The following is a 72,089-nucleotide window of genomic DNA, read 5'->3' on the forward strand; positions in this document are numbered from 1 at the left end:
GTTAACAAAACAAAGTGAGTAAACAGGTGAAGGTTCCGGTCACCACATCAGGTTCACAATGAAGACTGGATTAAAGAGCTGATCCGCTGGTTAGCATTTTCTAGTTTTACTTTCAGAGTAAAAATGCTAAAACGGAGCTTGATCGCTTCGCAGAGATAAAGAGACAATCAGCGGAAATGAAACTCAGTTTTACGGCTCAGCATCAAGCCGGAATCCGTCATAATAACTGCAATAATTTAAATTACAGTCATAAACAAGGCGAATAACAACGTCATTTACCGAGCAATAAACCAAGACACGCTGGAATGAAGAGACCGGATAGAAAAGTGACACTTGAGTTGTTGTTGTTTTTTTTTTGTTTGTTTGTTGTTTTTTTTTTCAGGCTTAACTGCAAGTTTTCCACGTAGAGCTGTGAGTTATGCGCGGAGAAACGAGCGTTCGCTCTTCTGAACGCTCGTCTTTTTACAGCCCCACTCAGCGCCGGCCTCCTCCTGCTTTTGTTTCCTTCAGCTGCCGTAAGCCGATCCCCGAGCCGCCGCACGTAATTGCCTCCATGTGTTACTGTGACAGTAATTAAACAATAAAAATTCAGAAGTCAAATTAGTGAACGGCGCTTCAGCTGTGAGAGGAAGAGGGGGAGGGAGGGAGGGAGGGAGGGAGGGAGGGAGGGAAAGCTTCCACCTCGGTTTCCGCTGCTCGGAAAGTTTTCCTGAAGCGTTTCGGTCTCAGAGCGAAAAGCAGACGATCCACCGACGAGGTGAAAAAAAAAACAAAAAAAAAACATCCCCGACGGTTTTAAAAGTTGAAATTAAAGTTTAAACCCTCGATCGCCTGAGAAGCCGTGACGGACAAAATGTAACATTTAAGCGATATTTGGTTGAAGGTACGACGGGGATCGGCGCAGGCGCGGCGTAAACGAGACGTCGGTTAGCTTTAGCGTGACGGTTTTGAGAAACATGGCGATGGCAAAGATGATACGACAGAGTCAGCCACGACCGATTAAAAAAAACAAAAAAACAAAAAACCTTCGGTCCGGTTAATATCTATCAGCCTCACGTCCGACTCCCGGCGTTACCAGATCAGATTGACACCTTAAGCTCCGCCCATTCCCATAAAAACCAGCCCAAACCACCAAGTTGCACCGGCCCAATGTATTTTTTTTTTTCCCGCCTAAACAAAAAAAATCGCCCAATTGGGCGGGAAAACCATCCAACCTGGCAACGCTGGCTAATGAAGTGCGAGCTAGCCATGCTAGCATGTAGCAGGGTTGCGCGTAGCTGGCGAGTTTAGCCGCAGGGACTGTTGTCGGGCCCGTCTTCGACCTGTGGTTTTTGTTTTTGTTTTTGTTTTTTTGATGGATGTCTTGAAGAGACAAAAAGCGCCGGCCTGCCGCTCAATTACGTGAAAGCTAACGCTAGCTAAAACAAAGCTAACTTGCGTGTTCACTGACTTTATCAGTGTTACGATGTCCAGATCTATAAAGTGTCTGTTGCTTGGTGAGAAAAAAAAATTAAAAAAGAAGAAGTTTGAAGCTTCCTGAGCCATTTTGGGGGTTTTGTCGGCGTCTGGTGTGTTTTTGAGATGTTTTATTTTCTATTTTTACTGTGAAGCATTTTGTGAAAAGCTCTATACAAATAACATTTACTGATTTACTTACTTTTCATCAAACTTTACTTCGGTCCAGTAAAAACTGCAGGATTACTGCTCTGGTGTCCGGTGGGGAAAAAAAATCATTGATCCCCGTTTTAACAAAATAAAAGACTGAAAAGGCGTAACGGACGTAAAATTTGCGGGATTCTGTTCAAATGTCCCAAACATTGCGGTGCAAAGCATTATGGGATGGAGCCACTGAACTAAATTGGTGTCACATAAACACAACACTGACATGACTTTATTTAGTGTATTTATGTTTTTATACTTATATTTAGTTTAATGTAGAAACCAGAGTCTTAGAAGGTCGCTTCAATTGGAAATACTTCGTTTCAAGAAGGACGAGAGCCGGTGTCCCGGTCCGGCCGGCGTCTCGGTGTGAACGGCGTCGGACACTCGAAGGAAACCCGAGGGTGGAGGGAGTCGTACCCGCGGCGCGGTGATTTGTTGTTGGGCTCAGAGGCTGCAGCCGGAGGAGAAACCGGATCAATCAGCGGAGTCACTAACACCCTCGCCCTCCTCTCCACTCGCCTGCGCTGCGATCGATGCTCATAGAAATTTCATGAACTTTAAACTGTGATTGACAGACGGCTCAGGCCCCCGAAGAGAGAGGGGGGGGGGGGGTAATGATAATAACTGATAATCAATTAATGTGTGTGTGAGAGGGCGAGAGATCAGCCCATGTTGCTACAATCAGCTTCTGTTTAACAGTGTTTGTTCATGAGTGTGTGAACGAGGGAAGTTACTGGAGAAGTCCTGCTGAATACATCGGTTTGCATTCTTGATTTATCATTTCAACATTGAAATCTAAAAAAAAACATATTTACATTTAAAACAAATACTTGCCAGCATGTTTGGAAGCTTGTTGTTGTCATGTGACGTGTGTGGAGGCGTGTCTTAAAAGTGTAGTCATGGGAAGACGTGTTGAGATGTTTGTGTTGTTGTATGACGTGTCTGGAGGGGTTATGATGGCGCGTGACGTGTCTGGAGGTGACGTGTCTGGAGGTGTGGCGATGGCGTTGTGACGTGTCTGGAGGTGTGACGATGGCGTGTGACGATGGCGTGTGACGATGGCGTGGAGGTGTGATGATGGCGTGTGACGTGTCTGGAGGTGTGGTGATGGCATGTGACGATGGCGTGGAGGTGTGATGATGGCGTGTGACGTGTCTGGAGGTCTGGTGATGGCGTGTGACGATGGCGTGGAGGTGTGATGATGGCGTGTGGACGTGTCTGGAGGTGTGGTGATGGCGTGTGACGATGGCGTGGAGGTGTTATGATGGCGTCTGACGTGTCTGGAGGTGTGACGATGGCGTGTGATGTGTGGCGGTGGTGTCTAACGAGTCTGGATGTGTGGCAATGGCGTGGTGACGAAGGCGTGGAGGTGTTATGATGGAGTGTGACGTGTCTGGAGGTGTGACGGTGGCGTGTGACGTGTCTGGAGGTGTGACGATGGCGTGTGACGATGGCGTGGAGGTGTGATGATGGCGTGTGACGTGTCTGGAGGTGTGACGATGGCGTGTGACGATGGCGTGGAGGTGTTATGATGGCGTCTGACGTGTCTGGAGTGTTGTGACGATGGTGTGTGTCGTGTGACGATGGCTTGGAGGTGTTATGATGGTGTGTGACATGTGACGATGACATGTGACGTGTCTGGAGGTGTGGCGATGGCGTGGAGGTGTTATGATGGCGTGTGACGTGTGACGATGGCGTGTGACGTGTGATGATGGCGTGGAGGGTGTTATGATGGCGTGTGACGTGTCACGATGGCGTGTGACGATGGCGTGGAGGTGTTATGATGGCGTGTGACGGTGTGACGATGGCGTGTGACGATGGCGTGGAGGTGTTATGATGGCGTGTGACGTGTGACGATGGCGTGTGACGTGTGATGATGGCGTGGAGGTGTTATGATGGCGTGTGACGTGTGACGATGGCGTGTGACGATGGCGTGGAGGTGTTATGATGGCGTGTGATGTGTGACGATGACGTGTGACGTGCCCTGGAGGTGTGTGACGATGGCGCGTGTTCCGACTTGTTAGCGTGTCAAGGTATAGACCCACCGGCAGACGTACGCTTTGCGCCGGACGGCGTGTTCGTGGCAAAAAACGATTAGCTTGGAGGGCGTCGGCGGCGTGCGGACGTGCCGGCAGGCGTGTCGGCGGCGTGCGGCTGATCACACGGCCCGCTGTTGACACAACAGGAGCCGCGTCGGCGGCCCCGTGTTCGCCTTTGATCTCGACTCGGCTGTCGTCTTTTAATAGACAGCAGAACGGTGCCCTCCGCCGGGGGAGCCTCCGACTCTCGGCAGAGATGTTTCAGATATCAAAGAGCACCGCGGCGCCGCTCCACTTACACAACGGGGACCTGTGGAACTAATGTCGGGTAATTAGCCGCTTCTGCGGGGGGCATTTTCGACCGCCACTCCAGAAAATAATAACTTCTCAGGTGGGGGGCCTATTTCTTTAAGGCACCGCCCCTCCTCCCGTCGGCCCCCGGCGCCCGGCGCTCATCACAGGGAGGTAATTATTCGCTGATTAACATGCTGGATCTGGGCGGATTGTCGGCTCTAATCACAGGGGGCGTTGCGTCAGCGGCGGCTCTCCGAGGAGGAAGCAGAAGGGAAGTGGTGTTGTTCTGTCTCCGAGTCCCAGCAGGCGCCGCGGCGGCGGCGAGGGATACCTCAGGTGCGGCGAGGCCTGATCAGATCCATCTTCAGTCGGACGTATTTTTTTTCTCATTTAGTTAAAATCAAACCTCCAGACAGCCGTCGCTAGCCGGTGTTTCACTTTAAACCGGGTGTTCGTGTTAACCGAGGATCTTCATCCTCCCCTTTTGGGCTTTTGAAGATTTTTTTTTTTTTTTTTTAGAATTGTCGCTCCACTTAAGATCCTCAATTCATTTCAAGTTCATACGAACGTCGGAATTCAATGGAAAAGCACGTCTGTGTAAATATCTGCTGCACCAGCACTTACTGTGAGTGTATAACCGACATGCTGAAAGCTATTTATAGCCTCCAGTGTTTTAACTTGATGCTAAGTCGGAAAATTAGACGTTAAAAGAATTAATGCAACGCAGGAATAAACATCGTGAATCTTTAAGAGCAGCTTTTGAAAGCAGCACAATTCCAGAGCTTTTATCAGCAGCAGCAAATAGAAGAAAATTGATTGTTGTTTGTAAAAAAAAAACAACAACATTTAATACATTGGAAATCATTTGAGCCCAAAAAATGGGTTTTAAATCATCCTCAGTTCAGTTAGAAATAAATAAAATAAAAATACAGAAGAAAAATGTAAGCAACAAGAATTGACCCAGTTAAACAAAACCTGGCCAAAGACTCCTACAGACTAAATCCAGGTCAACAAACAAACAATTACAAACCTGAATAAAGAGATTAAACCTGTAAAAAAACTAAATGTGCATTAATCCCCCTTAACTGAGGTCAAAAACAGTGTGACAGCTCATAAAGCGTAATAAAACAGTGCTAAAAGCAGGTCAAATGCAAACTTCAAACCAGAAAGTAAAAAAAACACAAACCAAAAAAACCCAAATCCCCCCAAAACAAAACCACAAAGAATCCAAAACTGGACTAAATCCAGTCCAATGTAAAGAAACCTGTTTAGCCAGAAAATGAATTTGACTGAAAAAACGTCAACACCAGAAAAAAGTCCAAATCTGAACTGAAGCCAAAAACAGGGAAAACAAACCCTGAACTAGAAAATAAACGTAGAAAGGCCCCGAAAGACACAAAGAATTTTTTTTTTTTTAAAGATTGACGACATTGTAAATCAAGGCAAGTTGTTTCATTCAATGGGACGAGTGTAAACAAAAGGATGCAGTGTGTCTCCTTGTTGTCGTGTCTCCTACATGTTGTCGTGTCTCCTCCTGGTTGTTGTCATGTCTCCTCGATGTTGTCGTGTCTCCTGGTTGTTGTCATGTCTCCTTGTTGTCGTGTCTCCCCCTGGTTGTTGTCATGTCTCCTCAATGTTGTCGTGTCTCCGCCATGTTGTCGTGTCTCCTCAATGTTGTTGTGTCTCCTCAATGTTGTCGTGTCTCCTTGTTGTCGTGTCTCCTCCATGTTGTCGTGTCTCCTCAATGTTGTCGTGTCTCCATGTTGTCGTGTCTCCGCCATGTTGTCGTGTCTCCTCCATGTTGTCGTGTCTCCTCCATGTTGTCGTGTCTCCTCAATGTTGTCGTGTCTCCATGTTGTCGTGTCTCCGCCATGTTGTCGTGTCTCCTCAATGTTGTTGTGTCTCCTCAATGTTGTCGTGTCTCCTTGTTGTCGTGTCTCCTCCATGTTGTCGTGTCTCCTCCATGTTGTCGTGTCTCCTACATGTTGTCGTGTCTCCTTGTGTCGTGTCTCCTCAATGTTGTCGTGTCTCCTGGTTGTTGTCGTGTCTCCTCAATGTTGTCGTGTCTCCTTGTTGTCATGTCCTCCTCCATGTTGTCGTGTCTCCTCCATGTTGTCGTGTCTCCTCCTGGTTGTTGTCATGTCTCGTGCTTGTTGTCGTGTCTCTGCGGTGATGACTGAGTAATGAATTGAAGTGGGAACGATACAGCAGCAGATCGATAAGCTGGTGAGCGGATGCATGGCGCGGTTATGGCTGCCTGTCAGCGGCCCGCCGCCACCCGCCATCGCCGCCGCCGCTGCCGCCACCCGGCACGCCGGCAGTTGGCCACTTGACAGGCAGCAAAACAAATCAGGCCGTCCACTTCAGGCGCGGCGTGTCGTACATCTGTCAGCCCGGCCTCATCAGCGGCCGCCATCGGCGGGCGGCGGGGCCAAACGCCGCCACTGACCCACATCAATCAAACGGCGGAGGGGGAGATGGGAGATTGCGCCGCGTATTGGAGAGGCGTTGGGGGAGTCGCTGGCCGGCGTATGAGATGGAATCTATTTGAAATGATAAGTGAGATACAGGAAGAAGCCGCGCCGGGCCTCCGCCGCTCATAAAGTCCGGCCGCTCAGCGGGGACATGACTGCGCCTTCAACAAGGCCATCAGAACGGGGGCGGTGGGGGGGGAGGGGGGGAGGGGGGGAGGGGGAGGGGGAGGGGGGGGAGGTACGGCCCCCCAGGTTTCATCTCCGGCTGGTAAATATGTACAAAGCAGTGGCGTAGAAAAACAGATTCACGGCGAGAGTGCGAGACAAATAAATGTAAACAGCTGTGAGGAGGACGACGTAAACATGTGTACCTGCTCCTGTGGAGCGTGGAGCCCCGCTGCATTGTGGGAGCCGGGGGGGGGGGGGGGGGGGGGGGGGGGGGGCGGTAACGAGCCTGCAGAGAGCTGATCCAACAACAACACCCCCCCCACACACACACTTATCCCCCCCCCACATGTCGTCTCCCAGGTGAGACTCACCTGGACGCCTCAAATTGTCAGACATGGGATTTAAGATTTATGTGGATTTAAGCTGATTTAAGCAGCACAAAGACACACATAGATGTTTGATAAAGAAAAGACAAAAGCAAGAAAAACTGTGATTCAACCCCAAAATCAGTAGGAACCTCGGAAACTAATGTGAAAACAATCAAAGAATTAAAAGAAAACTAAAATATTACAACTATCCCGACCTTCAGGCCCAGTTTGACACAAATGATGAAACTGGACCGAGGGAATTAGACTGAGGGAACGAGACTGATGAAACTAGACTGAGGGAACCAGACCGAGAGAACTAGACTGAGAGAACCAGACCAAGAGAACTAGACTAAGGGAACCAGACTGAGAGAACTAGACTGAGGGAACCAGACTGAGAGAACTAGACTGAGAGAACCAGACCAAGAGAACTAGACTAAGGGAACCAGACTGAGGGAACTAGACTGGGGGAACCAGACTGAGAGGAACCAGACCGAGAGAACTAGACTGAGGGAACCAGAACAAGAGAACCAGACTGAGAGGAACCAGACCAAGAGAACTAGACTGAGAGAACTAGACTAAGGGAACCAGACCGAGAGAACTAGACTGAGAGAACTAGACTGAGAGAACTAGACTAAGGGAACCAGACTGAGGGAACCAGACTGAGAGGAACCAGACCGAGGGAACGAGACTGAGGGAACCAGACCGAGAGAACGAGACTGATGGAACTAGACTGAGGGAACCAGACCAAGAGAACTAGACAGAGGGAACCAGACCAAGAGAACTAGACTGAGAGGAACCAGACCAAGAGAACTAGACTGAGGGAACTAAAACCCCAAACCATGTTGGAAACCATCCAGGTCAGTTTAGGCTCAAACACTCAACAGAACCTGTTCCGTCGCAGGAGGAATTAAGTCTGTTGGCGAAAACCCGACAAACCAGGTCACCAGACTTTCAGTCGTCGATCATTAGAATCTGTTTGACGTCGAATCACTTCCACTTTTTACCCTCTGGAGGCGACGCGAGCTGCTCCTCTGCTGTCCAGGAATTACTCCAACATGTCACCCGTGGGCCCCCGCCCTCCTCCTCCTCCTCCTCCTCCTCCTCCTCCCCCCTTTCCTCAGTCACTTAGTCACCTAATAACAGAGCGTGCCGCTCGGCGGGACGCCGACCAGCCGTTTGATCACTCTCACAGCGAGCGGCGAGGGAGAGCGATAAATACTTGATTAAATATATAAAGAATGGCCCTCTCCTCTGCTCTCACCTCTGAATTATCTCCCCGCCGCTCGCTCGCTCACTCGCTCGCTCTCGGCTTCATAAAAAGGCTTCAGACGGCAGCGGAGGGCGACGGCAGCGGCCTCCTCGCACACAAAGAAGAGCAGGGGAGAGAAAAAAATCAATACAAATTACGATGGAGAAAGTGGCACTGATGCCTGGAATTGCAGCATATGTTTACACTAAATCAGGCAATCTGTCTTCATATGGGCGGTGTAATGCGTGGGGCGGGGGAGGCGGCAGGGCGGGGGTGTGGGGGAGGGGGGGGGGGGTATGGGTGGAGGGGGGGGGGGGGGTCAGGGTTCGTGCTGCCAGCCGCTGCTCTCCAATTATTGCAGCTCTTTGCAGGGGAGGCAGCCCCGCTATCGATTGGCCGGGAGGAGAAGCCGGGGCCCTGCAGGCAGCCAATGGGGCGCTGGGGGTCAAAGGGCAGCCGGATTTTAATAAGGAGAAGTAATGGGCTTAATTTCTGCAGAGGGAGGGGAGGGAGGAGGGAGGGAGGGAGGAGGGGGGGAGGAGGGATGGAGGGGTGTCAAGTCTGTCCAGAGGTTCATTAAAAACCTCCATCTTCGTGTCGTCCTCCATCCGTGAAGGTATTTTTTCTTCTGTTGTGAAGGAGCAGCCGTCACCTCCTCCTCCTCCTCTTCCTCCTCTTCTTCCTACTCCTCTTCTTCCTCCTCCTCCAAAACGACTCACGTGGTTCAGTCAGTAAACACAACACGATGCGTGGACGCTCTCCGTTTTGTTTTTCCTTGGATTTTTTTGCCCCCGATTGGCTCGTCAGGAATAATCGAGCCAATCATGTCGGTGAGCTTCACCGCTTCCTGAAGGCGCGAGCCAATCAGAGGCCGCCGAGGAGGAGGAGGAGGAGGAGGAGGAGGAGGAGGCGCAGCGTCACCACAGAAAGAAAAATAACACGGGAGTTCAGCTTCACTTTGTTTGACAAATACTTTTCCCGCCAACTCCACTTCAGGTATTCTGACCAGTCACTGTTTGTCAGAACGTGTCATGTGTTCATTAGCCAATCAGAGGCCTGGTGGGGTGGAGGCGGTTGAAGGTGGAGGTGATTGAAGGTGGAGGTGTAATGGCTCCAGGTGGGTTTGGGATCAGACGAGATATCTAAAGGAAACCGACCCTGCGGGTTTGTTTCTGCGTCTTTTTCCTTTCACCGCTTTGGAAGTCAAAGTAAATTGTGATGCAGATGAGGAGTTGAACATCACACCTCCTCCTCCTCCTCCTCCTCCTCCTCCTCCTCTCTGGGTGTAAATGGGTTTTTATTGAATTGCAGCAGCTCCCGTCGAGGCCCGGCTCTTATTCTATAAAGTTGCGATGTGTGTTCGTGGCGTCGGGAGACGATCCGGTTTGGGGATTCGCCGCTGATTGCTGCTCGCTTGCATTATCTCTCCATTCATCCCCGCGCTGCTCCGCCGCATCCAACCCTAAAAGTCTCTCTGGAATCCCACAATGAATCTGGGCTTGCAGCAGCAGCAGCGGCGGCAGCGGCGGCAGCAGCAGCAGGCGGAGGAGGAGGTAATGCATTCGGGGCCGCGGTCTGCTTCCTCTCTCGCCAAAAGAAATCCAACATGGCAGCGGTTTTTGCGGCGGGGGCCCTCGTCCCTCAGCGCCCTGTCACCCTTCAGAAATCTTCCCCCGCCCCAGTCGCAGCCTTGAAAGCCCTCCTTTCTCCTCCGCCGCCGCCTGAAACGGCGCTGCCGACAAATTTGATTTAAAGCGAAGCCGCGCTCGCCCATTCCCGGGGAAAGAAAACAAATATTGTTATAATGGTAATAACATCTATTTGGGGCGCCGGCGACAAACGGCGGCGGCGGCGGGGCCCTTTGAAGGAGACCCCTCTGTGCCGCCGTATCACAGCCTTATTCTTATTCATGAAACCCGCGGTTATGCATATTAGCGCAAACTAGCTATTCTACTCAGCGGCATTTGGTGTGTCAATCATCCTTACAGGATACAAGAGCCAACGGTGACAAAAGCGGAGTGGGCAAGATCGGCTGACAAATTGTCCCCAAAGTCAAATTTGACAGCCTTTTATGATTAATGGGCTTGATTATGGAGAAGTATCTCCCCGAACTCATTTCCGGGTGTTTCTGTCGGCTCGGCTCTGCTCAGAGGAGGAAGAGGAGGAGGAGGAGGAGGAGGAGGAGGAGGGAGGCAGATTGTTTGTGGAGGTGAATGAGTGGAGAAGAAGAGGAAGGAGAGAGAAAGAGGCTCGGCTGAGGAGAGGTGGGATTGAATTAGCGGCGGAGGAAGAGGAGAGGTGGAGTGTGAGGTCTCGTGCTTGATAAATAAACAGCAGTGGAGATAAGAGAGAGAGAGAGAGAGAGAGATGAGCAGACGAGCTGCTCGCTCGCCCCGTGCGTTAGCGCTCACCGCTAATGAGAAGCAACAGAGAGAAGCTGGAGATCACAGAGAGGGCTGGGGGTTGGGGGGGTGGGGTGGGGGTGGGGGTGGAGGTCCAGACTCCATCTACGATCCTTCACACCGGCAGCACTCGTCCATCTTTATTACACCGAATCCACGTGGCGGCGTTACGAACACCAGACGGCCTCACTTCCTCCCGGTGACCACCGTTTCCACGACACCGGTGTTCTGATCCACTGTCACCGGGAGGTTTTTCATCCCGGCTCCCAAGGAGGGAAGATTCTCTCACGATCGCGATTTCCTCCTCACGTTCAAAATCCTTCCCTCTGCTCATGCGCTTGCAAACCAAGATGGCCGACCGGTAGCAGTTTGACTGGCGGTCGTATTCTAGTTCTGTCGTCCGTGTCGGTAGTTTAATAGTTGAGACTCTCCCCTGATAGCATCCGATGACTCATCAGTCCACCAGGATGTCGAGTTCTCTCACTTTTTTTTCACGTTTATAGCGTTTTGTTCTCTGCACACATTCATTACTAAAACAAGCAACGGCGCCCTCCCGTGGCCCGGCAGACTAACGACATCGTCAGTGTGTAAACTTAAAATTCTGTTTTTATTGATTTTTCAGAAAATCACACAACGCTGCAAACGACACAAACAAACCTGAAAACTACTTTCAACCACAAAGACAGAATATCAGAATGTGTGTTTTTGTTGTGAAACAAACCTTCCCTCATGTTTAACGCTAAACTCAACCACTGATCTCACGTAAGCCGATGTCCCAGAAGACAAAGAGACACGTTGTCTTACTGCAGGACCTTCAGCAGGGGGCGCCTGAGGCCACGTTTACACGTACCTGGGCTTTTATAAAAACTCATATTTCCTCCTCGACGTTTACGAAAAAACCTGCATATCCACCTGGTTCAGAGCTGCTATGAGCAGCCAGACCTGTAGGGGGCAGTGTAATGGGAAGCGTGAAGCCTCGATAGCCGATCAGAGTCGTGGGGGAAAGAAAAAAAACACCACGTCTCTCGTCTCCGTCATGAAGAGTGAAGCAGAATAAAAGTCATCTCAGCTGCTGGAATTCACTACCGGGACCAACAGTTACTCGTACTGGGGTGGAGGGGGAATGTCGACGCGCAAAATGACCGTAAACAAACATCCGTCCGCAAAACGAGAGACAAAGGAATGACAGTAGAAGAGGAATCGTGACGACGACGACAAAACGTGACCAAAGAAAATCCCACTGCGAGACTGAAAAGTGTGTTTTTCTCTCTCTTTCTCCCTCCTGCAGCCTTGAACGAGCCCACCATCGACTACGGCTTCCAGAGGTTACAGAAGGTCATCCCTCGCCACCCCGGAGACCCCGAGAGGTTACCTAAGGTCAGTCCAGGTGCAGCCCGGAGGTCAGGGGTGGGGCGATTGGGGGGGTGGTGGGGGAGCGGCGCTCCACCCAGACTGCAGCCGTCAGTCAGCGCCACCGCCGCTAGCCGCTAGCGGGGTGTCTCTGGTTAACCCGGGTCATGGCCGCATTAGAGGGCCTGCCAGGGGGGGTGGAGGGGTGGGGGGTGGGGGGTCCCTCGACCGCCTGCCTGCCGCGAGCCGGAGGCTTCTGGAAGGTGTTTAACGCGGCGCAGGACCGAACTGGAGCCGCCTGATTGGATTTGTTCGGTTCTGCTCGGCGAGCTCCTGGCGCCGCTCGCTGCCAGCGGGGCAGATTGTTCCTGAGCCTTCAAACGGGAAACAGCTGTTTATGGGAGCAAATCCCGCCGCCGCAGCCGAGGAGGAGGAGGAAGAGGAGGAGGAGGAAGAGGAGGAAGAGGAGGAGGAGGAGGGCGGCGAGTCGCTGGCACGGTGCTCGAGAGCCGCGGCGAGGCGGATTTGTAAGAAATGTCGGTTTTGGGTTGAAAGGAGAACAGAAGCAACTTCCCTCGTTCTGCCGCGGTGCAGCGGTTTGCATTGGCGCTTCACCGCGGGGGGGTGGGGTGGGGGGGTCCCCAGTTTGAGTGTGAATTTTTATTTGTTTTTGTATTTTTTCAAGATTTAACTTGTGAGTTCAAACAGCCGGTTCAAACCCTTTAGAGATGGACGTTTGGAATTACCGTATTTTCCCGCACGATAGAGCGCACCTGAATGCACCTGCAAAATTTAACAAAAAAACCCAAAAAACACCTAGAAGCCACACTTGACGATAAGCCGCAGGTGTCCACATTGTAACAGGGCAATGACTTCACTGCAGGAACACGGGGATTGATCATATTTTCATCAATTCTCGAAAATCTGTCCTCCTTCATAGTGGTGGAGATTCCAGAATACAGGTTGTGTTGTGCCTCATGCTCCTGCTGCGAAGCTGCAGAGAGACAGATACATGATCAACAAGCGTTTTATCTGTTGGTAGAGTGTTTTATTGGTAGATAAGGAAGATTCTTCAGCCAGGACTGATCCTGGACCAGTTTGTACTCGTATGAGTCCCTCTTTGTTATTCTGGTTCTAGTCAGGTTTCGTTGGTTCTGGGATTCTGGGCTGGATTGAAGCGTCTCTACCCCGGTTTGTAACCGTCAGTTCTCTGGTTCTGGACTGGTTTCTGATCAGTTCTCTGGTTCTGGACTGGTTTCGGATCAGTTCTCTGGTTCTGGACTGGTTTCTGATCAGTTCTCTGGTTCTGGACTGGTTTCTGATCAGTTCTATGTTTCTGGACTGGTTTCTGATCAGTTCTATGGTTCTGGACTGGTTTCTGATCAGTTCTCTGTTTCTGGACTGGTTTCTGATCAGTTCTATGGTTCTGGACTGGTTTCTGATCAGGTCTCTGGTTCTGGACTGGTTTCTGATCAGTGCTCTGGTTCTGGATTGGTTTTCTTAAACGCTTTGTTGTGCTTTGTTGTGTGTTCTGGTTTGAAATCGGGACTTTTTACTGGTATTTTACTGGTATTTTACTGGTATTTTACTGGTATCGCTCCACTTTAACAAAAATTTTAATAAATTTTTCCAGATGGGATTTATTCTGGCTTCTATACTCTGATCTTGATTCTTACTTGTTTGCTTTTTCTTTTTTTTATTCTTTTTTCAAACAAATTATCTGGACTATTGGTAAACATTGAATAATTTGCATTTTTTTTTTTTTTTATTATAAGAGTTACAAGTCATGATGTTAAAACAATTTGTGAAGTCAGACTGAAGACGCTTCGTTTAGAGCTTCAGATAATTTGAGGCGGTGAAGAAAAGAAACGTGATTAAAACAGAAAGAAAGAGAAAAAAGTTGATTAAACTTATTTGATCTACGGCGCCTTTAAGGTCTGAGCAGGACACACACACGCACACACACACACACACACACACACACACACACACACACACACACACACACACACACACACACAGGGGCGAGCAGCCGTCAGGTGTCCCGTTAGCATGAAGAGATTATCGCGGCTGCGAGGCCGCTAACTGAGGCAGATTCTCGGCGGCGGCGGCGTCAGATGGACTCTGACACTCCAAAGCAGCTGCCAAATTGAAACCATTTATCAAAATCTGACATCGGAGATCCAGTCACCAAAAAAGCAGTTTATTTGTAAATTGATACTAATAGTGAGCGTGTATTGTCTGGACCTTTGATGGTCTGATTTGCAGCCAGAGTGGAACGTCAAGAACCCTCCTCCTCCTCCTCTTCCTCCTCCTCCTCCTCCTCCCCGCGCCTCCATCTGTCTGTTAAATATTTATTTATTCAAAGAAAACTCAATACGCTGCCACTGCGTCCGCCTCCCGGACGCTTTGGAATCAGAGAGGAAAAAGCGGCGCCCGGCGAGGTGACGGGACGGCGACCGAGCGGCGGCGGGTTAAAGCGGCTGTCACTTCTCTTTGGCTTTCACCCGCAGCCTCGCGCTCGGTCGCGACGGAGCGAGACGGCGGCAGCCGGCGCGGCTGATTGATTCGTCGTAGGCGGAGGATTGCGGGAGCGGCGAGCGACTCTTGAAAAAAAAAACACAAAAAAACAAAAGCAAAAAAAAAAAACACTGAGGTGAAAATACCTTTCAGGTTTTTCTTAGCTAAGCTCAAATGGTAGGAAACTGTTAGCATTAGCTTTTAGTACTAGCTTTTATCATTAGCCTTTAGCATTAGCTTTTAGCATGCGCTCGCTAATGCAAATGACTCATTTCCTGCAAAATACACTTTTTGCTTCCGGAAAAGTTTCGAACTTTTCACATTAGTTTGACCTAAAATTGAAACCTGCGATTAAAAAAAAAAAAAAAATTTGTTTTTACAGATGATTAAATAACTTTTATGTGGAAAGTCATATTTATTGATGCGGATTTTTTTTCAACTTCCAGAGCGACGGTAGTTTTAAGATGGAATCTCGATAATTATCCAGATCAGTTACTCTGATAACTGATTACATGAAACTTTCTCAGTGGGAATTTATATTAACTTTAATTATTCGCTGATGATACCTGATATAGTGTGTGTGTGTGTGTGTGTGTGTGACTGGTGAACCGTACGGTGCAGTTTGTTCCAGCGCACCTTTGGCTCTGATGGTTGACCGCCGTCTGGACTCGCCGGGCGCCACCCGCCCGTCCAACGAGGTTTTTTTTTTTTTTTTTTTTCTCTTCTTTTAAATTCCGGCCCACTTCATGAATGAGCGGATTTCTTGCCGGTGTTCATTGAGAATAATGAGCTCCGTCCGACTCGCCGGCTGAATTTCAATCGGCCGCCTCTGAATGGAATCAACTTAGAACGGCTCCGCGCCTGATAAGCGCTAATCTGGAGATCCGGCGCGACGTGGCCTCCTGCTCCTCCTCCTCCTCCTCCTCCTCCTCCTCCTGCTCCTCCTCCTCCTCCTCCTGCAGGTCCATCCATATTTTATAGAGATCAGCGGGGCGGCGGCTGTATCTGTAGCTCTGCTCTGGGTGATTTATCATTGTTAAGGCCGCTGTCTGATGGCTTCTCCTCCAGGGTCACGCTGATCCCTGTTCGCCTCGCACCTCCTCAACCACAGAGCCGGCCCCCCGTAATTAAGCCCCTAGAAACCAATGGAAGAAAATAGGGGGGGTGGGGGGGGGGTGTCAAGAGATGGACAGAAGAAGGGCGAGGGCGGGAGAGGATTTTCTCTTTTTCACAGTTTTTAAGGCTCGAGAGCGAGAAGCAGTCGGATCGCGTCTCCAACGTGTTGATAAAATGAACAAAGAGCGAAGTGGCGGTGAAGCTCATCTCCACGACGACGATGTACACGTTTATTCTGTTCGTCTATAAAACCTTTTCTCCGGCCGGACGGTGTTAAGAAAACAGGCCAGAGAGCCGGCGAAAAACACACGATGGATCCAAAGAGACAAAACGATGGTTCCAGACGGTAAAACTGGAAATAATCCCAAATTGAAATCCAACAGATTTGACAGCACAAGAAGCTGCTTTGTGAATTTCTCTTGGAGATCATTAAAGTATTTATCTATCTTATCTATCTATCTTCAAAGATACAAACGTGTTTCAAAGAGATCAAAGAGCCAAAACAGTCCAAAACTAAAAGATGCTAAAAAAAGATGCAAAACAATACTCCAAAAATGCTAAACGATGACAAAATTGTGCTAAAAAGTTACAAAACGATTCTGAAAAGAGTCAACATGATAAAAATACAAAACAATGCTAAAAAGATACAAAACAATGCTAAAAAGATACATAACAATGCTAAAAAGATGCTAAATGATACTAAAAAAAGATGCAAAACAACACTACAAAAATGCAAAACTATGCTAAAAGAGACAAAACAATGCTAAAAAGAGTCAAAACGATGCTAGAAAGAGTCAAAGTGATGCTAGAAAAATGCAAAATGACACTAAAAAGAGCCAAAACGATGCTGAAAAGAGTCAAAATGATGATAAAAATGCAAAACGATGCTACAAAGATGCAAAACAATGCTAAAAAAGATGCAAAACAACTACAAAAATGCAAAACAATGCTAAAAGAGACAAAATTGTGCTAAAAAGAGTCAAAACGATGATAAAAAGAGTCAGTGATGCTAGAAAAATGCAAAACGATGATGAAAAGAGTCAAAACAATGATAAAAATGCAAAACAATGCTACAAAGAGACCGACGCTTTCACGAAGAGAAAAAAAATAATCCTACCAAGATGCCAAAACGAGCACAAATTGTGAAAACATCATTACCGAGGATCAAAACGTCCAGAACAAAACAATAATAAAGACAAAGGGAAGTGAAAAGAAAGTAGTTATGATGAACAGAAAAAGACGAGAACGACACGGAAATGAAGAAGGAATCTCTGTCAGAAACAATGAAGGGGCTCCGACACACACACACACACACACACACACACACACACACACACACACACACACACACACACACACACACACACACACACACACACACACACACACACACACACACACACCGGAGCTCCGGGGAGTTTTCAGGTGGAGAGGAAAAAAAAGGCTCTCAGTGGGTTTAATCAGCTCAACAACCAGGAGGAGGAAAAAGAGGGTGTGTGTGTGTGTGTGTGTGTGTGTGTGTGTGTGTGTGTGTGTGTGTGTGTGTGTGTGTGTGTGTGTGTGTGTGTGTGTGTGTGTGTGTGTGTGTGTGTGTGTGTGTGTGTGTTGCGCTTCACTTTTCTCTCTTTGCAAAAAAAAAAAGAATCGTTGATTTCCAGTTTTCAGCCCGAGGAGATAAATAAGTGGAGTATTTTAATGTCTTCCTCTCCTCGGTGGCGCCCTCTGGTGGAGGGAGTTGTCATGACCGCAGCAAAGCAGAGCAGCGGGGCAAACGAACGTTTTCTCATCAGGCGACTTCCGATGTGTTAAAACGTCATGAAGCTCAAAGATAAAAGCACTTTTTTTTTTTCCACGTGGGAAAAAAATTAAAAAGAAAGAAAAGAAACCATGTTGGAACCAAGTAAAGTTGAAAAACTCACTGGAAGAATCGATCATGAACCCGAGTGACTGAAACGTTTTCCGATCAATATATATATTTATACAGGATAAGTTTGTATAAGACCTCCATCACATGTTTTCACACTGTCAAACAGTTATTCATGCTTTACTAGGAATTATTTGAGCTTGTGTGTATTTGGAGAATTACAAAAAAAAATAAAAATATTTCCATTATAATATTTATTTTTAATTGGATTTTTCTTGCTTTTATAAATAATAATCTTGGAACACTTCCAGCAATGTTTCGATCTACTTTGTCGAAATGTTCTTTATTATTTTGTTTTTCCAATGATTTTCTATTGTAACTTTTTAATGAGAGTAAAACAAAGCAGCTTGATGATGATGATGATGATGATGATGAGGATGAGGATGATGAGGATGAAGATGATGAATGGGAGCACTGCATTAATGTATTGATCGGTGCCTTTCAGCACTCGGACTGCCAGCAGCCTTCTTCCTCCTCCTCCTCCTCCTCCTCCTCCTCCTCCTCCTCCTCCTCCTCCTCCTCCTCCTCCTCCTCCTCCTCCTCCTCCTCATCATCATCATCATCATCTTGAAGGAGGAAGATGCTCTATAAACTGGATGTTTCCTCCTTAAGAATTATGAACTGAAGTCAACAAGGAGAATCAGAAACCGAACCGCTGAGCTAAACTCCCAACACGCAGAGCCGCTCAATGCTAACCGCTATTTATAGCATGCTAATGCTAATCACAGCGACTGTGGGTACAGGATATTGCTGATGTTGCTGACAGTGGGTTGCTTTAAAACCGCACTCGGGACTTTACTGAAATAGTAACCACTCGGACAAACCATTTGGCTAATGCTACAGGTAACAGCGGTGAGCAGGACAGGGAGACGCCGCGGCTCCAGCGATTAACGGAACTTCATCAGCGTAATTCTACCATTAGCGAAGGTGCTACTGACAATAGAAATGCTTTTTCAGTCGCACGTTTCTTCACGTCGTTCTGGCTCATTTGATGAAATGCATTTTGTCGCTTCCGATAATGCTATCGCTAATGCTAATGCTAACGTAGCTGCTGTTGCAAAATGGGTGAAAGTTTACAACTGGATGTTGGACTGGAGGGTGGAGCTCCAGCTGATCCTCCTCCACTGCACTCCGTCTTTATTACACACTCACACACACACACACACACACACACACACACACACACACACACACACACACACACACACACACACACACACACACACACACACACACACACACACACACACACACACACACACTGAGCAGCAGCGCTGAGGCCTCAGAGGCGTCATTAATTTGAGAAGGCTGTTGTGTCTGTCAGAAACTAATGAAAATAGAAGGACACACACACACACACACACACACACACACACACACACACACACACACACACACACACACACACACACACACACACACACACACGCATGCACGCGCATGCAACACACACCAGGAAACAGTTCACAAACACGAAAGGCTTTAGCTCGCACGCACGTGTGTGTGTGTGTGTGTGTGTGTGTGTGTGTGTGTGTGTGTGTGTGTGTGTGTGTGTGTGTGTGTGTGTGTGTGTGTGTGTGTGTGTGTGTGTGTGAGAGAGAGACAGGCAGCTGCTGCCTCGTGTGTCTCGCTGCTGCAGCAGAGCGAAGGAGACATTAACTAACTTCTGTTTTCTAATGGAGATTAATGAAGCCTGAGCACACACACACACACACACACACGCACACACACACACACACACACACACACACACACACACACACACACACACTGGAAGACCTGTAGTTTTTGTAAAAAGCTTTGCAGAAAGAGAATCTGAACTCAAAACTTCTTTCCAATTAATTTAACGTTTGTGGTTTTTTTCCGTTTTCATGTCAGTTCCATTCGTTTATCAGACTCGTCCTTCAGGAACAATCACACCAAAACATCTTGTTCAGTTTTACTTGTCAAAAAAAAAACATTTTCCAGATACAAAACAGCAGAAATCAGCCAGAACCAATGAGGGAGATTATTTTAAATTACTGGTGGAAGAAAAACAAGAAATGAAAGTAAATTGAATGAAGTCATGAGGGAGGAGAGATTTACAGACAAACTCCACTGTGAGGGAAAAAAAACTGCAATCTGCTACAAGTAGGTCTATTAAATTGGCGTTTTTACTCATTTTAAACATTAAAATCCTGATTTTTATGATTTCTATACATATATGAATGCAATTAAAATGTAGCTAATAGACTAAATACTTTACTGAAGTAGAATGATCATTGTTTAATGGGTGTTTTCAATTAAAAACAGATTTAGACTATATTGATAATTATATTTTGAGACTTTCCTAAACTTATGTGACTTCTTAAATTCACGAAATAGATAATTTTTTTCTCGGTTATTTGTATTTTATTGACAAATGTGTTGGGGAAACATAAAACAGACTGAAATCACACATATTTCCAAAAATCTTCCGTTTCTTCTCGTCACGTCGTTTCAAAATGTTTATCGATGACGAATGTTTTCTATCTCGTACTCAAGTATTTTTATTATTTAAAAAAGAAAAAGAAAGGTCGTTTTACTTGTAACTTGAGTTGAAAGTGACAAACTCCAGGAACTTTTGTAGAAACATTTCAGCAGTTTTTTTTTTTTTTTTTAAAACATGTCTTAAAGGTGAGACAGGCTGTGGTTTTACTAACTGCCTGTGACGGTGCGTTCAGGGTCCGCCCGGTCGTGTGGGGCCTTGCAGCGCTCGGCGCGTTGGACCGGCGCCCCCAAGGTCGGCGTTCCTGTCGTGGGAAACTTGAGATCCGAGTGTGTCGGAGGCCGGCTCGCTGCCAGCTGCCGGGCGATGCTGCAATCATGGGGGAGGAGGAGGAGGAGGAGGAGGAGGAGGAGGAGGAGGAGGAGGAAGAGGGGGAAACACCGTTGTAAAGAAAAAAGCAAAATGAGGAAAAGCAGTGGAACCCGGAGTAGAAATCCTTGGTAATCTCTGCAGAGACGCAGATTTGATTTGCTCCGAACGTCTGCGGCTGAATCTCTAATGTTGCCGGTTCAAAGACGCAGTTCAGGGTCAGTTTCACTTTAATAAGCGGCGCAGCGAGGAAAACCCACAGCTTTCGTTTCACACACTCTTTTTACTATCCGCCGATGAAACCGAAGCCTCGCCGAGCAGCTTTCACTACTGGAAAGGTTAAAAATATCCTAAAAGTTTCTGTCACGTGTCGACATCCTGTATCAGCAGGTTTTATTTCTCCTACTATGGCAAAAGAAAACGACAAAAACACACATTAACTAGGAAACTGGTCACAGAACAGATGTTATGTCTTGGCCATAGTAGGAAAAGAAGCAAAGCTGACTGTTGATTGTTGTTGAATTTTACCGACATTCACTTTCTTGTGTTTACTTATTTATTAGTGGGGTTTTTTAGTTTTTTTTTTTTTTTTACCAGTATCCAGAGCTCACAATGCATTTAATTGATTATTAGAAATATTTAATTAAAGTCTTGAAATCGGCCTAAATTCCAGTGAGATAAAGACGATTGTGTCTTTCTCATAGTAGGAAAATCCATGTGTCCTTAGTATGATTAAATAACTTCATTAATTCAGGAAAACATTTTAGTTATTGACAAGTTTATTCTATAGAAACACCTTTATTTTTCTCCTACTATGACAAAGACTCACAGAGTGTGAGCCAGTAAATATAAACAAATAAAAAGGAAAGTATGTCGACTTAAAGGTAAACGTTTGTTCTTCCAATCAATGATCTGACACTTTTCTTTAAAATGTGTAATATAAAACTGAATGTTTTTTTAATCCTACTATCCTTTTTGTTTCAGAACCAAAACAAATAGGTGATCATAATACACAGCAACAGTTTAAAGTTACAATAAATAACAGCGTGACGCACAATCTTATAATATAAACATTAATATTGCTTCCAACTGGACTCATGAATAAAACATATTTAAATTAATAGAAAAATAGAAAATATCTGATTCAGGCTCATTAACATCTATTATTAATTTTAACAAACATAGTAATGATAATAATATAACAATGATTGTTGTTTACAGTTTCCGTGTGCTATAAACAGCACTGTATAAAGCATCGTCAATTTATTTATTGCTGTTGGCAACAAGATTTAATAATGAATTATATGATGTGGGCACTGATTGCATCTCTACTATTACTACTACTACTACTACTACTACTACTACTACTACTACTAATAATAATAATAATAATAATGATAATAATGATAATAATAATACATGTGATTTATAGATTGGTAAATTACAAAAATACATGTAATGATAGATGTGTATCAGAAATTAGATCATAAAAGTAAAACAACAAAAACCATTGCTCCTCCTCCTCCTCCTCCTCCTCCTCCTCCTCCTCCTCCTGCTCCTCCTTGTTTTTGATCCTTGTGGTCAGTTACCCTGGTGTTGATTTCTCTGTTTCTGCTGCTGTAATACCTCAGGGAGCTCCAGCAGAGGACTCCACCTCCCCACTGCTGCTCCTCTGGGACTGAACACCTCATCTTCACCATCATCCTCCTCCTCCTCCTCTCCTCCTCCTCTCTACCTGATCTCCATCGCCTAATTTCTTTAAACATCCTGGTTCTACCGTGCATTTTTGTCCTTTTCTTTTCCTTATTGTTCTTCCTCTCTCTCACCCCTTCATTTTACATTTAATTACTTTTATATTTACAATTTTCCTTTAAATTCACTCTCTTTTTCTTTCCTTCTTTCTTTTGCTCTCTCTCTCTCTTTCTTGTTCTTAAATAATCACACAAACATCTCTCCGTCCTTTTTTTTTCTTCCTCTCTATGTTTAATCTGTTTATTCGTTACGTTGTTATTGTTTTCAACCTCCGTTGTCATGGCGACTCACTGTGTTTGGATTAGAGGTTTCCTCTCCCATGGACTGATGGGGAAAAGTCTTCTTCATCTTCATCTTTGTCTCGTTCTCCTTCTGCTTCCCGTTTACTGGTGTGACGTTGGTTTAGTTTGATTCACAACAGAGTCCCTCTGAAAGCACTTTATATTGTTAGAGTTAATATTTGCGGTTATATACTCGTAGTTAAATTGGAGTTGAACAGCCGGGTGAAGTTTGGTGGGAAATTAATACAACGCAGCTCTGGAGTGTGTGTGAAAACTGTTTCTGACCACGTATCAGGTCCTATCAGTGTTTTCAGGTGCGTTCAGGTCGACTTCCTGTTCAGTACAGTCGACTTCCTGTTCAGTTCAGTGGAGTTCTTCTTCAGTTTATTGACTTCCTGTTCAATTCACTTGACTTCCTGTTCAGTTCAGTGGAGTTCTTCTTCAGTTTATTGACTTCCTGTTCAATTCACTTGACTTCCTGTTCAGTCCACTTGACTTCCTGTTTAGATCACCTGACTTCCTGTTTCGATCACTTGACTTCCTCTTTAGGTCACTTGACTTTCTGTTCAGTCCAATTGACTTCCTGTTTAGGTCACTTGACTTCCTGTTCAGTTCAGTTTACTTCCTGTTCAGCTCACTTGACTTCCTGTTTAGGTCACTTGACTTCAGGTTTAGTTCACTTGACTTCCTGTTTAGGTCACTTGACTTCCTGTTTAGTTGAATTGACTTCCTGTTCAGTCCACTTGACTTCCTGTTTAGATCACCTGACTTCCTGTTTAGATCACTTGACTTCCTCTTTAGGTCACTTGACTTCCTGTTCAGTCCAATTGACTTCCTGTTTAGATCACTTGCCTTCCTGTTTAGATCACTTGACTTCAGGTTTAGTTCACTTGACTTCCTGTTTAGTCACTTGACTTCCTGTTCAGTTTACTTGACTTCCTGTTCAGTTCAGTTGACTTCCTGTTCAGCTCACTTGCCTTCCTGCTGAGATCACTGGACTTCAGGTTTTGTTCACTTGACTTCCTGTTTAGGTCACTTGACTTCCTGTTTAGTTGAATTAACTTCCTGTTCAGTCCAATCGACTTCCTGTTCAGTTCAGTGCACTTCCTATTTAGTTCAGTGGATTTCCTGTTTAGTTCAGTGGACTTCCTGTTTAATTCAGTGCACTTCCTGTTCAGTTCAGTGCACTTCCTGCCATACTGACCTCCATTGTCTCTCCTCAGGAGGTGCTGTTGAAGCGGGCGGCCGACCTGGTGGAGGCTCTGTACGGGATGCCACACAACAACCAGGTGAGGCGCGTCGCCCCCCCCCCCCCCCGGGGGGCCCCAGATGGGGAGGCGCTGGCCGATTCCTGGCCCGCGGGACTGAAAGGCGTCTCCTCTGCGGTCTGTTGCAGGAGATCATCCTGAAGCGAGCGGCGGACCTCACCGAGGCGCTCTACAGCGTCCCCCGCAGTCACAACCAGCTGCCGTCGCTCACCGGCTCCGCCGCCCACTCGGGGATGATGGGAGTGAACTCGTTCAGCAGTCAGCTGGCCGTCAACATCTCCGAGGCCTCGCAGGCCGACCAGGGTGAGGCTCAGCTCCGGACACTGACCTCAGAGTTCATTAGGATACGGTAGTCGTTTAGGCCCCGCCCACACCAGCCAAATTGATTCTTCTCCCTGAGGTTCTCAAAAAACAAATTCCGTCCACACGTCACTATGAACTCGACTCAACACGAGGCATGTAGTACACATGCCAGGCCTTTAGGGGGCGCTGTGACTCACACAGAAGACAGAGCACATAGAAATTTAGCAGTAGACTCCTGTTCAGAGGCTTCTACATACGTCTGAGTTCCATAGGTCTATGATCCTTTTTTGGCCTTCTACAGCCTCCTGGGGATGATCGGACAAAATCGGGGGTTTACGTGGTCGTTTCCTGTAGAATTAAATCAAACTTCTTATAATTTAAGGCACCAGCTCAGTAGAATCCTTCACAATATAGTAAAGTCTATTCATTTTTTCCAAAAGTAATGGATTAGTAGAGTTAAGTAGACGTGGATCTGTAATGCATTACTTTTATAATGTGTCATTCCCTGTACTGCTCGTGAATACTTTGCGAGAATACATTTTTTTCTTGCAGCAGACTTCAGTTTGAACTTTCAAGCACCTTCGGGAGTATGTGACTGGAAGTATATTAAAGGTGGATACATTCATATTTATTGCAGTTTTCAGAGTGTGTGACTGAGCTGAGGTTTTGTGTGTGAATGTCTTTGTGTGTGTGTGTGTGTCATTCTTGTACATATTAAGAAGTGAGGACCGGGACACAGTTTTCCACACACAGAATGAGGACATGTATTTGAAGTGAGGACTTTTTATTTTGTCCTCCAAGTATTTTCAAGGACATTTCTGCCTTTGTGTTTCGTAGTGATAACAGATGATGAGCAGATTCCTCATCAGATTGATCATAAATCAAACATTGTATGCTGTTTTGAGAATTACCATGTCGCCTGCTCGTTTAGCAAATATGCTAGTACCATAGCATTGGTGGGAAAAGTAATAATTATGTCAAGTGTGTTTATTGTACGATAAAATTAGATCTACTTTATTTAATATCGTCAAAAAACTCAATAAAAACACAAAGTTGGACCTTAGTCTGTTGGTTAAAAAAAAAAAAAGTCTTCCCTGTGCAGCGTATGGCCCCAAAATATAATTTCTGTGCATGATGTACGATATCGGTCCGGACTTCTTGCGTTTATTGAGTCGGTCTTTAGTCGGTGAGTATCTAAAGGAGGGAGTCGGAGTGAAGTGCAGAGTGACGTGGTCGTAACAGTCTGTGGACCTCAGACGGGGTTTGTCCGACTCGGGGTTTCCTTTCAGCACTCGCCGCCGCTTCTGTCACAGACACTCAGCAAAACGTGCAGCCAACAGCTTGTGAACACGCGTGGACAGGAGGCAGTTCGAGCTGCTTTCACTCCCCGGACACCCCCCCAACCCCCTCCCCCTCCCCTCCCCCATCACCACCACCACCTCCACCTTCTCCGCCTCCGAACCCCTCGTCTGCTTTCCCCATCGGCCCGGCAGCGAACACCTTTCAGGAATCCGTGAGGTCATGGGAACCGAGGCTCCAAAATCATAACTTGAAGAGTTCGGGAGCTCTCTGGTCAGAAATGTTCCTCCAAGGACACCCCCACCACCCCCCCCCCACCCCCCTCTCCTTTCCAACCCCCCCAAACCGCCCCCTGCTGTGAGGAAGTATGAAACAGCTCTGCGCGCCCCTCGCAATTATCCGCCGTGATTAAAACATTAATAAAAACAGCGGCTCCCGAGCACAGGGCTGATCAGGCCAAGCAGACGGGTAATTTACGGCACTAATTCAGAGCAGAGTGGACTCGTCTTCCTGCAGGATTAAGACTTTCTCCTCCTCTTCACTTCTCTCGTAGTTTAATACCCGAAGACAGAAGCAGCGTCTGATGGTTTAATGTTCCAAACAGGACCAGACGTTCCACCTGCGCTCACACATACAGCTGGATCACGAAAAAGTCTAAATGCAATCAATCCTTCGGTTCAAATAGAAAATTATGGTTTGAGCTTTATTTCAGATTAATTGAAGTATTTTAACCCTTTTTGAATTTTTGTAAAAAGTATAAATTTTCTTTTAGATATCACATTTTGTGATCAAATGTTGTTGTTTTTTTGTTGTTTTTTTTATTTTTCCAGAAACCATAATTAAATTAAAATAAACATTTCAGTTGGTCTGAGTCAAAAAATAAAATAAAACACAAGCAAGTTTTCAGTACTCTGAAAGTGTATCTATCACGTTGTAGTGAAATAGAATAAGTTGACGTATCCATCAGTAATAAAAGTCATATAAATCAAGCATGCTGCTTTAAGCTGGAGGCATCCATTGATACAGAGCAGGAGAAATATATGTGGTTGATAGTGATCTTTTAAAATTTAGTGGTCTTCTACGAAAGATCTATGAAAATCAATTCACAAGAGTCATAAATATATATATATATATAGAAACAAAGGGTGAACCACCTGAAACATCTCAGAAAATGACAGCTGTTGTATATTGCTGCTGATGTGACAATCGTAGTACCGTATTGTTCAGGCTAAAAAGACTTGTATATAAAAATAGATTATACATACCATCTGTGACCACTAGACGTCACTCTATCCCAACAGAAAGCTGCTACAGGACCACAGAAAAGCATAAAATACTTATTGCTGTAGTTTTAATCACCACAGCAGAAATAATTGGACGAGTCTTTTGTAATTTTGTGCACTATTACGATAATTGAAGAGTCCAAAAGCCGCATTTCTTTGCAGTGTCGTTTAATCCCACATTTACAGTTTGTACGACACCACAAGCTTTGGCATCTGAGTGAAGAAAGGAGAGCAGAATAATGATGACGGATCATTATTATTCAGCTTTGACACACAAAAAAACACAAGTCGGTGAAAAACACATTCATATAAATATACAGTATACAAAGGAAATACTGCGAAAAATCCCAGAAATAAAATAAATAAATTTTTTGGGCACGAAAAAACAAATCAACACTAAAAAAAAAAAAAAAAAAACCCGCACGAAAACAAGACAAACTTTAAAGAAGATTAAACTAAAATAATAAATCATACAAGCCAATGAGGAGCTGTTACAGTCTGAAATCCACATGATGTGATCGGCTTCCCACGCTGGGTGGGTGTGGTCGGGTGTGTAGGGGGGGGGGGGGGGGGGGGGGCGGAGCTTCCCGGGCCTGGCAGGGAACTGCGTTGACGGGCGATGAGCCGTAGTCCACCAAAACAAACACCCCCGAACGCTCGACCCCCGTCCCCTTTATAGAACACTCCTTCCATTCATCTCAGCCGCTCCCTCCACTGTTCTCCTGCACACGTGTTTCCCATCGCCGCCTCTCCTCTTCGTCCTCCTCGCCCTCCTCGTCGTCCCCGGGCAGACCTCCATCAGCCTCCTGCTGGGAACTGGCCCGAATCAGGAAGTGGGGAAGGGTGGAGGGGGGATGGGGGGGAGGGGGGAGGGGGGATGGGGGGGAGGGGGGAGGGGGGAGCGGGGAGGGGGGGGGGATTTAATGTGCTACTTGGCACTCTGCTGGCTCTGCTCTGCCCGAGGTCGGTGGGAAACCCGGAGCCTCAGGAGGGGGTCAAAGGTCGCACCGAGTGCTGCCGGCAGCATTGGTATTCTATGCATCCTTGACCAGGGTCAATCTGCAGTGGGGGGAGGGGGGGGGGGGGGGGGGTGGAGGGGGTGAGAGCAGCACTGCAGCAAGGTGAAGGATGAGGGAGAGACGACCTGTCGCTGCTCAGGTCACGGCGAGGAGGTCAGAGAGCTTCACAGGAAACATGGAGAACCTGCAGGAACGAACAGAGAGGCGCACAAATCATCGTCACGTTACCGACACACATGAAACCGAATCAAACACATGAAACCGAATCAAACTCATGAAACCGAATCAAACTCATGAAACCGAATCAAACACACGAAACCGAATCAAACACACGAAACCGAATCAAACACATGAAACCGAATCAAACTCATGAAACCGAATCAAACACACGAAACCGAATCAAACACATGAAACCGAATCAAACACATGAAACCAAATCAAACTCATGAAACCGAATCAAACTCATGAACCCGAATGAAACTCATGAAACCGAATCAAACTCATGAAACCGAATCAAACTCATGAAACCGAATCAAACACATGAAACCGAATCAAACTCATGAAACCGAATCAAATGTATGAAGTGATTCTGGTCAGAGTTTGTCAGATTGCACTGTTGTTTGTATTGAGATACCGTTTGAGTAAAACTGGACAAAACTGTACTTTAACTGAAATTGCATGTGATGATGCAATTATTCAGAAAAAGTCTTTGTCAGACACGAGATTTAACTTAAACGAGTCAGACTCGAAGTATGCAGCCTGACTCACATCCTCAGCTGGACAGCGTGTTGACGACGATCCCGAATGTTCGATATACGTTACTGACGCGTGCAAACGTTTCCGTTTTCCCACCTCCAGGTTACTCCCGTAACTCGAACAGCGTGTCTCCTCGCGGCTACGTGCCGAGCTCCACGCCTCAACAGTCCAACTACAACACCATCACGTCCACCATGAACGGATACGGCGCGGCGGGGATGACCAACCTGGGCGTACCGGGGTCCCCCAGCTTCCTCAACGGCTCCACCGCCAACTCTGCTTACGCAAGTGAGTGCATTTCCAAATTAAAGACAAACGAATCTCATCTCACCCGAGAGGCGGTCGGCAGGCGGGGTCATGTCTGACACCAGGAGGGGCTGAAAAGTGATTTGTGAAAGGATTCTGTGTGGAAATTAGATGTCGAAGAGCCAGAGTGAGACACTGGTACAGCTGTTTTTGGTTTTTTTAAGACCGCCGGGATTGTTTGTTGGTGACTGTCGGCTTGTTTTCACCAGCGTTTGGTTTCCGTGGAACGTCTGAGCAAATCAGAGGAAGTAGTGAAAAATCCACAACCTTTTATAGAACCCGAAAAGCCGATAGCATGACACCTGCCAATAACGTAATATATCAATAATATAATAACTGTCAATAATGCAATGAAGCTAATAATGTTGACAATAATGTAATAAAGAAAAACTGCATTTTATGTAATAGAGCCAAAAATGCCATGATTTGGCAATAAAGTAATCGAATAGTAAAATACTTTATACATCCATGACTGAGAGAGAATGTTGACGAATTTCTATCCTCAATAAATGATTGTGACGAATATCCAATCCACTGCACCTTTGTTTCATAAGTGTACTGCATAAAACGTTTCAAAAAGCCCACTATATCCAAGAAATCGATCATTACATTGTTGGCTGTGTCATATTGGAAAAAAGCCTAAATTATTACATTATTGCTTGTTATATTGAAAAAAAGCCTAAATTATTACATCATTGGTTGTTATATTGAAAAAAGCCCAAATTATTACATCATTGGTTGTTATATTGGGGAAAAAAAGCCTAAATTATTACATCATTGGTTGTTATATTGAAAAAAAAAGCCTAAATTATTACATCATTGGTTGTTATATTGGGGAAAAAAAGCCTAAATTATTACATCGTTGGTTGTTATATTGAAAAAAGCCCAAATTATTACATTATTGGTTGTTATATTGGGGAAAAAAAGCCCAAATTATTACATTATTGGTTGTTATATTGGGGAAAAAAAGCCTAAATTCTTACATTATTGCTTGTTATATTGAAAAAAAGCCTAAATTATTACATCATTGGTTGTTATATTGAAAAAAGCCCAAATTATTACATCATTGGTTGTTATATTGGGGGAAAAAAGCCTAAATTATTACATCATTGGTTGTTATATTGAAAAAAAAAGCCTAAATTATTACATCATTGGTTGTTATATTGGGGAAAAAAAGCCTAAATTATTACATCGTTGGTTGTTATATTGAAAAAAGGCCTAAATTATTACAATATTGAGTTTTACTTGGCTCCAAGAGAACATGTTGAAAAGATCGTGAGAGTAGCTACTGATCCACTGACACTGAGAGGTAAAGTGATACTGAATTAATAAAAAATAAAATAGATGCTGCAGCACACAAAAAAAAATTCCATTTTAAATTTTGATGCCTGAGTGAAGGAGCTAGCCCTGAAATTAGCATCAGCTTCAGACTTAAAAAGTAGCACCAAGACTCGTAACTCCATGTTATTTACTGCAAAAACTCAACATTTCTTTCAGTGCCTTTGTGAGTTATTGAGAGTGAAAATGTTCTCAAAGTAACTGCCACTGATCCTGGTCCTGACTTCTGTAATCCTCAATTCAACCAAAACTTTACAGTGAAGCCAAACAAAAACAAGATAACGTCTGTAATCGCTCTATTGTTGAAGTTTAGTGACGGAATTACATGAACTCTTTGGAAAAGGGCTTGTCGAATCGTCAATAAAGCTTTAAATTGAAGGCGTCCGGGACATCCACTGCCAGGACCGATTGTTTTGGTGAAAACGAAGCCGTATGGATCTCGTGGTGAAGTTTTGACGATGGCCAGACGAAGTCGAGAGAATCGGGCCAGAATAAGCCAGCGGCGAAGCGCTAGCTGACACGTTGGAGTGCAAACGCGAGAAATAGAGCCGGTGTGGCGACGCAGTGAGGAATGGAAGTGAAGCGTCTCTGCTGCAGGAGGCCATTTTTTTTTTTTTTTTGGTCTTGTGTCGTCGTTGTTGTTGCCGCTGCCGCTGAAGCTTCTCGCTGGGCTCTGATTAACACGCCTGGAGTCGGGAGCTGCAGCTTTGGAAAGAGGCGCAGGTGTGTTGTTTTTTGGAGACCGGCGGAGTCTGAAAAAAGAAAAAAAAAAAAAAAAAGTCGCCCTCCGGGGGGGGGGGAGCGCTCCATTGTTTTGGCCGGCGTATCAAAAGAGCTCGGCGAGTCTCGGCGAGACTCGTTTAGGTAGGCAGCGAGCTCAGAACCGCGTCTCCGTGCCAGGTGATGTTGTCGTCCCTGGCGAGCAAAACAAAAAAGAGGCGGGCTCACGTCTCGCCTGGCTGGGCTACGGCTTCCCGACGGTGTGTGTGTGAGTGTGTGTGTGTGTGTGTGTGTGTGTGTGCGCGAACACCGCCACGCATTGTTCACCTCCTAAGACTACCCCCCCCCTCCCCCCTCACCCCCCCCCCGCCCCGCCTCTCCTCGACTAACCCCACTAACATCCTCACCGCATCCTTCATGCATTCACGCTTTGGGCCGAATCCATTAATATCAGCTGGAGAGACCAAAAAAAAAACAAAAAAAGAGAAAGAAAGAAACATCGGCGAAGGAGTGAAGGAGGAGGAAACGTGAGCAGGAAGACGAAGAAGCAAACGATCCAGGAAACACTGATCGTCGCCGGCGAGAAGCGATAAATCACATTTACATTCCGGCCGTTTCTCTCGTTTTAACGGTTCCATTTTCAAACGCCGTCCTTGAGTCGTTTACAGACACGCCGCGCTCCATAAACGCCACCACGAGATGTAGTCGTTCTCGCGGTGGGGGAGGATGGGGGGATGGGGAGGGGGGGAGGGGTCTGGGTGACTTAGTCTGTGATCAATAGAGTCGCTCTCCATCTATTTGGACTATTATTGGATTCGTCACAGCTTACAGTATTTGATATCTCTTGACGTCCTTGTTTAACGGGTTGCTTTACTTTTATTTTGAATTTACTCCCATCTGGTCACACGTTGGGTTGTCGGCACAGATTACTGGAAGGGTTGAGGTAAAAACTGGAACTCAGAATGTGATAAAATGTAAAAGTCGTTCATATATATAGTATGGATGATGTTTTAATTTAACATTCATGAGGTTTAAAAGTTGATTTTTGGAGGTAAATTTCCAGTCATGGTGAAGAATCTTCAGCAGACGGCGTTTATTGGTATTTCAAAATAAAAGAATGAGTGGAAAAACATTTAAAGTCAATATTTACGATGCTTTAAAGATGGAAGGAGGCTTGATTGACGAGCACCGATTGAGAAATCTACGTTTCTGTTCACGTTTCATATTAAACAAACAATGAGTTTTTTATTGTGAAGTGCAAGTTTGATTTATCCCCGTCGGCAGCTTTATTTGGTTTCCATCATCCAGGCGAGGCGAGGTTGATCATCCAGCTTTGTCATTAACCCGAAGCATCGATCGCTTGCTATTGGTGGAGTTGTGAATGTGTCGCCGCCCTGCTGGAGGTGTTTGAACTGCCTGTTGTGTTCGTGAGCCGACGGTAGAGAAACTTAAAACAAGTCTTTAAAGATGCATGGGGGAGATGGAGTGATGGATTTATTGGTGATCGCACACACACTCACACACACTCACACACTCACACACACTCACACACACACCTGCAGAGTGTGTGTGGACGCCGCTGCTCTCAGGTTGGTTGGTTTGAAAGTCCTTCAAGTTATGGATCAACTTTCGCCAGACGTCAGCATGTTTGTTGCTCCAGAACTCGGCCCGATCTGAGGCAGGGACCCATTCTTCCTCCTCCTCCTCCTCCTCCTCCTCCTCTTCATCCCCCCCCCCCCACCCCCCCTCCACTCCTGCATGATTCACCACCTCATCCCGGTCAGGTCACTCACCCCTCCCCCACCACCACCACCACCACCACCCGTGTGCGTCTGCCTGCTCGATGCCGCCATGTAGGACCTCCTCCTCCTCCTCCTCCTCCTCCTCCTCCTCCTCTAATCACCACCTTCTCCCTCCCTCCCTCCTCTTCCTCTTCTTCCTCTGCTCCCATAGGCCCTTATTCATTCTCTCCTGTCCATATGGTTTCTGCAGTCAAACAGAAGAGCGCCTTCGCCCCTGTCGTGCGGCCACAGACCTCCCCGCCCCCCACCTGCACCACCACCAATGGCAGCAACCTTCAGGGTGAGCATCCCACTCCCCTCCTCCTCCTCCTCCTCCTCCTCCTCCTCCTCCTGCTCCTCCTCCTCCTCCTCCTCCTCCTCCTCCCGCCTGCCAGCACCCCCGTCCCTCAGCCGGACGTCCACTATGTCTCTGTGATGACGATGAAGATGACGATGACGAAGGTTTCTGTGCTTTCAGAAGGTCAAAGTTGATCCATAACTTGGCGAGCTTTAGGAGAATTGATCCGCTCTGGAACTAATGAATAAATCCCCCCTTTTTAAAAAAAAAATGTAACTCAGGTTCAGATCATTTCTTCCTGATCGGTAGTTTAATGGCGTCTCGCTGCTACAACGTGTACAATAACAACGTGTACAACAACGTGTACAATAACGTGTACAATAAGTTTAAGCGACAAATGACTTGAATGTTTTTTCCATTATGTTTCACGTCACCATCATTACTGAGGCTCAGAGGCTTTTTCTTCAGTCTAAATGCCGCATGAAGGGATTAGTAGTTGATTTCTCTTTCATTTTTCAGGAAAAAAGAACGGAAAAAATAAATCTTTACTGATTGGAAGTCACGTCGATTGTATCCGGTGACGACTTTACGTCACAAGTTTCAGTATTTCAAGTCAAAAAAATGTCAGATGTCACGTGAAATTGCTAAAAAAAAAAAAAAAAAAAAAAAGTACGGCTTATTCAGGATGTCTCCATTTCCGTTTCCAATTCTGTAAACATTCACTGGAATCTTTGGGGAATCTGAGAAAAAAAGGAAATAAGATGATTGAAATTAGTAGTTTAGAGATTCAAGGGGTCAGTTTGACGACTTCCTGTCTGAAGTTGTTCTGTCCTGAAGCCTTCAGGATGTGTTGGAGGTAAACTAAAGCTGCCCGTTGTGTTTCAGCCATGGCGGGCCTCATCGTGCCGCCCATGTGAGGAGGAGCCTCGGCCCGACGCCGTCAGACCCCCCCGAACCCCCCAAACTGAAGCGCCATCAGAGAAACATCCTCCCCCATCATCCCTCCCGGATCCACCAACCCAACGACCGGCCCACGACGCACCGCCGCCGCCACCCCGAAGAGGAAAGTTCTCATTAGATGTCAGCGAGACGTCGGGAAACTCAGAAGCGGGAAACGACTCCTGGACGTCGGCGGAACATCGACACGTTTCGTCTAGAGTCGGGAACCGTGACGCTTCCTAAAACAGGAAACGTCACGGAGCCGATTTGTGTCGTGGAATGTTTAAACGGTGGCGAAGGAGAGAAAAAAAAAAAGTCTCGTCAAATGTTGAGGAAACAGGAAGTACGTTGTCGGATGTGTCTGTGGCAGGAAGTCTCGGAAACCAGGAAACAAAAAAAGCACAAACAACCGAAGTCTCAAATCCCGGATCTGGAACGCGAGCTTGTCTGAGCGGACGGTCGTTTCCCCGCGACGCAACAGTCGACAGAATCCTTGACGTTACGAGACCGGACACATAAAATGACCATTTACATCTAATCTGACAAAATAAACTTTAATTTGACGTCATAAACGAGGAAACGTCCGACCAGATCTGAATCCGACCGCGTCAGGAAACGTCTCCGCCGACGTTTCTCGAAAGAAGAAAATCGCGTTTGACGACAACGAGACGTCCGTTCAAGTGTTTCGTCGCTTAAAAACAATAAAACAGAAGCTTCCGGAACATTCAAACGTCCGAACGAAGGTCAGAATGTGTCGACTAGATGTCGCGCGAGACGAAGCGTCTCGTCAGACGACTCATCTGAAGCAGAAAGCGTTTTGTCAATAGATTCACAGCAACATTTCCTGGAGACGTTTCCCGAAGTCCGAATCTCTCAACGTGTCTCCTCAGACCTTTTTCTCCTGGAGTTTCCGTAATCCGACCCCTAAAATCCCCCCCCCCTCCCAAAAAAACAACCGATTTCTTTGTTCTGCGTGAAACGGCGTCGTCGTCAAGGAGCCGAGACGAAAGAGAAGAACGGTCAGTTTGACTTCAGGAGTCCGGAGCTTCGCTTTGGGCTCAGTCTGAACCACTGTGAGGCGGAACGGAGGCTCGTCCGTCTCGACTCTTCTTTCTCTTCATGCTCTTTATATACCGTCACGACGAACGACGCTTATTTTTCCCGCTCGGAGTTCCGCCCCCGACGGGTTTTCCCAGCGACGGATCCGCTCGGTTCTCTCGCACCGAGTCCAGAAAACAAACTTTTCTTACTTTTTTTGTTGTTGTTGTTAGTTTTCCTTCCAAAAAAACCCCCCGTCAGACGGTTCCCAGATTTTTGACAAATTTCCAATGAAACAAAAATCCCCCAAACGTCCCCCCCCGACAGCAACCCGAGGACCGGAAGTCCTTAAAACGCCGTGGCTTCCCTCCTGTACCATAGCTTTCAACGTCCCGCGTCTCTGGAAAAGGAGGAAATGCAGTAAAGAAAGACGGAAGCAAACCTGCCGAGCAGCAAACACGTTACGCCTCGTCGGGTTTTTTTTTTGTTTTTTTTTTTAACTTTGTGGGTTTTTTTGTTGTTTTGTTTTTTTTATTATTTTGACCGTTTCTCATTCAAAGTCCAAGTCGACGGGTGCGTCAAGCGCAGATCTTTACCGAGGAAAAAGGCTTGCAGCAGTTTTAATCACATTTAGGTACCAGAGTTTTTCTTGTTATTCTTCTGATTGTGCTTATTTTCTATGTATTTATAAAGTATGTTTTGGGGAGTTCCTTTTGTGATTTAGGCCTGAATGATAGTCTCAAATATATATGTAAACACATTTGATGTCTTAATACCTTTTAGATATTGTAAAAAGAGTGAACAAGTGAGAGGAATTAACCCTTTTTTTGTAAAAACAAAAACAAACAAAGAAAAAAAAAAAAACAACATCATGACGTGGTCACCAGTTTTTGAAAGCAGGACGTAAAAACGACGCTTTCATCACTTTTGTATAAATAAAAAAAAAAATGCTTTTCCGATACGATATTTAACTTTTTGTAAACAGCATCATTTGTGTTCCTCGTCCCCCCCCCCCCCCCCCTCCCCCCCCCCCCGGTTCTACTTGTCCTTTGTGTATTATTGTGAAATGTATAATCATGGTTATTTCTTAATGCACTATTTTTTTTCCTTCTTCTTCGTTGGGGCACTTAATAAAGAGCAAAGCATCTTAACACACAAAAAAAAAAGAAAAAAGCTAAAAGTGGGGGGAAAAAAAAAAAAAAAAAAGATGAAAGCTAGACGATATGCACAGATTTGTTTTTCCTGCCGTCGGGAGGCGGCACGAATCCTTGTCATGTGAATTTTTTTTTTTATATATATTTCAGAAACGTATAATAATAATCCACCGCTCTTTATGTTTCAGTTTCAGTGTTTAGAAGACGATATTTTATCCATCTTAAATATGCGACCCAACCCTTGTCTTTGTGTTTTTGTTTTTGTTTTTTTGTTTTTTTTTGTTGGTGAGAATGAATTTAGAAAAAAACAAAGAAAAAAAAAAACAACAGGCAGCAGATTTTAAAAACCCATTTGAAAAGTTCAGTTTTGTTTTGTTGAGTTTTTTTGGGTCACCAATCTCAAGGGAAACTTCTTCTATCCATCAATGTCGGTGTTGTTGTTGATGGTGCTGTTCTCGTCGTCGCACACAATCTGGATCGTTTCCTTATATGCAACCGTGCTAATGTTCCGTCACGCCACTCGTCCTCCCGGAAAATTTTTACAATCAGTCAAGTTTGATGCCTTACGACTGACCGCAGCAACACAAACGCTCTTTTTTCTTGTTTGTTTTTTTTATTCTGCAGACATTTGCGATTTGGTTTGTTTGACAAGCTTCTTGTAAATTTGTATATTTTTTTGGGGGGTGGGGTCCGTGTGATTTCCTGAAACAGACGAAAGCTCCAGATTCGGAAGGAACTAAATTAGCATTTAGTTAAGAGGCTATTAAGGTATATTTATTTATATTTCGAATTCCCTAAAAACGTAGAAAACCCGGATTACAAAAAGATAACTGTTGCAATCTTTTGTATTTCACAAATTTCTTATCTTAATGTTCGATTTCAAAACTTTTACCTAAAGACTTTGGTTTTTTTTTAGTTGCTTGAACTTTGAGTCTTAAAGATCGTTGTTGGAATTCAGCTACCAGGCTATCGTAGGATTTAAAGAACAAGCTTAATTCAGACATAAAGGCTTATTTTTTATTTTGTCATTCAGAAACGTCACAACAATTTCCAGCTTGCTAATTTGATTAGAACCCAACTAGGCTAATTATCTCTATGGTTGTTTATTAGCCCAGAATCCCCGACAACATCCGAAGCAGCTAACATTGACGACCTTCTGGTATTTTTTATGACGTGTTCTTGCTTATGTTGGATAATTAATTCAATCTTGAAATATCAACATTTGAAAAATTATCCAGGTCTGTGCCGTGGTTGAGATGCTCAACAGTGCCCCCAATGACTTAAAAAGGTACTACAACATATTCTGTGTGACGTAAATGAGATTTACAGGTTTGTTTTTTTTTAAATAGTTAAATGAAGTAAAACTTCCTCAAATGATCACACTTACAAAACCTCCCCCCAAAAAATGCAGATGAATTAAAACTTATTAAAAGTTAAAAGTTAACTAATCTCGCAATTGCTTAAAAGTAATTGCGAGATTAGTGTTTTTTTTAAACAGTTAAAATCAAACTTCATGTCTCATTTCTGAAAAACTCTGCTCACAGACACAAAATCGAGAAGAACAAAACTTATTTAACAAGAATTTGAAACTCAGAAAAATACAAAGTCACAAAATTACAAATGTTTACAGAATCCAAATACTTGCAAAAAAAAAAAAAATGTCTTTACCAATTTACATTTCCATATTTACAGTTTACAAATTCTGACACTTTATTCACTTTATTCCATCTCAAAATCTAGAATGAAGAATTATGAATCCAGGTGTTAAATTGTGATAAATGTCTTCAGTTTTCTTTTGAAGCTTTCTCTTTTTTTCGCATCATGTCACTGAAAACATAAATCTCCGTAGAAGCAGGAATCTGACGTCTGGACGGACTAGAACTCTTTTCACGTTATGCAAACGCACTGCGGACTCACCGCCGTGTCTCGTTGGCGAACATCGAGTCCTGGAGCCATTTTATTTTTGTTGTTGTTGTTTAAGTTGAAGCAGTGAACCACAGAACCGAGTCCGACTCGCGGCTCGCTGGGTTTCTTTTTTCTTTTCTGGTCTCTTCTTTGTTTTTTTAGTTGTTGTTTTCTCACCGTTGTAGAAAGTTTGCTTCTCACCGTCCTGGTTCTGAAACTGAAAACTCTACTTTTTCTTGATGTTTTACTTCAATGTGAACGAGGGCAGAGGCACTGCATCTTTGTGAAATATGAAATATATCATCAAAGTATATCAAAGCACAATGTTTAATTAATGTCTTTAGAATACAAACGAGGGGGGGGGGCCACACCCTCCCCGCTCTTTCTTTTTTCTGTCTCTGGCCATGCTGTAAATAGATGCATGTCTTTTGGTTTTTTTTTTTGGTTTTTTTGTTTGTTTGGTTTTTTTTTTCCTGTGATCCAGTGCTTTTTGTACAGAAACAGTCTAATAAAGATTACATTTGGCTTGAAGCTCCGACTCTTTACCTGTTTGTTGACGCTCAGATGACAAGATTTACTAGTGTAATTCAGAAAAATGTACGTAAATGACTTTGGACAGCTGCGCCTGTTATTTAGACGTGGGAACAAATACAACCTGAGAGAATTCAAAACAAAACAACAAAAAAACAGCAAAGTAAGAGAAGAGGTGAAGCTCTTTTTCACTCGTTTATAGTGTAAACACGGCAAGTCGGAAACATTTTGGCCCTGCATCCAAATATACTTGCGTGTAGCGTTCAATCCTGCAGAGGGCGCTGTTCAGTAAAATATCAGGTACGATTCTATTTTGGAGAGAAGAAACTGAATAATAAGAAGAGTCACAGCAGAGGAGGAAGCATCATCGGGGGCTGCACGTTATAAAACCTTCAGTTGTTTTCTAATCTGAACGCTGCCCCCCCATGACTCTTGGTGGTACTGCAACATTTGGTACAATGACCACAGACCACGGACAAATGAGTCTGTGTTTATATGCATATCGAATGGAGCATAAACAATGATCTGATGTGGGGCGACGCCGTCGAGACACTTAAAGGACCCACGTTGTGCAAAATGTACTTTTGACTGAAATCGTCCAGCAGTGTGTGTGTGTGTCGCCATTTACACGCTAATTTATTTACGTCCAGCAGCCGCCGACAACCGCAGACCTCCTAACGTGAACAAACAGTGCAACAGCAAACCTCTGTATTCTCGTCTGCAGCTGACAAACTCAATCTAGCGGCTATTTCCAGTTACAAAATGCTCGTCCTTCTCTTCCCCCCCGTTGTTGTTTACGTTCGTGTCGCCGGCCGCCTGGCGAGTCGTCGTCACGTTGACAATGTGACTCGTCACCTACGAGACGACGTCAGTCCTCGAGACACAAGAAGAAAGAAAATATATCTTTTTGGAAAAGGAAAATGTCAAAAACAGCAACATGCAGTGACTTGGACAAGTAACTTTAATCTGATTACTGGTTTGGGAATAGTAGATTACGATTAACTTTTGCGGTAGGAGCTGTTAAATAAGTAAGTGTTGAATATTTACATTTCAAAAGACAAACGTAGATTGTCGAGACCTGGTTTGTTCAGAAACGTCCGGCTTCAGGGATTGTGTTTGGCTTCACCCGTGAAGTTTTGGCGAATGAGGAGATCCACAGCTTGTTTCAAATGACAACAGACGCTTCTTTATTGACTTGGGTCGTTCAGCATGAGGCGAGAACAATCAACAACCACTTGAATGACGAGTGACGCTCCAGATGAAGACTTAAAGGTCACACTATCGCATCTGGGTGAGAAATTCTTAAAGACTTTGGAGCTTCTGTGGGAGAAGCCGGATGAAGATTTTTCTCCAGTCATGGAATCATTAAAAAGGTGAATTAGCATCTGATGAAATCTACAATCTGGACCCAGAGCTTCCAAATTCGGAAATACGACTCAGGATGACGTGAAGGATCGGAGGAGACAACGCGCTTCAGGAGGTTTGTTCTTACGGCCGGGGGGTGGGGGGGGGGGGGGGGGGGGGGGTGGGGGGGGTGGGGGGGGTGGGGGGGGGTCGTCCTGGAAGCCTGTGGGAGATTCTCAAATTAATTATCGGTGCGGTTTGTCTTTGTGCTTCTAAGAGTGTCCAGAGGAGCTGCAGATGCGTCTGTAAAACCATTTAAAAAAAAAAAAACAGGCAGAAAAACAATCAGAGATAATGAAGAACAGGAAAGACGCTTCCGTAAAAAGAGCATAGAGAAAAACCGTATAGAATCCTGTCGACACCGACGGGACGAATAAAGAGCTGCGGAACCACAAAGGCTGGAAAACCAAGAAGAACAAGTGAAATCATGACGACATGAAGCAAAGAAATGCACCAAAAAAAAAAATCAGTTAACAGCCTCTCTTCATCAGTAATCTCAGACGTGGAACCATGAAGGTCCTACAAAGAGACGGACTGTCGGACGTCGTCACTTCCTGCTCGGCGAGTCCGACGGCTTCTGGATCGTTCTGCTGATCAAAGCCGAAAACCGAGAGATAAACTTGTGTCTGAAGTCTGAAGGTCGGTGACGGAGTTTATCGGGCCTGCAGCTCTGGTTTCCATCCAGGAGGACCATATCACCGGGGGAGGGGGGGTGGAGAGGGGGGGGGCTGAGGGAAACCTTGACCTTCCAGAACACTGGTGAAGAGGAGAGAAAGGATCCAATTCAACTTAATGTTGTTTCTACTATGGCACCAAGTCACACAGTCGTCTCACAAAAAGAAATAAAGGAACATTTCAAAACTGTTAACTGAAGAAGAAGAAGAAGAAGAAGAAGAAGAAGAAGAAGAAGAAGAAGAAGAAGAAGAAGAAGAAGAAGAAGAAGAAGAAGAAGAAGAAGAAGAAGAAGAAGAAGAAGATGAAAAACAACAACATGGACATTATTTATTGAATTATTTATTCCATTACTTATTGTGGCTTGCCTCTGTTGTCCGAGACAAACTTTTCCTTCATTCCAGAAGAAGAAGAAAAAAGAAGAAAAAGACAAGAAGAAGAAGAAAAGAGAAGATAAAGACAAGAAGAAGAAGAAAACAGAAGATAGAGAGAAGAAAGGGTGAAGAGTTCTGGTGGTAATCGTTCACCGAACTGAACTGAGCTGATTGAAATCTGCAGAAGTCACAAGGTTCCTCCTCTCCCTCCCGCTGACGTCGGCAGAAAGTGACTCCTTCGTCTGATTCCTCTGAACTGTGAAGGCGACAGTGAAACCTGACGTACGCTGCAGCTGAGGCGGTAACACCTGCCTGTTCGCCGCGACACACCTGATGGTCAGGATGTGGAAAAACCTCGATCAGCAGTTCAGAGGCGGGAAACAAACAAACCTGAAGAAACGACACGAGCAAGTATCTCGTATGATCCACTGATTAGAAAACAAACGTGAAACGGATAAAACTTCATTAACCTCGTGTTTCTATTAACTCCCTTCAATGGTCCATCATTTTATCTGTACAAGCTGAATTTTCTTTCCAGATAATGAGGAAGCAAAACAAACCTGATGAGTTACTATTACTTATTTAACAAGTCGGACGGTTTTCTTTTCCCAGCATGCAATTTGTTTGTCATTTCTTACAATTACAAGAAAAGAAAAGTCCAATATTTGGATTTCATTTGACTTTTTGAGCCTCGGGGGTGGCGAATCCTTCAGAAAGAAGAACGACTTTAAGGCTACAGATATAAAGACGTTCTGATTATCTAATTATTAGATTTTTAAAATGATGTTCTGTTTTTTTTAGAACATGAATTGACGATTACTGAGGTCATAAGCCCCGAGACTAAACAACGACAGACGCTACAACTGGTGACCAAAACCAAAATGGCAGAACTAAATGACTTCAGCGTGGTATTATTATTTAATATATTTGATTCTATCCCAGTTTTCAGAATGCTCAGATAAAGTATGTTCCTCACACTTCAATATTCCCACTACAGAATTGTTTGTGATTTAAGGCTCCAGCGTACTCCATTCTTTAAACACATAATAACAATAACAAACTTTTGTTTTTCCTGCAAGACTGTTCGCACCCTGTCGAGCTCACAGACCACGCCCCCTCACTGCAGGCCACGCCCCCTTGCAGCAGCCACACATCTGTGAAGCAGTGTTTTAACTTTTCTCGCCTCCTGTGCTTTCAGAAACAAATTTCTCTGAACTGTTTCAGGAATGAAACAGAGAGTTTTTGTGCCGAGCCGCCATGCTGGTCCGGTTTGCCAGCTTTGAGTGATGCGTTCAGGTGCATCACGTAAATCCGCCGTCCAACATATTAACGAGCCGCGTGGCTCACACCGCAGCGATGTTACGAGCTGAACGTGATTGAAATACGACTGGAAACACGGACGTGCAGCAGGCGTCAGTGATGAAGCTTCGGCGGTGCGACGTGGACAGACGGACGGAGTTCAGGACGGTTTGAAGAACCGAAACTAAGTTCTTGGGCCAGAAAAGAGCTGGACCAAGGACATGACGTCAACTTTCTTCTCTTCCTTACGGAGGATGAATCGGCCTTAAGAATCACCTGGAACAAAGTAAGAACATGCAAACTTTTTTTTTTTTTTTTTTTGCAAGACTGTTCGTACCCTGTCGAGCTCACAGGCCACGCCCCCTCACAGCAGACCACGCCCCCTCACAGCAGCCATGCGTCTGTGAAGCGGCGTTTTTAACTTTTCAACTGCACAGTTTACTTCTCGCCTCCTGCGCTTTCAGAAACAAATTTCTCTGAACTGTTTCAGGAATGAAACAGAGAGTTTTTGTCCGAGCCGCCATGCTGATCCAGTTTGACAGCTTTGAGTGATGCGTTCAGGTGCATCACGTAAATCCGCCGTCCAACATAGTTTGACACTAAGTTTGACAAATCTTCCAGAAGTTGTAGGTCAAGAGAAGACCTGAGGTACCCAGAGCCGGTCCAGGACCTGGTCCCCGCTGAGCGCCGGCCTCTCCACCGGCGAATTTTGATTCACGCACCATCGTCCCACGGCCCCGTCGATCAGGGGGGCTCCGGTGTCACGGGCCGGGGGGCCACGTCCCCGGAGGGGGGGGGGAACGCCGTTCCTGCGCGTGATGACTTACAGTCGGCCTGTCAAGCCCGAGCGCTGCTTTGTGAAAACGCAGAGGGGAGAGAACCCGAGAGCGCCATGACATCATCAGCTCGCAGGAAACGGCTCCTAATGCCTCGGCGTGTCGGAGCGCAGATGTACGGTGGAGCGGCGCTGACATAATGTCACTTTAACTCCGCCGGCTCGCCCAAACCAAACACACCTGCGCCGCCGCCGCCTCCGCCGCTGATTGAGAGGTATTTCAGATATTCCCGGAGCCAAAACATTGGCGGCGGGGAGCGGCGAGGAACTCTCGGTGACCCTCGGGTCCGGCCGCTGTCGCCAGCAAACTGCAAACCTCGGAGAGTTCACGCTTCAAACCTGCTTTCTCAGGGTTTTCGGGTTGTTTCCAAACACACGACGTGAGGCGAACCAAAGCTGAAGCCGTGAACGAGTCGGCATCCTCACGTCATCCGCTTCATACTTGACTTGTCTAATTAAAACAAACTGGTGAGATCATCCCTTCTTATTTTTAGGGAGGTTGTTTGGAGAATTCAGAACAGGTGAAGCAACACTGAATAAACCAAACCGATAATCCCGACGGTTTCAATGGGCTCCTATGTGTACTGATAAATCTGATCGCAGAACAGCGTTATTCAAGCTCCACACCAGGAACAGTCTGAGAGAGTGAAACGGTTCCGTTAATGCAGTTTGACACCAAACAAACCCGAACAGATGCGAAACAAAAACCTCTGACAGAACCAAACGTGAACCCAGATGGATAATTAGTCCGATGGAGTGGAAACGTCAGATAAAACTCTTCTCAATCACTGTAAATCAACCAATAAACACTGAAACAAACTAAACTATAAGATTGAAACCCTCCAGGGTACAAAGAGAGTTAAGACCAAACAAAGAATGAAAAGATTCCCCAATTTTAAATTCTGGTCCAGAACATGTGCAACAACAAACTCCACTGATTAAATAGATAATTAAACATCTGAAACTGGTGTTGAAGTGGGCAGAAAAACCTCCAAACAAACCAGATTAACCAGATTCAAAGAAACCTGGAATTCAGTAGAAACCATTCAGAAGAAGGTCTGGAAGTAATAAAAAACAAAACAAATCCAAACTAAATCAGGTTGAAAAGGTCAAACCAGTTAATTCTAATCAAAGTAATCCAGTCATCAACTAGTATTAAACTATCTATTAACTCTTAAATCTAACCCCAAACATAACCCTCAACCCCCAAAGTAGCTCTGACATTAGGCATAATTCCAATCTAATCCCAAACATAATTCTAATCTGACCCTCAAATAAAGCTTGGTGGATTAACAAAACAAAATATAGAATAGTAATTGTGCAAAATGAGATATCTCACGAGATAAAGAACCAAATCAAAACCATAGAAACTATTCCGGTCAAAAAGTTTTTAAAACATTTGAATTAAAGTCGTCTGAAACTGGTTTGAAATCTCTCACAGCCTTCCTGAAATCTGATGAAAACACTTAAAGTCCAAAAGTAATTGCCAGAGAGACAAAACGACTTCGATTCCAGTTGAAAAGATAATTCAACAAAATCAGTTTTAAGACCAAAACTCCCTTAAAACCACAGTAGAACCAAACGGACACAGACTCAGGAAACAAAGTGCAAAAAGCATAAAGGATATTGTGTGAAAGCAAAGAAAAATAAACTACCGTAAATTAAAACTCATTAAGACTCAATTTGAAAGGTCTCGGTATAATCCTAGATCTACAGCACATAGAGCGGGGAAGCTCCCTGCTCAATCCCTCCAAGAGACACTAGGGGGCGTAGGAGGGAGTCGTAGAACGGACCAATCAGAGGAGTCGTGTTCTGCGACACATAGCCTTCATGTAGCGTCTGGAGTTTGATCGTGTTCCACACTCCGTGTCTGGGTTCGCCATGACGTGACATAACGATCCCGAAACGATCCCGAAACGATCCCGAAACGATCCCGAAACGATCCCGAAACGATCCCCACGTCTGGTTTCCTGTTTGCTAAAGTTGTTTATTTTAACACTCCGGGAGCTCCGGGGCGTCTGGTTGTCGTTGTTTTATTCTAACTTGGAATCGTCCAGGTCGGCCAGTCGCCTCTGGAAGAGTTTGACATCACGCAGAACGAACGGGTCGGAAAGTGTGGATTGACTAAAAGATCAAAGAGGGGGGGAAAAAACAACAAAGCAAAAAAACGAGTCCAAAAACGGTTTGGAAACGCTTCAAGCCAAGAATTATAGAAGTGTGAAACCAGATCAGAACCGCAAGCTGTTTAAAACGGTCTGAACGAGTGTGAGAACACACACACACACACACACACACACACACACACACACACACACACACACACACACACACACACACACACAGCAGCCTAATAAATGCCGTGTGGACGGTTTCCCTCCATTAAACGCACCATCAGGTCCTTTAACTGTTCCCACCAAAAGTGTTCAGAGTGCTGGAATATCCAAAATGTCCCGAACGCTTGTTTTCATTTCCTCCACCTCTTCCTCTTCCTCCTCCTCCTCCTCCTCCTCCTCCTCGGTGACATGTTTCTTTTTCCTCCACTGTGTACTTTGAGTACAACACCTCTTGCAGAGTACACTTTACACCTGCTTCCCTTCTTCATCTGTCTTCATTTTTCTGGAGGAGGCAGGATGTTTGGCTTGGCTGCGACCTGCGCCATGACTTAATCCCTTGGTGCTATTGTTAAATATCCCCCCCCCCCCCCCCCCCCCCCCCCCCCAAAAAAAAAATAATGAAAACCAAATGCTTCGCCGGGACCCAGCTTCGGGTTTCAGCGGCCCTGCGCTTTTTTAACAACGCTGCGTTTCCAAGCGCGTCGAGGCCAAATAACTCACTCGTGTTTCCCTTGTAACATTACGCCAAACATGAGATCTTTACTTTGTCAAATCTGGTAAGTATCAAACCAACTGTATCAATAGGAAAAACAGTTTTAATAAGCGTTCCCCGGCGGAGGCCCGAGGAACACCTCTCACCTGGAAGCTATTAGAGCCGGCAGGAAATGGAGGCAGAGATCGAGTGCTTCCCAATAATGTGTGTCCCCCCGGAGAGCGCAAATATGTAGATTCATCATAAAACATATCTTGAGAGCTCGGAGAGAGAGAGAGAGAAAGTAGGGGTAGGGGGGGGGGGGGGGGGGGGGGCGATCAAGCACAGACAGCTGGGGCACCTCCAGCCCCCTTCCAACATCTCCGTCGCACAGAACATCTGCGGATGCAGCCAGCAGATAACGTTTCATCGCTCATGTCCGACCGTCTCTCCCGACAGTCGCGCTGTAAACACCTTCTCCAGATGGACGACGGGATTTATGGAGCCGCCGTCCCGTCGTCCCGCCGTCCCGCCGCCGTCCCGCCGACGTCCCGCCGACGTCCCGCCGTCGTCCCGCCAAAGAAACGGTAAAAACGCTCTGCGGGAGAGCAAGAAACCAAAAAAAGTTCCGCCGATGAGGCAACGACGGGATTCTTCCAAAGTTTTGACATATTGAGTTAAAAAAAACCATCAGATTTACCGTGTAATAAAACAAAGAAGTCAAAATATTGTGTTGAGGTATTAGATATTAACACAAACCTTTCGCCTCTCCGTGTCAGTGTTTACATTCAGTCTAATAGTGTTTTACGCTTTAACATCAAAATATATCAGGGACTTGAAACAGGGAAAAAAAGTGACTTTTTGAGGCAGAATTATGCTTTTTTTTTCAGGTTTATAAAGATTTGAAGTTTTATTTATTCACACACATAACAGGACTGTTTTTCATACTTTGTCTTAATTTTTTTTAAGTTATTTAATCCACAACTAAAGAAGTGTTCCAAAATTGTAAAATATTTCATGGTGTGATAAATATAGAGATTATAAAAGAAGATACTTTTCCCAATTCTTGCATTCAATCCAATAGATTATTATGTCATTAAACCCATCAATCATCCATCAATCATCCTTCAATCATCCATCCGTCTCAATTTTTTAATCTACCATCATAGTTCTACAGATTAAATATGCGGAAATACTAAAAAAGTATTGAAACAAGTAAAATTACAGTTGAAATTGATCACATTTTAAGTGAATAATTCAAATATTCAGTTGTGTTTACTGACAATAAGTGACAGGATCCATTCTGACTAAATACAAGTAGAAAAAGGTGGCAGATGTGAACGATGGTTGAGATTTTAAGGCGTTTAATTTGATTAAATAATTCCATAGAAGGTATTTTAACGGTGCTTCAGTTTCACGCTCTGATAAAGATGGAAGGTTAGATGTGAGTCAATCACAAAGCATCTGATTCACGAGATAAAATCTTATTTTTACAGAAGTCTCACTACTGTAAAAAAAAAAAAAAAAAAAAAATCTTCTTTTTAAGGGAAAATTTTATTTTGGACGACGAGCAAATAGAACGTGTGAAAGTTATTGGAAGTTTCTGAGTCGAGGTCAAGTTTTCTGACCTCATTTTTTTTCTTTAAATCGATCTAATTGGCTGTTACAGGCTTCCACGCGTGTTTTTTCTTTTTCTTCTTCGCGGGAGAAATCGGACGTCCTGACCGGCGATTCATCCGACGTCCTTCACATTACTGTCCATTAGCGTTAGCGTCCCCCCCCCGGCAGGTGAGGCCAGCCCGACCCTGGTCTCCATTGAAATTCCTGCGGCGGAGCGATGATCATCCGGACGGTCTGAGAGTCTCCGAGGCCGAAATCAGTGTTAATAAATCAAGCGGGGGGGGTGGCGGGGGGGGGGGGGGGCCCGGCCGGCGCGGCGGCGCTCCCCCGGCTGCTTGCTAAACAAATGGATTCAGCATGTTTAATGAGGGTGGGGGAGGCGGAGGCGACTAATACCTTTAATGATCTCAGCAGAGCAGAAGATACTGGCACCTGCCCAGCGCCGGTGGTAGAGGTGGTTTGTGGTCGGGGGGGGGGGAGGTGGGGGGGTTGGGGGGGGGGGGGTTTCTGGATGAAGACGCTCCGGCGCGCTGGCAGATTTACGGCCGAGCGCCTGGAGATGGAGGAGGCCATGAATCAGGAGGCCACACACTCGCATCACAGCCGGCCCACGTCTCGCGGCTCCGCCATGTTAAACGGCGTCTGGGGTAACGGCGGTGATGACACGGGCAGATGACCGGCCAGGAGGAGGAGGAGGAGGAGGAGGAGGAGGAGGAGGACGTCTTCTCGTTTCGGACGTGTTTGCCTGCGTCGGCCCGCAGCTGAATAAACACGTTTTGAATATTTAATCCACTCTGCGCCCCATTTACATGAGTGAGTGGACGAAACGCCGCGTTCAGAGAGACGCCGCTGGGCGAGCGACTCCGACAGGCTGCTCCGCTGGAGACAGATGTCCCGTCACACGGTCCCACGTCAGGAGCGGCGGCTCGCGCTCTCGTTCAGCCGTCGATCAAAGTCACGCTGCAAAGAAACCAAACGATGTTTCTAATGTCGCAGGTTAACAAAATATTTAAGGAAGTTCTGGAAGTATAATCATGTCATCAGCAAAGTTATGATTTGTGGATGCTACATGCTGCAGATGCTACAAGCTGCAGTTGCTACAAGCTACAGGCTGCAGATGCTACAAGCTACAAGCTGCAGATGCTACCAGCTACAAATTCTACAAGCTACGAGCTGCAGATGCTACAAGCTACAAGCTGCAGATGCTACAAGCTGCAGTTGCTACAAGCTACAGGCTGCAGATGCTACAAGCTACAAGCTGCAGATGCTACAAGCTACAAGCTGCAGATGCTACAAGCTGCAGATGCTACAAGCTACAAGCTGCAGATGCAACAAGAAGCAGATGCTACAAGCTACAAGCTGCAGATGCTACATGCTGCAGATGCTACAAGCTGCAGATGCTACAAGCTATAGCTTGTAAAAGCTACAGATGCTACAAACTACAGATGCTACAAGCTACAAGCTGCAGATGCTACAAGCTGCAAATGCTACAAGCTACAAGCTGCAGATGCTACAAGCTGCAGATGCTACAAGCTACAGATACTACCAACTGTAAGCACAGAGTTGCAGATGGAAACAACCAATAGAAACATAGAAGGAAGTGATGTAACAATTGTGGCGCTCCACCAAAACAAAAAAGTTCTTGATTCCTAAGAAGATAAATTGTTGGAGTTAAACCACAATATGCTATAGATGTTTACAGTTTCTACACCTAAACGTTGGTGGTTTTATCACATAAGAACAATCGTCATGAGTTCAGGAAAACGACGTCGCTTTTAGCATTTGTGCCGTTGCCATGGAGACGGACATCGTTTTCAAAACGTTGCCGTGCAAGATAGACTGTTTTATGGAACGAGAACGTAAACGAGAGAACGGCAGATCGAGGAGAAGGACCGTGGAACGACGTGACGACCCCCCCCCCCCCCCTCCGCCCCCCCACCCCCCCCTCCCCCGTGAGCTCGTCGGAGCCCCGTGTGGGAGTGGGATGGAGGACGGACGCCGGGGAGCGGCGATGATGGGCCGACGCCTCCGGCAGCAAGGGTGGAGGTGGGGGTGGGGGTGGAGGTGAGGTGGGTGGGGGGTGTCACAAATGGATTCCGGGGGCGAACGCTCCATTATCCACTCAGCGGCGGAACCTCTTCCCCCGGCCGTCACGGAAAACAGCGTGGCGGTGATTTCTGGCCCTCCACTGACGTCCTTCAGCGCCGAGGAGCGTCTGCCGAAGCACAAACCGCTTCCAGAGGGAGCGGCGGCGAGGTCAGGGCCCGGCGGGCCGCCACGCTCCGCCGCGCAGAGATGGAGATCTACTTTTAATGCAACACTCTGGAGGGGGGGGGCGTCCCAATGCAAATAGCTGCACATTTAGCCGCAAACACCTCGACAACATCCGGATAATATTTAAAGGTTCCGTCCGTCGAGACTTTGTGTTTGTAAAGCAGGATTTTTTTTTTCCGACACTCAACATGTTATTAATATTAATCTGACCAAAGTGACGGAGATGAAGTGAAGCACAATGAGTTGAACGCCAACTCTGAAACATTTCCAAGAATTTTTATTCATGTTTTGCTTTTTTAATATAACTTTTTTTTCCATCGATTTATTTGTTCCAACCAAAACTCTTAAGTTTGTTGTTATTGTTTTACAAAAAATGTCTTACAATTAACTTCATGAACAAAGTATTACATTTTATTTATATTGCACTTGTCATTTTTGAGTTTTGTAAAAAAAAACGTTTTATATATATTTCTTTTATCGACAAAAATTTCAAAATTCTGCAAAATGTATCATTTCATGTCTAAAATTTGTTGTATGTACTTTTATTTTGACAGTCACTGTAATAACAATGCAACTTGGCACTTTTATTTTGACAGTCACCATAATAACAATCCAATTTAGTCGTCTGTTCACTTGAATATCTGTATTTGAACATTATTATTGATAGTGTATCGTGTGTTATATATATTTCTTTTATTGACGAAAACTTCAAAATTATGCGAAATCTATCATTTTATGTCTAAAACTTGTATTTTCACATTTATCTTCCTCCTCTAACATCAGATTATAGAGCATCTTCCTCCTCCAACATCAGATTATAGAGCATCTTACTCCGCTAACATCAGATTACAGGGCATCTTCCTCCTCGAGCATAAGATTATAGAGCATCTTCCCCCTCTAGAATCAGATTATCGAGCATCTTCCTCCGCTAACATCGAGATTATAGAGCATCTTCCTCCTTTAACATCCAGATTATAGAGCATCTTCCTCCTTTAACATCAGATTACAGAGCATCTTCCTCCTCTAGCATAAGATTATAGAGCATCTTCCTCCTCTAGCACAAGATTACAGAGCATCTTCCCCCTCTAGCATAAGATTATAGAGCATCTTCCTCATCTAGCGTCAGATTATAGAGCATCTTCCTCCTCTAACATCCAGATTATAGAGCATCTTCCCCCTCTAACATCAGATTATAGAGCATCTTCCTCCTCTAACACCAGATAATAGAGCATCTTCCTCCTCTAACATCAGATTATAGAGCATCTTCCTCCTCTAACATCCAGATTATAGAGCTATATATATAAATCATAGTTAATTTCCACCATATTTCCATGAGGTTCCTCTGTAAACCTCATTATCTTGTTGCAACAGGCAGATTAGCCATAATCCCTCACGTCCTGAGCTGCAGGTTGATGTTCTACGACCTGAGCGTTTGTTTGTGTTCCAACGGTGTTAATCTGAGTAGTCATTACCGACGCGTTATCTTCCACGTCGGAGCCGCGACGTTCAGATTAAAGCTCGGCGGCCCCCAGATTAACAACCCTTCCCCCCCATGTCCGCACCGTTGGAGGACTCTGAGAAAGTGGATGTTTTTTTTTTGTTGGTTTTTTTTGGGTGCTGCACTTCCTGTCGGCTCGGCCGAGAGTTTCCAAACATTACCTCATGATGAGAAGAAGAAAAAAAAAAAAAAAGTGCTGCTTTGATTCCGACGTTGCATCACAGACTTATTAGGACTGCGGACGTTCAGCCGCATAGACTTACGCCGCCTAGAAACAAGTTTTATTTTATTTTTTTTACGAGGCAGTTGATGAGACGGGAACGCCGTCCTCCTTCACACCGCCAAGCGTTATAAATATTTACCTGCAGTGCGTCTGATTCCATCTGTCCGGCCCTGGCGCTGCCCTCATATGTGTCCCACCGGGAACGGGGAAGATGTAGCGGAGAGATCCGCGCTGACCGAGACTCTTATTAAAACAATGAAGCTCATAATTATCCTGGAATTCCAAAGCAGTGCTATAGTCGTAATGAGGCCACACAGGAGCCGGCGTATAAAGAATGAATGTAATAAATAAGCCATTAGATGGGCAGTAAAAAAAAGAGGAGGATATAAAAAAATAAATAAATAAGAAAAAAAATAAAAGACAACAACAGTGAAATGAGTTCAGACAGGTCTTGTTGTCTCTTGATGAGCACTCGGAGAAGTTTTCTGTTTATTTTTTCGACCTTTATTGGCGTTTGTTTGTCGGTTGGACCCGGATTAAAAGTGAGCTGGATGATGGGAGTTCGCGAAGAAAATCCCGCTGATCCACGACTTTCCGTCTGTCGTTTAAAAAAAAAAATTATTTACTATTTTTAGAGTTCATGTAATCCAGTGTGGCTGATTCAACGTCTCTTGATTTCAACCTTAATTCATGAGAGTTTACCTGTTTTCATACAGGAAGAGGAAATAGTTCCTGAACTCTTTCATTCAGACACAGACTCTCCAGATTACACAGATTTAAGTCGGATATTTCGACCTGAAAAGGTTTAAACTGGGAAAACGCAGCTTCTCTTTTAAACGTCGCTGCTGCGCCGCCGTTCTGCACATGCTCAGTAGATGCTCAATAAGAACAACGTTTTCCTCCGACACGTCGCGACTCCCGGTCTATGTTCACGCTGGACTTGATACTTTTATTTTGACAGTCACCGTAATAACAATCCAACTTGGTACTTTTATTTTGACAGTCACCGTGATAACAATCCAACTTGGTACTTTTATTTTGACAGTCACCGTAATAACAATCCAACTTGGTACTTTTATTTTGACAGTCACCGTAAAAACAATCCAACTTGGTACTTTTATTTTGACAGTCACCGTAAAAACAATCCAACTTGGCACTTTTATTTTGACAGTCACCGTACCAACAATCCAACTTGGTACTTATATTTTGACAGTCACCATAATAACAATCCAACTTGATACTTTTATTGTGATGGTCACTGTAATGATACAAGTTGGTACTTTTATTTTGACAGTCACCATAATAACAGTCCAACTTTTAGTTTTATTTATGGCTGTTTTTAGTCTCGATGAGACTGTAGCTGGATATCAGGGCGATTCGCAAATAAAGTAAAAATGTAAACAAATAATATTTATTTTTGCATTTTTTCATTCAATTTTAGCTACTTTATTTATTTAACTATTTATTTACAGCCGCAGTTTTAGCTTCACTAACAATAATTGTTTTTTTTGACTTTTTTCTTTAAAATTTTTTTCCCTTTTTTCCCTTTTTCTTTTTTTTTTTTTTTACTGGGAAAAAATACCTGCAATTTTAATTGTTTTAGTTCAAGCATTTTTACTGTATTTTTCTACTATTAATATCAAAGTACTTTTAGTTATTTTAATCATTTTACTGGGCTCATTTCTGGCTGTTTTAGTTGTTTTTAGTCTCAATTAGACCGTCACTGAAAATCAGGACGATTCGCAAATGAAGTAAAAAAATTGAAACAAAATACTATTTTTATTTGTTTATTTACAAATAATTTGACGATGCCGACGTCTGATCCAGACTCATTGACGTTTAAATTGACGCATCTTTTTCACGTCAAAGCAAAAAAAAAAAAAAAAACAACTCAAAAAACAAAATGGCCGACGATCGTTTCCTCACTGCCTCTGATTTGGAGATCGAATTCTGATCGGATCGTAAAGCAGCTCCTCTGATTTTAAGCTATTCGTCTTCTCTCTCCGATTATTTACCCCCCCCAACGTCAAAACGCCCCCGTCGCCGCCAGCGAGGCCTCCGTCACGCCTCCGTCACGCCGCTGAAAGTCAACGAAAATTGTCCTTTTTTTTTCTTCTTCTTCTTCTTCTTCTTTTTTTTTTTTAACGGCTGCTTTGAAGTAAAAAGAATTATCATATCGCTGGAAGTATTAAAGTTCCCCGGAAGGAACCCTACAGTTTTATTAGTTTTACGGCTGCTGTCTTTTTTTTTTCTTTTTTTTTTACACATTTGACCGCCGTGCCGGAGCGCGTGAACGACGCCACAGTTAATGGCTGACGGAGAGAAAGTCAAAGGAAAAAACTTGTCTGATTACAGCCATAACTCCTGCGGATACTAATTACCAGTGGCTGTAAAATAAGTCAAACTGGTCATCCTAATGAGTCCACCAGAGACCGATTGTTAAACTCCATTAAAAAAGATCTATTTTCCTTCTTCCTTTTTTCTTCCTTTCTCTTTTTTTTACATTTTTTTTTTTTTATTTGTGTTTTTCCTCCCCGACTCCACCGCCGGCGTCATCTTATCAAGCGGAAGCAAACAAATTCCTCTTTAAAGGTCATGAACGCCGCAGCCGCCAAAATACGGTAATTAATGGGAAATTAAGCCCGACGCGAACGGTGAAAAAAATAAAGAAAAAAAAATCACACTTTCGCAGCGACTCCTTCAAAATAAAAGAGAAATGGGCTTCATTAGTCGGCAGGTGCGGGGACGGCGTTCGCCTCAGGTGAGTCATGTTTGACCTTAACGGTACAGGAAGTGGACACGTCCAGAGCGTGTGATTTAAAAGGATATTAAAGATACTTTAAAGAGGAAGGAGGTGAAAATGGGCTTTAAAGCAACAAATTAACAGGAAGAGGAGGAGGGAAATACATAAAGAAATTAAAATATCCTCAAAAGTGAATCTTTTTCTGGGGAAAAAAGTTCCTTTTACATCATTTAAAACGACGTCGAAGAGGCTTTAAAGTGTGTCAGCGTTTCTGTTTTAATGACTTGTTGTGTTACAGGAAGCAGGAAAGTTACTTTCAGGTATTTTATACTTAATTTGAAAGAAGATGCTCGATAATGTGGACGTGGTTCGAGTGACATCAGTGGGAGGAAGACGCTCTGCAGGCAAATTTATTCACGGAGCTCCACTCAGACACTACGCAAGGCACAGTGCTTTTCAAAATAAAAGCTTTACAAAGAAATAAATGAAATTAAACGATCTTCCAGTATTGGAGTGATAAACTTCTACATGAGAGAAAGAGATTCATCAAACATTAATCCAGAAATCATTTCAAGAACTTTTAAAATCAATCACCGTTTCAAATGTGAGTTTTATTTGATGTCTTAAATTACCAAGGAATACTACGTCCTCTTGACAGCAGAGATAATCTGGAACCTGCATGAAGTTTAACATCAGTTAGAGGAGGAAGATGCTCTATAATCTGATATTGGAGGAGGAAGATGCTCTATAATCTGATGTTAGAGGAGGAAGATGCTCTATAGTCTGATGCTAGAGGAGGAAGATGCTCTATAATCTGCTGTTAGAGGAGGAAGATGCTCTATAATCTGCTGTTAGAGGAGGAAGATGCTCTATAATCTGATGCTAGAGGAGGAAGATGCTCCATAATCTGCTGTTAGAGGAGGAAGATGCTCTATAATCTGTTGTTAGAGGAGGAAGATGCTCTATAATCTGATGCTAGAGGAGGAAGATGCTCTATAATCTGATGTTAGAGGAGGAATATGCTCTATAATCTGATGCTAGAGGAGGAAGATGCTCTATAATCTGCTGTTAGAGGAGGAAGATGCTCTATAATCTGCTGTTAGAGGAGGAAGATGCTCTATAACCTGTTGCCTTTCAGCCATGAGGGCTTTCCAGTGACCGGTGACGGAGGTGGAAGGGGGTGGGGCTTAGAAAGAGAAGAGAGTACAGTAAAATAACATGTTCTTTGCATTACAATAAATCCAACTTTATTCATAAAACACCTAAAACAACCAGACGCTCCATTGAAATACGTCACAAAGTAAAAACTAATAAACACCCTTGAATATAAAACAATGAATTAATTAAACGAAGGATAAAAGAAATCGGCCGGATGACGGGATGACGGCGCTGAGCAGAGCAGGAGGTGGAGGTGAGACCTGCCATGCCGGCTCACCAGTTGATGGTTGACGGTTCAATTCCCCATCCGGCCCTGGGCTTTGACGCGGTCAAACGTCCAGTCGCCGGCTGGTGTTGAGCTCAGCGGCCAATCGGGGAGCAGGATTCTGTGTGGTTGTTGTGAATTGAGACGGATGTGCTTGAAGGAGGCGGGGGGGGCGGGGGGAGGGGTGTAGGGGGCGGGGGGGGGGGGGGGTCCTGCTGGGGCCGTAAACATCCTGGAAACCGTTCCAGGGCGAGTGAATGGACGTTCGGGGGGGTTGATAGGTTTACGAGACGGTTCTGATGTTGACCGGAGCAACCAGCCAATCACGGCAGCCAACATGGCGGCATGTCTTCCTCCTGTCAGAACCACGACCTTGCCCCCCCTGCCCAACCCCTCCTCCCCCCCACGGTTCCGGGCTGCTCAGACGGCAGAACCATCCCGCATTGCGCGGTGATGAAAGGGAGCAAGCGGCTGTTATTTTGGCACGCCGCTCCTAATGCCATATACCCCTCCCCCCCCCCCCCCCCCATCCATCGCCGGAGCATCCGGGGGCTCCCGGGGCTGCTAAAACCCTGCAGGGCGGGTGGAATCTAATAAAACGCACTTGACGTTTTAATTGCATTTTTCCTCATCAAGGAGTAATCTGCAAGATGGTTGTGGCATTTCTGCTGAGACCAATAAGGCTGATATTATGATCAGTCATTTTCTTTCTGATAAACACGCCCGGCCATTGTTGTGCCAGGAATACCGAGCGAAGGTGGAGCGCCGAAGGGTCTCGCTTCCGGGCTTGCGGTCGCTCCTCCGCCCGTCGCTGGGAAACGCCGTCTTGCGCAATACTTTAGACGTGACGGTGAAATGGTGAAATGGTGAAATCCACACTTGGGTACCAGGGGCACGCTTCTTAAAAAACAAATAAAAATGATAGTTTCATAAATGATCCCAGAGTTTCTGAAATAAATATCCACTTGAATTACTTGTATGTAAACATAATGCGTCTTTATGGGACAGAACAACGGATGAAACCAACTTTATCTCCAGTGAAATGTGTTTATTTAACTCGTTATCGCTGAAATGTCAAGAAATATGGAAACAAACTTCCTGCTCGCTTCTGTTAAATCAGAACTTTCCTCTCCTCTGGCTCTCAATCAAACAATAGATTTGACCTATTTTATTGCCTTTGTCTTACTAAAGCTTTTTTCTCAATTTCTTTCCTCGTGATGTTTTTTTCCACAATCGCTTGAAATTAAGCTTCTTAATCACCTCGTTTTACTGTATTTCCTCCTCTTAAAGGGCCGGCAGGATCGGAAAGTCGCCGGAGGAATAAATCCTCCTCCTGCATGTTTTTCTCCACTCAGGTCAGTTTTCATGGAGAGGAACTGCTTTACATTAAGATCATGTTTAATTCTAAACTTTCAGCTCCGCCAGGTTGTTTGTTCAAAAGACTAATTGGAGTCAAAATCTGTGCGGGAGTTTTGACGTATAGAATAAAGTCTTTGTTGTCGTTTAGTGAAAAACGGATTGATTTAAAGTGAAAAGTCGTCTTGAAACAACTGGGAATAAACAACCAAGCTGGAAAGAGCAGGGAAAAAATGACACCAAAACCATTTAGATATTTCAGCAAATAAGGAATTTACTGGCAAAATAAGTTTACTAATGAGTCTTAAAGGTAATTAGGACACAAAAAAAAACACTTGTAGTTTCTTTAATAATCAAGATATCTCATTTAAACTTTCAGGGAAGGCGTTTCTCTTTATAATCTTTAACCTGAAGCAATAATAATATATATTTTAAGTTTGTTGTATCAAATGTATTTGATAGTATTAAGATTGAAGCTGCGACACTCTAATACCACATTATATTGATTATATTAGTCACTTGTTATCCAGATACATGTTTGTTTTTTTAAATAAATAAACCTGGGAAATGTGTGTCATGTATTTTTTATTATATTGGTCAATAATAAATCCTCTTCCTCTTGTCATAGATACAATCAGTTCACTTTAAATGACTTTCAACAAGTTCCTTTGTTACGACAAGACCGTCGTTCTCAGATAAAGTCGGTCCGACATGGAAATGTTAAAAAAAAAAGAAGAAAAAAAAAGACACGTGTTGAACCCGAGCAAAGTGTGTGAGCGAATAGGCCGAGGCGGCGTTTCCTCCTGGCCCCGCCCACTCTGTGTGCACAGCTGTGGGCCTAATATGAGCCTGTGGGGGAGGGGGAGGTGGGGGGGGGGGGGGGGGGGGGACCGGCGGCCTGGTTGTTTATCAATTAAGTCATTCTCCACGTCACTTTCAATCTTCCTCCACGCCGCCGTGACGGAGGGATCTGTTCCCACACGTCTGTTTTTTTGGCCGCAGGAGTTAAAACAGCGTCTAAAACGACGACTGCAGGCGGCCCCACGTTCAAAAATACAGTTTGAATGGCAAGAAGAAGAAGAAGAATAGGGAGAAAGAAAGAAAGAAGATCTTTCAATTATTCCCCCCCCCCCTGTTTAAATTGGAAGTGATCTCAGAGGAAATAGTTATCATTTTAATGACGGCCTTCATTCATTAAAACTCTCATTCTTCCCTCTTCCTGCTCTCTCCTGTGGATTGGAAGCAGATTCTTACAAAAGCCCCCTTCAATTACCTCCGAGTTAGCCCCGCCTCCTTCCTGCCCCCCCCCCCCCACACACCAACCCCCCAATCCACCAGCAGAAACCTGACCCGGGGGCCGTCAGACAGACTGGCATCCATCATGTGTCATTGTCGGAGTCCTGGAGTTCGTCACGGCGGCGGGCGCGGAAGGTCACGCGGAAAGGTACACGGGGAAAAAAAAAAAAAAAAAGACGCCGTCCCGCGATCGTCTTCTTCCACTCCGTCTCGTTTTCAACCGCAACTCGGCTCGCCGATGGATTTCCTGCTACCGGGGACTCAATCAGGGCGAGCTGCCGTGGCTAGCCTTAGATGAAAGTGAACTGAACTTCAAAGAGAGTAAAACGGGTCTCATAACCAGAGCGAACACCCCCCCCCCCCCCCAGTGGACAAAGGCAGGTACTTATATGTTGAAGTTTTGCACTTAAACGTTCGTATCTGAGAACTAACTCCGTTGGAGAACCTGATGGAAATACGAGGCGCCATGTTGGATCTTGAATTTCTTTTCAAATCAGACACCACAAACCACATCTGGTCCGTCTGGCCTGAGCCCACATGTAAAGAGGAAGTAGTTCAAAGTAGTAGTAGAAGTTCAAAGTAGTAGTAGTAGTTCAAAGGAGTTTCCGAGCGGTAAAAAGTGACACCAGGTCGAACAATCTTCTTTCTCTAATCCAAACACGACTGCGCTAGCGGTTAGCTTTTATTTGAACGTGGTTGTCGACCCTTTCACACAAATACTGAATTAACTTTTTTTTTTTTGTTTATCCCAAAATAATCACTAGAATTGACTAATATTTATTAGTTTTATATTAAACTTATAAAACAGATGCAGAAGAACTAGAAGCAACTTTGACTTTGGTTCCATTTGTTCTCGTTGCAACTTTTCGCATCTTTCTCTCCTTTTCATCTTGCTGTTTTTCCATCCTTCCTTCCTTCCTTCCTTCCTCCTCTTCTCCTCCTTTCGGACACTTCCTGTTCAGTCGTTCTTCTTCAGTGTCGGACCTCCACCTTATTTCCTCTGCGGTGTTAGCGTGTTCTCACGGCTCAGATTGCTGCGGGTTGCGCCGCCGCTAAACGAAGCTAACGGGTGCGACGACTACAATTATGACGAAATCAAAGCAATTTGCTTGTTTCTCCTATGTCGGGGCGTCTCATTAATGGGAGATAAAGCTCAGACATCAAAGGGGGCCGCGAATCGTCTCCCTTCATTTGTTTCTCTAAAATCTCCTCCGAAAAAAGAAACCGCTCCGGATGATTGTGGGGGTTTTTTTTTTTTTTGATCCGCGGCTCGTTTTGCTTTTTGCATGTCGAGGAAGCGTCTAGTGCGAGGCGAGAGCGCCGGCTTCCTCTCACCTGAGGTGCCGCCGCCGCACCTTTTAAAACAGCAGAAACAACATTTGATCAGGGACTAATCACGATTTTCTCAGAACAACACTTTTAATATTTCAGGCTCCTTCTCTGGATGCAAATGAGCGTTAAATCGCATCAGGCAGTCGGAGCACAGCCCAGTGTTTTTTCCAGCCTTTTTTTTTTTTCCTTCCCCTCTTTTTTTTTTTTTTTTTGTTGTTGTGTAATTAGGGCCCAAATGTTAATGAATTATGCTAATTCCGAACAATTAGCATATAATATTGGAGACAATCAACAATTAGCATATGCTGCGCCGAAGACAATCAGAAGCCGCTGCAGTCCCACGCCGCCGCTCGCCTGATGTATAGGAGCCGGGGCCGCAACTGATCTGATTACATGTGGAATCAGCATGCTAATTACTGCAGCCTCACCCGACCGGAGGAGGAGTGGGGGGGTGAGGGGTGGGGGCACCAAACAGCCTCACCCTCATCCAAACCCACCAGGGAGTTTTCAAAAACACAAAGAAGTGACGGGACGACACGAAGGCGATGAACTAAAGGTCGTCAGGTTTATGTTTTACATTAATAGAAACTCTGACCTCTGAACCGGAAACCCCCCTTGAACCCCCCCCCTTTTCCCCCCTCCCCGCTGAGCCTCTGGTCTTTTAAACAGGACGGCCTCACTCCGTTAAGTTCGCTGCCCGTGTCCGATCAGTCCTCGCGGGCCAAAGGCAAAGGTCGCTCCGCAGCTCGATACCGAAGGACAGGACCCCCCGCTGAGCCCCTCCCGTGGACTGATCTGCATGAATCCATGGCCGACGGGACCCGGGGGCGCCACGCACCGCCGCCTCCGGAGCAGCGCTCTGGTCGGCTCATAATGTCAACGACGGGCCACACGCGGGAAACACACAAACAACCGCTGAGAAAAAGTTTCAATTACTTCGACGAATGAGTGGCTGAAGCATCTTAAAGAGACACGACAGGCAGAAAGAAGTAAGAACCAAGAACAGAAGTCAAATAATAAACAATCAAAGGCTTGTTTGGTTTGGACTGGCGGTACGTCGGCCTGCTAGCCTAGCATGTTTGGTTCACTGGGTGCAAATAAACAAATTGTCATCGATTTCATTGAAATACTGTCTTAATAAAGATCCACATACAGTGACGACGTCACCTCGTTCCAGAAGGTTCCATGTTGTCTGCGTTCAGGTCCAGCTCAGCAGCAGGTTCCAGGTCCGACCAACAAAACCAGGAAAGGAGGATGTGATGGATCGTACCAAGTGAAGAGATTAGCGGGGGACTGAGTCCTGTCAATAGAACCTCTAGTACAGAGACACAGGTCCAGAAAAAAACCACACAAGTACATCAGTAGAAAATGAAAAAATAAAAAATTAATTAATTAATTAATTAAAAAAAATTATAAAAAATAAACAAAAAAAATTATAATATAAATAAATAAAAAAATTATAAAAAAAGTAAAAACATAAATAAATAAAAAAAAAAATAATAAAAATAAAATAATAAAAATAAAATAAATCAACAAATAAATAAATAAATAAATAAACAAATAAATAAATAAACAAATACATACATATACAAATATATACACATATACATATACAATAAATCTAAATCTGTAAATAACACCTGAGAGAACGCTTCTGTGTGGTTCTTCCATCACTTCCGACCGTTGAAGTATTTCTTTTTGTGTTTTTTTGGGGGGGTTTTATGACAGTCACAAACCACTGGTTATCATCAAGGACTATTTCAAGACCTACTGCCTAAAAAACACAATTAAAGAGTTGAAAAATTCTAAATGTGGTAAAAATCTCACTGGATATCTTTCACAATGCTTTTGTCTCGTCTTAATCACCACATGGGGCGACTCAGAAAGAGGATGTGATTTATCATTGTTTTTAACAGAATAGAAACAAAAAGAGGCAGAAATGATTATTTATGAGCTTCAGCACCAAAAATTTCTCGTGTTAAAATCCATTGTTTTCAAATATTTGAAGGACTTTTGGATAAAGTGTTGAACTCTTCCAGCAGAAGTTCAGCGTTGAGATGGTTTGTTGATGAAGAGAGGGAGAGAGGACGAGGAAGATCTGAGAGAAGAAGGACGGAGGGAAGGAGGGGAGGAGAGGAACGGAGGACGAAAGGCAAAAGGAGACGAGGAAATGTGATTCCAGTTAATATTATGATGCACGATGTTGTTCTCTCATTATTCTCTTTCGCAAACTCTTTTTCCTCTCTCGTCCCTGATGAACCTCCTGATTTGTCTTTAGTAGCTACTTGTTCGGAATGAATAAAAAAACATGAACACATCTGTTCCCTGACAGATTTCTTTTTTTTGGGGTTTTAAACAACTTTGTTTTTTAATAGGATTTTTTTTCTTCTTCAGTTTTCTGACAGTTTCCTGGTTAAAAAAAGAAAAAAAAGAAGTTCCAGGTGAAAGTCAAACACACTTTCTCGGATGTTGTTTTTCCACAGATTGACAGCGTCCGTCCGGAGCTCGGCGCGGCGCGGCAACACGTGAAGACGCCGCCGTGACCTGTGGCGCCGCAGCCTGTTCTGGTGGCCGGAGCCTCGCCACGCCGCCGGCTGGAGGGGGGCGGAGGGGAGGGGGAGGAGGCCATGTTTGCTGCGCCTCTCTCTCTCTCTCTCTCTCTCTCTCTCTCTCTCTCTCTCTCTCCCTCTCATCTCCTCTCTCTCTCTCTCTCTCTCTCTCAGCCGGGCTGTTGGCTCCCCGGGCTCCTCGGGGACCCGGCTTTGGACCGAGGCCCAGATCAATGTGACCTAAATTCAAATGCGAATTAGAGGCTGTCAGTAGGAGAGGACACTCCGCAAATGAGCTCAGACAGTGCGAGGTCCCCGCGAGGATGTGAGAACCGGGGGCCTCGTGTCCGTTGGAGATCTTTAATGAGTTCCAAATGGATCTCCAGGACCCCCCCCCCCCCCCCACACCCCCACCACCACCACCACCACCCCCCGGGCTCCACGCCCTTCCTGCCGGGCCGGCGGCCAAACCCAGAGGCTCCGGGACGGTGAAGGTGCTGCACCAGCCTGGGAACCTGCACGGCAAAGTCAAGCGCCGTAACCGCGGCGACGATGGCGACTAGAATTCTCCTGCAACACGAGTGAGATCAGCGGTTCTGAAGGTGGTGAGGCTTGAAAATCCAAAACCGAATTTCACCGTTTCATCATTTATTTCTTTAAAAATGTGAGTTATCCTTCTTTCAGCTTCTTTGCACTGAACACTTAAAGAACTACCTACCTCAGACAAGAACTACCTACCTCAGACAGAACTACCTATCTCAGACAGAACTACCTACCTCAGACAGAACTACCTACATCAGACAAGAACTACCTACCTCAGACAAGAGCTACCTACCTCAGACAGAACAACCTACCTCAGACAAGAACTACCAACCTCAGACAAGAACTACCCTACCTCAGACAAGAACTACCTACCTCAGACAGAACTACCTACCTCAGACAAGAATCACCTACCTCAGACACAACTACCTACCTCAGACAGAACTACCTACCTCAGACAAGAACTACCTACCTCAGACAAGAACTACTTACCTCAGACAAGAACTACCTACCTCAGACAAGAACTACCTACCTCAGACAAGAACTACTTACCTCAGACAAGAACTACCTACCTCAGACAGAACTACCTACCTCAGACAAGAACTACCTACCTCAGACAAGAACTACCAACCTCAGACAGAACTACCAACCTCAGACAAGAACTACCAACCTCAGACAGAACTACCAACCTCAGACAGAACTACCTACCTCAGACAGAACTACCAACCTCAGACAAGAACTACCAACCTCAGACAGAACTACCAACCTCAGACAAGAACTACCAACCTCAGACAGAACTACCAACCTCAGACAGAATTACCTACCTCAGACAGAACTACCAACCTCAGACAAGAACTATCTACCTCAGACAGAACTACCAACCTCAGACAAGAACTACCTACCTCAGACAGAACTACCAACCTCAGACAAGAACTACTTACCTCAGACAGAACTACCTACCTCAGACAGAACTACCTACCTCAGACAGGAACTACCAAGCTCAGACAGAACTACCTACCTCAGACAAGAACTACCTACCTCAGACAGAACTACCTACCTCAGACAAGAACTACCTACCTCAGACAAGAACTACCAACCTCAGACAGAACTACCTACCTCAGACAAGAATCACCTACCTCAGACACAACTACCTACCTCAGACAGAACTACCTACATCAGACAAGAACTACCTACCTCAGACAAGAACTACTTACCTCAGACAAGAACTACCTACCTCAGACAAGAACTACCTACCTCAGACAAGAACTACTTACCTCAGACAAGAACTACCTACCTCAGACAGAACTACCTACCTCAGACAAGAACTACCTACCTCAGACAAGAACTACCAACCTCAGACAGAACTACCCAACCTCAGACAGAACTACCTACCTCAGACAAGAACTACCAACCTCAGACAGAACTACCAACCTCAGACAAGAACTACCAACCTCAGACAGAACTACCAACCTCAGACAGAACTACCTACCTCAGACAGAACTACCAACCTCAGACAAGAACTACCAACCTCAGACAGAACTACCAACCTCAGACAAGAACTACCAACCTCAGACAGAACTACCAACCTCAGACAGAATTACCTACCTCAGACAGAACTACCAACCTCAGACAAGAACTATCTACCTCAGACAGAACTACCAACCTCAGACAAGAACTACCTACCTCAGACAGAACTACCAACCTCAGACAAGAACTACTTACCTCAGACAGAACTACCTACCTCAGACAGAACTACCTACCTCAGACAGGAACTACCAAGCTCAGACAGAACTACCTACCTCAGACAAGAACTACCTACCTCAGACAGAACTACCTACCTCAGACAAGAACTACCTACCTCAGACAAGAACTACCAACCTCAGACAGAACTACCTACCTCAGACAAGAACTACCTACCTCAGACAAGAACTACCTACCTCAGACAAGAACTACCAACCTCAGACAGAACTACCTACCTCAGACAAGAACTACCTACCTCAGACAAGAACTACCTACCTCAGACAAGAACTACCTACCTCAGACAGAACTACCTACCTCAGACAAGAACTACTTACCTCAGACAAGAACTACCTACCTCAGACAAGAACTACCAACCTCAGACAAGAACTACCTACCTCAGAACATACACTATATTCTGTGCATGAATATGTACCTTGTGCTCAAACCGCACATACTCATTCAGCCAAGGTACCTCAAGAAGCTAGTTTTGTATTTTCTATAATTTATTATCGGTATGTTTCTTATTTACTTTTTTTTTTAACCTTACTGCACTAATGTCCTCACTTACTCACTCACCTGGGTGTGTGTGTGTGAGCGGGTCTATATGAGAGCTGAATGTGCGTGTGAATGTTTAGGTTATTCTGTATATATGGTGTGTCTGCTGATATGAATGCGATTCTGAATGTGAGAATGTCGGCCTGTGTTCCATTGTATGTCTACTATGTTGATTTAAAATACAAACTAAAGTCGATTTTAGACGGTCCGGTAAACCAGTGGGTCGTTTTGTACCGGGCAAGAATAAATAACTTACATTATTTCCATCCATCCATCCATCCATTGGCTACCGCTTTATCCGGGGCCGGGTCGCGGAGGCAGCAGTCCAAGCAGAGTTGCCCAGACTTCCCTCGCCCCAGACACTTCCTCCAGCTCCTCCGGTGGCACCCCAAGGCGTTCCCAGGCCAGCCGAGAGACATAGTCTCTCCAGCGTGTCCTGGGTCTGCCCCGAGGCCTCCTACCGGAGGGACATGCCCGGAACACCTCCCTAGGGAGGCGTCCGGGGGGCATCCGAAATAGATGCCCGAGCCACCTCAGCTGGCTCCTCTCGATGTGGAGGAGCAGCGGCTCTACTCCGAGCTCCTCCCTGGTGACTGAGCTCCTCACCCTATCTCTAAGGGTGCGCCCAGCCACCCTACGGAGGAAGCTCATTTCAGCCGCTTGTATCCGGGATCTCGTTCTTTCGGTCATGACCCATAGTTCATGACCATAGGTGAGGGTAGGAACGAAGATCGACCGGTAAATCGAGAGCTTCGCTTTTTGGCTCAGCTCCTTCTTCACCACGACGGACCGGTACAACGTCCGCATAACTGCAGACGCTGCACCGATCCGCCTGTCGATCTCACGCTCCATCTTTCCCCCACTCGTGAACAAGACCCCAAGATACTTAAACTCCTCCACTTGGGACAAGGGCACTCCACCGACCTGGAGGGGGCAAGCCACCTTTTTCCGGTCGAGAACCATGGCCTCGGATTTAGAGGTGCTGATCTTCATCCCAGCTGCTTCACACTCGGCTGCGAACCGTGTCAGTGCACGCTGAAGGTCCAGGCTTGATGGGGCCAACAGAACCACATCATCCGCAAATAGCAGAGATGAGATTCTGTGGTCCCCAAACCGGACCCCCTCCGGCCCCCGGCTGTGCCTAGAAATTCTGTCCATATATATGATGAACAGAACCGGTGATAAAGGACACCCCTGCCGGAGGCCAACGTGCACAGGGAACAGGTCCGACTTACTGCCAGCAATGCGAACCAGACTCCTGCTCCGGGAATACAAGGACCGAACAGCCCTCAACAAGGGACCCCGGACTCCGTACTCCCGGAGCACCCCCCACAGGACATCTCGGGGGACGCGGTCGAACGCCTTCTCCAGATCCACAAAACACATGTGGACTGGTTGGGCGAACTCCCACGAACCCTCAAGCACCTGGTGGAGGGTATAGAGCTGGTCCAGTGTTCCACGACCAGGACGAAAACCGCATTGTTCCTCTTGGATCCGAGGTTCGACTAACGGCCGGACCCTCCTCTCCAGTACCCTGGAATAGACTTTCCCGGGGAGGCTGAGGAGTGTGATCCCTCTGTAGTTGGAACACACCCTCCGATCCCCCTTCTTAAAGAGAGGGACCACCACCCCGGTCTGCCAGTCCAGAGGTACTGTCCCCGCCCGCCACGCGATGTTGCAGAGACGAGTCAACCACGACAGTCCCTGCACATCCAGAGACTTAAGGAACTCTGGGCGAATCTCATCCACTCCCGGTGCCTTGCCACCGAGGAGCTTCACAACAACCTCGGTGACTTCAGCTTGGGAAATGGACGAGTCCACCTCTGAGAACCCAGTCTCTGCTTCCTCAATGGAAGACGTGGTGGCGGGATTGAGGAGGTCCTCGAAGTATTCCTTCCACCACCCGACAATATCCCCAGTTGAGGTCAACAGCTCCCCACTTCCACTGTAAACAGTGTTGGTGGAGAACTGCTTCCCCCGCCTGAGGCGCCGGACGGTTTGCCAGAATTTCCTCGAGGCCGACCGAAAGTCCTCCTCCATGGCCTCTCCGAACTCCTCCCAGACCCGAGTTTTTGCCTCCACCACAGCCCGGGCTGCAGCTCGCTTGGCCTGCCGGTACCTGTCGATTGCCTCGGGAGTCCTATGACTACATTATTTCCGTTTTATTTATTATCCTGAACAATCTTTTATTTTGAAAAATGACCGACTTCTCTCCGTTACATCCGTCTATGACTCACGCTTGTGTCGGTCACGTGACACACTAGCGCTGATTTTTAACCCATAAGCAGCAAAATTTGTAAAAAAAACAAAAAACAAAACAAAAAACAGTTGTGTTTGGAAAGTTTCTTTGCAAAGAGGAAAAAGTCCAGCGGCGAGACACAACAATGACATAAAAGTAAGTAGAAAGACACACAAGTTTATTAATATATTTACAAAAAACACCACCGTTTTTTTTATGTTGGTCGTATCATTTTATTTTGTTGTATTTATCCGCCACACCTTAAAGGCCGGTCGGTGAAAATATTGTGTGACATTAAACTGGTCCGTGGCTCAAAAAAAACCAACAAAAAATCCCAAAATAAAACGCTGGGGACCGCTGCTGTAAACCAGGGGGAACAGTTTTGGGAACCACCGGCGTGTTCTGACGTCATCAGGTAGACCCCGACGTCGCGGCGGCCCACGTGCTCGGCCTCCGCCGCAACAAATGATTTCCATCATCACCTGCAGCTGCCGCGACGCCGCGAGGCCGTTTTGATTGTCGGTTAATAAATCCCCCTTCAGAGGGAGATAAACAACTCTCGGGGAGTCTCTGCTCTGAAGAGGAGGCCGACTCTTGCCTGGCTCTTTTCTTTTTTAAACATTTTTCCCCTCCGTGTCAGATGCTTCCCCTCGTATTAATTTCTGCAACAGACTGTGGCGTGGAATTAATGCATTTTTCAGAAGGAGCCCAGCAGCAGCAGCGGCAGCGGCGGCAGCAGCAGCAGCAGCAGCAGCAGCAGCAGCAGGCTCTCCTCACATCTCTCCAGAACTCAATTACTCCCAACATTTAAAATAAATAAATTAAAGGTGTCCTGTAGCCGGCAGCTGCATCATTACAAGTGCTCCTGGGAGACCAAATTAAGCCACAGAATGTATATCTAATATACAACCCCACTAATGATACGTGTTAAAAGAGGCGCGATGTAGGCGCTGCTTAAAAATTACACGGGTCATTACGGCGAGTTGAGAGCAGATTTATCTGCTGCCAACAAAACACATAATTTGTTTTACCTGGTAATCACACGGGCTGGCTAATTACATGTGAAAATACACAAAAAAAAAAAAAATGAAAATACACTTTATGGCCTGCGTGTGTGTGTGTGTGTGTGTGTGTGTGTGTGTGTGTGTGTGTGTGTGTTATGCTCTGCTGTTAATAACACCATGTTGGTTTTATTGCAAGAAGAAGTGAGTAGTTTATTTAATATACAGCTCTACTGGATTTCCACATTACAACGGCGGCGTGTTCTCGTATCGCTGGATCCTTCCACACGTCTGAACTCACCAATTTTATATTTTTTTTATTCATGACGTAACTCTTTAGAAATACTCCGCTTCCTTCAGCAGAGACACTCGTTCAAGCAAAAGGAGTAAACAGCGAGCTGGAGCTTGTTTTATCGGCTAACGCGACGTGTTGCAGTACAATTTTATTGTTTCTTAGTCTAATTAAAACAAAACAGCAAAGCATTGGGGACTATTTCCTGAGGCGGATTGATACACGACCCTGCCTATGGTCTGAGACAGGCAAACGAGGATGTTTCTCCTCATTGACAATATGGAGGAAGTGCTGTTTATTTAGTACAAATAACATTTCCTGTTCAATAACAGAAGACACCGGGGACTATATCTGGAGGTGGAATGATACGTAATCCTGCCGATAGTGTCACACGGCTCACAGTCTTATCTAACAATCTTATTCTCAGCATAAAGTAAACCAGACATTTAAATATTCGGTTGTGAAAATCAGATGGTATCAGAGGTGTCGGGGACTATTTCCACAGGTGGATTGATACAAATACATTGTTTATCAACTACAACAAGTCAGTTTGGTCTGAAAAAGCCTTAATAAAGATTTATTTTTTTGTATTTTTGTATTTTGTATTTATTTATTTATTTATTTAATTTAATTTATAAATTTTATATATTTTTTAAATAAAATAAAATAAAATAAAATAAAATTAAATTAAATTAAATTAAATTAAATTAAATTAAATTAAATTAAATTAAATTAAATTAAATTAAATTAAATTAAATCAAAATTTTTTTTTTATTTATTAATTTTTTTTTTCTTGGTTTGCATGTGTTTATGGACGTATGTATTTTACCAACTTTCCCCCAAAACACCATGTGAACGCATGAATTTTCCAGAAATGATTTGTCAATACCCAAGGACCCATCGATTACATTTTGGGATGCTAACGGCAAAACGTTTCCGAAATAAAACCCCCCAAAAAAGAAAGTCCTGTACAAAGCGGATGAGGATGGCGCCTCATGCAGGAGATCAGAGGAGATCGGCATCTGTTGCCATGGAGACTTATAGGTTGATATGAGCATTGATATGAGCTAACGGCAAACATGCTAGCAATGCTAATTCAGTTCTGCAAAGAAATGTGACGTTGGTGAACGTCTGCGCTCTAGCGAGCGTAGCTCTAGGTGTTTTGGTTGTTGCCGTTATGCTGATGGCGTTGTTGTTTTTGCTGGTATTGTTTTGGTTTCTGCAGCAGTTGTTGTTGTTGTCGCTGTAAGGTGAACAAACACATTATTCAACACGCCCACATTTTCTTCTTCTGGTCAAATTCCATCGTCGTCTTAATCTGAAGTTGAAGTTCGACGCCGTCGGTGTCGTTGGAGCTGAACGACCAGCGTGAGTCGTCACTTTGCTCTTGTTCAGAGTTCGAAAAACCCAGATGGAAATAAACTCTTGATTAATGAGCATCATCCCTGCTGCTAAGAGAAAAAAAATGATGCCGAGTCAGCACGTTACCTTTTGAATCCATAAATCCCTTTGACATGGACGAGAGTCATGATTCATTATGTTACATCACATTTATTAACACATTGTCACGGCATGGACGTCGTAATGCTGTTAACAATGATCAATATAATCCAGAGTTCACATGTTGCAGGAAGCTTCTGCACATTTTAACGCCTGAATTCCAGGAATTTTACTCCAGTTTTGTCTTCAAATCCGTCCTGACGCGATGGTTTTAATGTGCACGCGAGACATTTGGGGAACATCTGTGAATAGCGGCGCCTCATGTTAGTCAACATTTACTGAACATCTGCAAACTCTTGAGTTTGAGCAGTAAATGTGGCGGCGTGACGACTGTCACATCAAGTCCACAGCGATTCGTTAGAATGCGAGGCGTTCGGGGGAGATCTGGGTGTTTCAGTGCCAAACAGGGCTTCCGCATGAGAAGTTCTGGAGAATTCTACTAATTCTACTGTTCGCATGTGATTGTGTTTTTCATAATTCAGTCTCTATTGATAAGATTGCTCGAGAGGCATTCAGGGGACGTCTGTAAATTACAGCATCGGCCTGCACCTGCGGGATTATAGGACATTTCTCATGATGACTTTGTGCTGCGTTCAGGAGATATTTGTAAATTATAGTGTCTGTCAGTATTCTGATGTTAAAAAAAAATGAATATCAGTTTATATTTAGGGCAGTTGGAGGGGAAGTTGACGTATGACGGGGGGGATTCGGGGGACGTCAGGAAATTGTACCAGTCGTCTAAAGTGGTTAAACAACATTTGCAAATGACTCCTGCAGTAGCTTGCATTTAGGCGACGCCAGTAATTTGCAGAGACTTCTAATAGCTGGCATGTGCTGCGTTTAGGGACCATCTGTAAAACGGTAACGTCGACTGATGATCATGAACGTTCACGGACTGGAGACCATAAACCAGATAATCTGCAAGTGAACAATACAAACAAGTATATCATTAAAAGACAGATATACATATATTCAGATACATACCTTATATTTCTCCAGAATGTGAGTGAAACTTAAAAAAAAAAAACAACACAGATTTGTATTTTCCCAGAGGAACTTCTGTTTTTTTTCTTTTTTCTTTTCAGTTCTGATTTTAAATGAAATCAGCAGAATTTGACTCAAATATGCTGAAAGGAGAGAAAACACGTCGGCATAAGGTTAGGACCGTGATTAACTGGATGTCTCCAAATTAAGATTGATAAGGAAATTACAGTTAATAGGCTACAAAGTGCCGGATAATGATGCTTCTCATCAGGCGCGCAGGAAAAAAACTAGCTGGATTATTTGCTTTCGGGCGTCTTGAAAGTGAACAGAATGTGATGAATGTGGAGCCGAATGAGAAGATGCAGCAGTTTTCTAAAAAATGTTGGACGGGCGAGAGAGAGGGAGGAAGAAGAAGAAGAAGAAGAAGGAAAAAAAAAAAAAGAAAAAGCTGAATTACATCGACACTTCGCCACCATCACGGCCTCCGTCGGATGGCGAACATCTGCATTTTAATCGATTTGGTTCCCCCTCCCCCTTCCCCCCCCTCCTCCTCGGCCTCCATGTCTTTCAAGATCATTAACTTTATTGGATTGGACATTCCTGTTGCAAAAACAATTCAGCATAATCATTTGCAATGCAACTCCCCAGTGCAGCATGCAAATGCCGCTCGCGCTCGCCGCACCCGGCCTGGCAATTACCGGCGGAGCACAGATGCGGGCGGCCGCTTCGTCAGAATAAAGTCGAGGCTGCAAATAATGTGATTACTCAGTCATTACATATTGGAGTGCATTCATTACGGGGCAGCAGTGGATTCTGGGCACCGTTGACATCGCCTTGGCAGAGAGGCGGGACCCCGCCGCATGTCAAGATCGTTTTTTTTTTTGTGTGTGTGTGTGCCCGTAACGTCGTCTCCTCATGGCGGCCCGGGACTCCCCGGACCCGGGAGGAGCTCCAGATGAGACGTCGGCTGAATGTGAAGGAAGGAGGAGTCGCATGAGTCCCAGGAGGAGGAGGAGGGAGGAGGAGGGAGGAGGAGGCGCACATAAACTAAGCACTTCATGTAAAGGTCAGACCTGCTGCTGGTTAACAGACGGTCACAGCAGGAGGTCGCGTGGACACTCGCACATCTGCTTCTGTTAGCGTCCGACACTCTGGAACCACA

At 45.2% G+C, this 72,089-nt stretch overlaps 1 protein-coding gene across 1 annotated transcript; it reads left to right on the forward strand.

Annotated features, from left to right (window-relative positions):
* Positions 1-6,233: 6,233 nt before the first annotated feature.
* Positions 6,234-38,357, forward strand: LOC308134614 (transcription factor COE3-like; the record flags this gene model as incomplete). The annotated part of the gene is made up of 7 exons (XM_080502386.1): positions 6,234-6,315; positions 11,945-12,033; positions 23,659-23,724; positions 23,832-24,006; positions 28,466-28,651; positions 32,720-32,809; positions 33,692-38,357. 7 exons carry the CDS (start codon positions 6,234-6,236, stop codon positions 33,721-33,723), a joined length of 720 nt encoding a protein of 239 aa, XP_080358512.1. The 3' UTR covers positions 33,724-38,357.
* Positions 38,358-72,089: the final 33,732 nt, after the last annotated feature.

This window comes from Blennius ocellaris, assembly GCF_963422515.1.
Source record: "Blennius ocellaris genome assembly, chromosome: 9".
Lineage (NCBI taxonomy): Eukaryota > Metazoa > Chordata > Actinopteri > Blenniiformes > Blenniidae > Blennius > Blennius ocellaris.